Source organism: Engraulis encrasicolus, chromosome 18 (assembly GCF_034702125.1).
Source record: "Engraulis encrasicolus isolate BLACKSEA-1 chromosome 18, IST_EnEncr_1.0, whole genome shotgun sequence".
Taxonomy (NCBI): Eukaryota; Metazoa; Chordata; class Actinopteri; order Clupeiformes; family Engraulidae; genus Engraulis; species Engraulis encrasicolus.
This window is the reverse complement of record NC_085874.1, coordinates 16,757,049-16,828,463: the sequence shown is the minus strand read 5'-3', so window position 1 is coordinate 16,828,463 and position 71,415 is coordinate 16,757,049. Positions and strand designations below refer to the sequence as shown.

General features: G+C 43.1%; 5 protein-coding genes across 6 annotated transcripts in view; 4 read left to right on the top strand and 1 right to left on the bottom strand.

Annotated features, from left to right (window-relative positions):
• The window catches only part of hbs1l (HBS1-like translational GTPase), a 70,711-nt gene extending 70,175 nt beyond the window's left edge, over nt 1–536 (top strand). The window contains exon 18 of the mRNA XM_063223119.1: nt 1–536. This exon is cut by the window's left edge and continues 1,874 nt beyond it. The gene's annotated coding sequence lies outside the window, so the exon portion shown is untranslated.
• Nucleotides 537–639: 103 nt separating this feature from the next.
• Nucleotides 640–10,258, top strand: aldh8a1 (aldehyde dehydrogenase 8 family, member A1). The gene is made up of 7 exons (XM_063223122.1): nt 640–1,305; nt 2,200–2,347; nt 5,581–5,736; nt 6,207–6,356; nt 6,967–7,223; nt 8,838–8,999; nt 9,488–10,258. Exons 1-7 carry the CDS (start codon nt 1,168–1,170, stop codon nt 9,941–9,943), a joined length of 1,467 nt encoding a protein of 488 aa, XP_063079192.1. The 5' UTR covers nt 640–1,167; the 3' UTR covers nt 9,944–10,258.
• A 3,691-nt stretch (nt 10,259–13,949) lies between these two features.
• On the top strand, nt 13,950–33,842 carry nfkbie (nuclear factor of kappa light polypeptide gene enhancer in B-cells inhibitor, epsilon). Its single transcript, XM_063223117.1, has 6 exons — nt 13,950–14,785; nt 17,882–17,984; nt 27,255–27,465; nt 28,146–28,234; nt 30,844–31,092; nt 32,946–33,842. The coding sequence occupies exons 1-6, from the start codon at nt 14,427–14,429 to the stop codon at nt 33,012–33,014; spliced, it is 1,080 nt and encodes a 359-aa protein (XP_063079187.1). The 5' UTR covers nt 13,950–14,426; the 3' UTR covers nt 33,015–33,842.
• A 730-nt stretch (nt 33,843–34,572) lies between these two features.
• slc35b2 (solute carrier family 35 member B2) lies at nt 34,573–48,644 on the top strand. 2 transcript variants are annotated; one of them, XM_063223114.1, is made up of 7 exons: nt 34,573–34,834; nt 34,929–35,034; nt 37,262–37,446; nt 37,844–38,007; nt 40,875–41,171; nt 43,488–43,732; nt 46,194–48,644. In XM_063223114.1, the coding sequence occupies exons 2-7, from the start codon at nt 35,015–35,017 to the stop codon at nt 46,606–46,608; spliced, it is 1,326 nt and encodes a 441-aa protein (XP_063079184.1). In that variant the 5' UTR covers nt 34,573–34,834; nt 34,929–35,014; the 3' UTR covers nt 46,609–48,644. The 2 variants fall into 2 exon arrangements, with proteins under 2 accessions (XP_063079184.1, XP_063079185.1); XM_063223115.1 differs by having other exon boundaries at nt 34,573–35,034.
• Nucleotides 48,645–62,830: 14,186 nt separating this feature from the next.
• Nucleotides 62,831–71,415, bottom strand: part of LOC134468801 (ubiquitin carboxyl-terminal hydrolase 7-like) — an 8,694-nt gene continuing 109 nt past the window's right edge. The window contains exons 2-12 of the mRNA XM_063222675.1: nt 71,194–71,375; nt 68,854–68,988; nt 68,234–68,335; nt 66,657–66,747; nt 65,543–65,635; nt 65,358–65,425; nt 64,968–65,068; nt 64,583–64,736; nt 64,254–64,321; nt 63,825–63,933; nt 62,831–63,580 (exon numbers count right to left, since the gene is read on the bottom strand). Of these exons, the coding sequence (XP_063078745.1) occupies nt 63,542–63,580; nt 63,825–63,933; nt 64,254–64,321; nt 64,583–64,736; nt 64,968–65,068; nt 65,358–65,425; nt 65,543–65,635; nt 66,657–66,747; nt 68,234–68,335; nt 68,854–68,988; nt 71,194–71,375 (1,142 nt within the window). The 3' untranslated portion in view covers nt 62,831–63,541. The remainder of the gene's footprint in view (nt 63,581–63,824; nt 63,934–64,253; nt 64,322–64,582; nt 64,737–64,967; nt 65,069–65,357; nt 65,426–65,542; nt 65,636–66,656; nt 66,748–68,233; nt 68,336–68,853; nt 68,989–71,193; nt 71,376–71,415) is intronic.

Genomic DNA, 71,415 nt, shown 5'->3' with positions numbered 1-71,415 from the left:
AAACACTTAAAACATATACGTACATGCACTCTGTCTGCCTGTTTTGGTCATTCCTAATGACAATTTTTTTTTCTGGAGTCAACATTTTCAAGGCTAGGATTTTCAGGTTCATGTTTGATTGCATTTCCTGGGCTCCTCAAAAGAAAGAGGGAAAAAAGGAGAGAAAAAAGAACACTCCCTCTCAAAAGCTTATGTGCTTGTAAGCAGTCCCTCACCCAAATATATTGTTTTTTTGGTCTTGAAGAATTGACACCTTGCCAGAGGTGCTCTGAAGGACTCAATTCTGCAAAGCAAAGCAAAAAAAAGAAAAAAAAATCTAAAAAGTGTTTCTGCAAAAGAGACAAAGGTGGCATGCGTGATGTGTGCATTTGGTGTAAGCCGCGAAGGCTGACATATATCATTCACTAATAATACAAGTACATCTACCACTCTCGGATCTGCTCATGTACTAAAAAAGTGGATGTTTACATACAACACAACACACAGTCAGCCGACAGTAGCCTTCATGTGGAATAATAAAAGTGAGCAATTGAAAATATTTGTTTGCGTATTATTTTGTGAAGCTACTCTGTAACTTGTTGTGCAGTATGACACAGGTGCTCTGTGTCTGAACAGCTTACCATCTGCTGACAAAGGATGCCAAGTGGACATGAATAATGATTTTATTCTGGTGTGTCATGTCTGATCGCTATGTCATTTTGACTTTTCACACTTTTCCATTGTGTACAAGTACACAAAATATGAATGATACATCTATTTGTTGATTTATTTAAACTTTAGGGATTTTGGTGGTGTTTGCCACTTTGCAGAAAATAGTAGTCCTATTTGGATGAGAGAAGAAAAGGGTTGTTAACATATGTAGCCTATAATAAACATGTATGCATAAATGTGAATGCATGAATGACCAAACCGTGTTTTCTTAAACTCCCTGCTTACAATTTGCGCATCTGGGTCATACAGACAGACAAGCCCACCCCATCCTGCTCCTGCGATTGGTGAGTGGGATTTGTGTAAAAGTAGGATTGGAGAGAAGAGGCTACTGTCCCTTCTCGACAGAATAGAGGAAATCGCCTACGGTTCGTGGAACCATCCTCACGGTCTACTTCAGAAGTTGTACGGAAGGAAGTCATTAGGGTAAAAGAGAACTTTGATAGACTGCAAATCGTCATGGGTGACAAAGGGGTCCAGCTTGTTTTGGAGAATTACATAGGGGGTAAATTTCTTCCGTGTTCCGCTCATATCGACTCTTACGAGCCTTCCACGGGGAATGTCTACTGTAAAGTCCCGGACAGTGGGAGCGAAGAGGTAAGCATTTTAATTGCAATATTACAGTTGGTCGCCCATACCTTCCTTCCACATAAACATACTTCTGTAAGTGTGTATAGTTTTGCTTTTGTTTAATTATGTATTCGCCGTGATGAACACTAATCGCGCAACCAGAGTGAACATGGGCATATGTTGCGTATTGTTTTGGAGCAAGGGTAGGCTGCTCTAAATTGTTGCAAGTGCAACTTAATGACCGTTTAGTAGCCCACCAGCACGTGTGGAGATACTTCATAAGTCAATGGATGACATTTCCTCCAACAAACCTTTGCACCTATTCTAGATGGGCAACTTTTTTTTTTAATTATTAACCCACCGGACGTCACCTGTGCGCGCGGGCACGGGCGCGCTCTTGCTCCTGCAGCTGTTCTGCCGAAATGGGAAGATCAAAGATTACAGACCATCGATAGAGAATGTGCCTACTGTGTGTAGGCCTTGTTAATTCAGACAGCGTAACGGATTTGATCATGACGTGATGAATTTGGGGGCTCAGTGTGAAGAACCAACGTGCTTTGGTGCGCTTGAGGAATGTAATGAAATAATGTGAAAATTTTGGCTGCACAAAAAATGAAAGGTTGAGAATTTATTTAAGCTTCTCTCTTTTTAAGTAGCCTACTTGTGTCCAAAGTGCCCACCCCCTGAGCGCGCGCAAACACGCACGGGTGCGCGGAGTTATTAGAATTCTACACAGACGTTCTACATTAAATCCACAGTGTTAAAAACACTTTTTGTGTCTCAGATGACGCTCTTGTGCACTTTGGGCACTAGGTTTCAGTGCGTAGCGCACTGAAATGTAGTGCCTGAAGTGCTTATGTGCGCCATTTGAGACACTGTGCTGTCATGTGCTGTCCTGATTCCCCATCACATGGTCTGCAGGTGGATGCAGCTGTGCAGGCGGCTAAAGAGGCCTTCCCTGCCTGGTCCTCCAGGAGCCCCGCTGACAGGGCCCAGGTCATGAACAAGCTGGCCGACCTCATGGAGGCCCGCCTGGAAGAGTTCGCCCAGGCCGAGTCCAAAGACCAGGGTATGGATGAGCACCGGCCAACCCCCGCACACCATTTGTTGATATAAAGTAGGAGACACTAGAGCAGGGCTATTCAAATGGCGGCCTTGGGGCCAGATGCGGCCCTTGGACGGCAAGGGTCTGGCCCCCCACAAGCCCCTTGAAATACAGAAACGTTTTTCGGAATTTAGAGATAGAAGGACGGGTTCCGTATCGAGCTGAAACGGGACATGGGACGTCAAAATGCAGGAAATTACATCTAAAAAATGCAGAACTTTCTGGGGGAGAACCCCCACACCCTCCACCTCAATGAAGAGTATTTTTTTCATTGACTGTTGGCAACCATAATACATACGTAGTTCGGCCCCTTTACTGGGAGGAATTTGAAAACTAGAGTTTTATGGACAAGTGCCTATCTTGTATACTAAGAAATTATCAAAAAATATCTTTCGCCTTAAGGTGCAGTTTCTTGTTGTTTAAGAAATAAGAAAGTCCTTGCAAAAAGTGTCATAGAGATTGCTTTGCAGCAGTAAGTCAGTTCCTCATCACTGAGCTGGTTCCTCTCCCTTTGTCCACAGCTCTCTAAATTAGTGAGAAGACAACCTCAACATTTGTACGTACTAAACTGTGCCATCTTCTTCCACATTTCGGAGTAGTGTAATGCTTTTCACCTTCTCAAAGTACAGTCACAGGGAGGAGGTGGTGCTGAAACACCTGCCCCTTTTGAAAGTTCCTTTTTGGGGGGGAGTCTTGTTTTGTCACAATGTACTGTGGTCCATGTTGACATGATAATCTACAAGTGCTTGACGATCAAAAGCCTGTGACAGTAATGGGCCAATATAGCCTCTGTAGCCCAGAAAGGCAGCTGAAAGGTCCACATGCCCTCCCAACTTCAGCACCTGCCCTCCAAAATGGCTGTGCACGCCACTGAGTACAGTACATGTATCTTTTGGTCCACCTCAGGTGCACCGGCCGAACCTTTATCTTCAAAATTCAGATTTGTGCCCTGGTCATTAATGAAAAAAAAACCCTGTATGGCGCGGACAATTAGTTTGTGAATATCTTAATTGTCCCCATGGACTTTTTCCAGCAAATGGAGTATAGGAATACCAACTCAATACAAACAACACCCTTCACAGACCCCAAAACGGTTACATTGTAAATTTACCCAAGTCAACACATTTATCTCAATGCATGCCAAAAGACATCGGGCAACCAAAGACATTGGAAAGGCCGGGAAAACGGGTCTTGATTGTGGAAAACGGGACATTTGGCATTAGACTTGTATTACATTATACCAGGAATCAGTCACCTGTCTTGACCAACCATTCTTTTGACCTCAATGTAAAGACCACCTGGGTAACACAGTTTGGTTCTAACTCAGACTCCAACAGTCTAAATAAGGGCAAATCTCATTTCTCTTCCATGGTACTTTGTTTTTGGCTTCATCTCATCCTTTTTTTACTGAGGTGATGGGGTGGCTAAAACAACATCACAGGGGTACAACAACAAACAACACCATGCAGAGAATTGATGAGACACTCAATTGCCTGTTCTCTCCTTTTGCCAGGCTAAGTTCCAAACATGGTTTGCACATATTGCTGTACTGCGCAAGATATATGGTTGTGTTAGGGCCGACTTGGAAGTTATTGCTCCAGATTTGAGAGGTCTGGGAAGTGTGACTGGCTCATACGGAAACTGGACTGGATCCAGGTAGGAACCCGTTGAGCTGGTTCTAAACTCTAGACCAGGGATGGGAAACTTTCTTGATAAAGAGAGCCAACATTTGTCATCGCCACCATCAGAGAGAAGCTACAAAATGATGAATAACATTTATACACATTTTTTAATTAAACCATGGCATTTTAACAAGATACCCTTGATGAACAACAATAAAGACAAAATGGTTAGTTTTAAAGAGAGAAGAAAATATGTTTACTGTAATGCTAGCACAAAATCCAATTGGAGGCGTGGGGGCTGCACTGAGTGAGGAGGCAGTCCGCCTGTGGCCTGTGGCCTTTGTAATGGTACAAAGGTCAAAGGTCAAGCCACAGGATTGTGATTACCCATCAAGCTGGTTCAACTGGACAGAGGGGTGAAATTGCCAAAGGTGGTCACTTTTAGTAGTCAACAGGTTTGCATACAGTTTTGTCTGTACACACACACACCTTGACATCTTTGTGGGGCCCTCCCAACAATTTCCATTCATATTAACCATAACAATAGGTAAAGAATGCTTAAAATGGTGGTTCGCTATTTTAGACATTAAGCCCTGTTTGTGTGGGGGTCTTGAATACCCAAAGGCTCCGTTCAGCACCAAATGTCAAAATTGTCATGAGAACATTCTCTACTTCACCCCAGCGAACCACCACTTTAACTGTGCCCAAACCAAAACTACCAAGGAAAAAAGATTTATGGGACCCAAAATGTGGCCCCCACAAAGTACCATTAACCTGTTAGAACATGGCATTATACTTAAGAAATAAGCCTCGAGAGGCTGTGGGTTTGTGCTCGATTTATAACAGGTATGTGGAGTGGGGCACGACGCAAAGCGTAGTGCATTACTAAAGGCCCTGCGCTATGTCATGTAGAGCAGTGTTTCTCAACTGGTGGGTCGCGACCCAAAAGTGGGTCGCGGAGGGGTCATGGGTGGGTCGCAGAGCCTTGGTGTAAAAAAAAAAAACGTAATTCTAAAAAAAAAAATCAACTTTTCATGCAACAATTTACAACTTTCATTTTGATAGGCTAGTGAACTCCGTGTCATCTGTTATCATAGATAGCCTACAATCTGAATGTTTATGCGAGATAGATAGCGTGCAACCAGTCATTCGAGTCTTGGTTACATTTTGAGAATTGCACTGAATTGACTTGAACGCTAAAAAAATTGGGTCATGACCGAATGAGAGTGGAAAATGGTGGGTCCCAAGACTGTTCCAGTTGAGAACCACTGATGTAGAGTAGTACTGTGGTAATTAACCCTTCAATAACTATGCCATTGTACCTCAGATGGTGCGGCGTGCTGTATGGGGCTACGGGATTTAACTTTCTTAGATGGGACACCTGGCCCAACTCACCACTATTGTGTGTGTGTGTGTATGTGTGTGTGTGTGTGTGTGTGTGTGTGTGTGTGTGTGTGTGTGTGTGTGTGTATGTGTGTGTGTGTGTATGTGTGTGTGTTTGACACGTGTGTGTGTGTGTTGTTCTATACTTGTGTTTCTGTCTGTGTTCGTGTGTCTTTATGTTTGTGCGTGTAGGTAAGACTATGACGTTTGCCAGGACGGTAGACATCCCGCGCTCGGTGCACAACCTGCGCTTTTTCGCCTCGTCTGTGCAGCACCACACCACCGACTGCAGTCAGATGGACCACATGGGCTGCCTCAACTACACCATCCGCTCCCCTGTAGGCGTGGGTAAGGCTGTGTGTGTGTGTGCGTGTGTGTGTGTGTGCGTGCGTGTACATGTGTGTGCACGTGTGTGTGTGTGTGTGCACGTGTGTATTTGCACGTATGTGTGTGTCTGCGTGCGTAAGTATTTGTCTGTAGAGGATGCACTGTAATGCAGGCTAACTGTATTTACAATATGTGCATGTGTGTATGCTTCCGTATAAGTGACACCCTCTCCAGTCCTGTGCGCTTTGTGTTACTTCTAGGTTAAAGGCTTTGTCTAAGGCAGTAAAAGCCCTGTGGACCTCATTCTAAGCCTGCCAATGCCCCCTTGACCTCATCATAAGCATGCCAATGCTCACCTCTCTCTCTCTCTCTCTCTCTTTCTCTCTCTCTCTCTCTCTCTCTCTCTCTCTCTCTCTCTCCCCCTCTCTCTCTCCCTCTCCTCTCTCTCTCTCTCTCTCTCTCTCTCTCTCTCTCTCTCTCTCTCTCTTCAGCCGGCCTGATCAGTCCATGGAATCTGCCCTTGTACCTGCTGACCTGGAAGATCGCCCCGGCCATGGCCACTGGCAACACGGTGGTGGCCAAGCCCAGTGAGATGACCTCCGTCACCGCCTGGATGATGTGCAAACTCATGAATGAGGCTGGTATGTGTGCGTCCGTGCGTGTGTACGTGTATGTGTGTGTATTGGTGTATGTTTATACTGTTTATACCTTATACTTTTTCCGTGTGTGTGTGCACTGCTGCGCGCATCAACATATATTAACATGTAATAACATGTAATGTAATTTTCATTAACTATAGTAATGACGTTTTATTAATGTATTGATTTTTCTTTAATGTGTGTGTGTGTGTGTGTGTGTGTGTGTGTGTGTGTGTGTGTGTGTGTGTGTGTGTGTGTGTGTGTGTGTGTGTGTGTGGATGCGTGCGCGTGTGCATGTGTGTTTGCATGTGTATATGTGTGTGTGTGTGCAACGCATGTGTGTGTGTGTGTGTGTGTGTGTGTGTGTGTGTGTGTGTGTGTGTGTGTGTGCATGTGTGTATATACTGTGTGTGTGTGTGTGTGTGTGTGTGTGTGTGTGTGTGTGTGTGTAACGCATATGTGTGTGTGTGTACATGTGTGTGTATGTGTATGTGTGTATATACTATATATGTGTGTGTGTGTGTGTGTGTGTGTGTGTGTGTGTGTGTGTGTGTGTGTGTGTGTGTGTGTGTGTATGTGTATGTGTGTATATACTATATGTGTGTGTGCCCAGGCGTGCCTCCCGGTGTGGTGAACATGGTGTTTGGCACGGGTCCCCGTGCGGGCGACGCGCTGGTGGGCCACCCGGACGTGCCGCTGGTCTCCTTCACTGGCAGCACGGCCACGGCGCGCGTCATCACCGAGCGCAGCGCCCCCTACTGCAAGAAGCTGTCCCTGGAGCTGGGCGGCAAGAACCCCGCCCTTGTGTTCGCCGACGCGGACATGGAGCAGTGCATCGCCACCACCGTGCGCTCCAGCTTCTCCAACCAGGTCTGTGAGCTCACACACACACACACACACACACACACACACAATCATGCACACACACACACAGACACACACATAATCATGCACACACACGCATTCCAGCACAGTGCATCGCCACCACCGTGCACGTAGAACCAAAGAACCAAGGAACCTAACACCCCATTTTCAGGTGTTGTTTATGACCTTACAGGCTATGTTTAGACAAAAAACCAGCCATTTTAAAATATACGTTTTTTTTTTTTTTTTTTAAGATTTTTTTGGGGTCTTTTTTTACTACTTTTTTTGACAGGACAGTTTGAGAGGTGGACAGGAAGCGAATGGGGAGAGGTCGGCAAATGACCTGGGCCGGGAGTCGAACCCAGGTCGGCCGCATTACAGACGAGTGCCCTACCGGTTGGCCACGGCAGGGCCAATATACGTTTTTTTTTTATATTCAATTTTTAATTTTTCAATGAATCTTAATTCATATTCTGAAGGTTGTTGTATTCCATGCTGTTTGAGTAATTTGTAAAGCCAGAAAATAGCTTTCAAAAAATACCTCAGACATCCTTTTGTGACTTACACTGACTGATATAATCAAGGCTGAATGCACAGTGTCCTACCCTCATATGTAAACCTTTGCTAGTCTGTTTCTCCCTTAATATTGGTGTCAGATTCACAAAAATTTCTGGGGTTGTTACTAAACAGGCACAGCTAGTACGATTGAAATCCGTGTTGGTCGGGTCCCAAAGTGTCTGATTTAACGTGAAATGACCCTATGACATTACAGAGAGCCCTAGTGTTGCGGTAAGGGGTTAAACAAGGTCAAGATATGAACCAGGATATATAAACACACACACACACACTGGACGATGGTGTAATTGAGGCAGCTGATATGATTCACCACACACACATGCACACACACACACACACGCTCCTGTTCTGTCTAATGTTGCTTATACATGGGTTCACCGTGTTTGTAAACACGATGTTGTGAGGAGGGGCAAGAAACTGGCAGCCAACCACGTGAGCTAAATGACCGACAGCAGTTTCCAACAATCAGAGATTGAGTCAGGAGAAAACAAGAATTTAGAACCCATGTATAGAATCAGATATTTTCTGCCACCCACTTTGACCAGGAACTTGCATGCCCAATAGAAACCGTCATGACCACTAGGTGGCAGTCTTGTGTTGTAAATGCTTGTCAAGTTTCCCCAACTGCAACGTAGTGTTTGTGATACTGTATGCACTGTGCGTTGAGGTATTCACCCATGTTGGGGGCAAAATTGATTTGTGTTTGGTCTGTGTGATTTGTCTGTCTGCCGCATGGAGGTATTTTATAAAATAGCGTCATGCAGCAGATTTATTGTATTTCACGCCATAACTGTTTTTATTTTTTTTACAAATTATACCTGTTTCTTTTCACAGTACAGCCTTACAGTCACGGCTCTAAATTAACACCAGCCAAAAAAAACTGTCAAATGCTGGTGAAAATTCAGTTTGGCTGGTAGAAAAGACCAACTTACTAGCCACTTTGCCCATTAGTGGGTGTGTGTTTGGCTTGTTAGATTACCATCTACTTGCCATTTTGGCTAGTGATGAAAAAAAGTTAATTTACGCTCCGTGTCTCTGTGACAGGGGGAGATCTGCCTCTGTACCAGCAGGATCTTTGTGGAGAGGAGCATCTTCCCAGAATTCCTGGAGAAGTTTGTAGCGGCCGCTCGGAAGTGGAAGACGGGCGATCCATCAGACGCTTCCAATAACAACGGGGCACTGATCAGCAAAGAGCACCTGGAGAAGGTGTGTGTGTGTGTGTGTGTGTGTGTGTGTGTGTGTGTGTGTGTGCGTGTGCGTGTGCGTGTGTGTGTGCGTGCGTGTGTGTGTGTGTGTGTACACGTGCGTTCGTGCATTCATGCGTGTGTAAGAGACTTTGTAAATCAGTAGGCAAACATGTGTTATAAACGTGTCTCCTCCTTCTCTTCCTCCTCCTCAGGTGAGAGGCTTTGTAAATCAGAAGGCTAACGCTTGTAATAAATGTGTATCCTCTCAGGCTAACATTTGTAATAAATATGTATCCTCTCAGGCTAACATTTGTAATAAATATGTATCCTCCTCAGGTGAGAGGCTTTGTGAATCAGTACTAATACTTTATAATAAATGTGTATCCTCCTCAGGTGAGAGGCTTTGTGAATCAGTACTAATACTTTATAATAAATATGTATCCTCCTCAGGTGAGAGGCTTTGTGAATCAGTACTAATACTTTATAATAAATGTGTATCCTCCTCAGGTGAGAGGCTTTGTGAAGCTGGCCCGCGAGGAAGGGGGCACGGTGCATTGTGGGGAGGGCGTGGACCCGCTGCCGGACCTCCCATCCCGAAACCGCGCCGGCTACTTCATGCCCGCCACCGTCATCTCCGGCGTGCAGGACTCGTCCCGCGTCATGCAGGACGAGATCTTCGGGCCCGTGACCTGCCTCACGCCCTTCGACCTGGAGGAGGAGGCCGTGGCGCGGGCCAACGGGGTGCGCTACGGGCTGGCAGCCACCGTCTGGACGCGCGACGTGGGCCGGGTGCACCGCGTGGCCAGGCGTCTGCAGTCGGGGCTGGTCTGGACCAACTGCTGGCTGGTGAGGGATCTGAACCTGCCCTTCGGGGGCATGAAGAACTCCGGCGTGGGCAGGGAGGGAGGGAAAGACTCCTATCACTTCTTCACGGAGGTCAAAACGGTCACCATCAAACAATGAGCAAGCGAGCGTGACACATCATCACTCTTTATAGCACACAAGCACATACACTGACGGATCAGCCACGAGACATCTTTATCAAGCAGCACACACGATCACTGCATACACACTGACACGCACAGTATGTACAGGCAACACCTAATACATACACACACACACACACACACACACACACACACACACACACACACACACACACACACACACACACACACACACACACACACACACACACACACACACACACACACACAAAAGTGCCTACATATCTTGAACACATGCATACAAGTACATTAAGTTCCTATATGTATTGAACACATGCATACAGATACATTGGCAAACACATATACGACGGATGACAATTTTGAGTGGCTTGGATTAAGACCCAAAAACTCCTAATCCAAGAAATATGTTTTTAATGAACGTACAAGTATAGATAGCACATCCTGTATGCTTGAGCCCACTTCAATGTACAACAGTGGTTCCCAAACAGGGGGTCGGGACCCCTATGGGGGGTTGCGGACGTACTGAAGTAGGGTCGTGGACAAGGGACTTACTTGTTCACTTGTATGGCTAATTGATGTATTTGCTGTCCTGTGGATTTCTAGCAACATCAGCGGACAAACTATTAATGGAAAATCTAGCAATATTAATGGAGAAAAAATGGCCTTGTCCATTAATATTGCTAGATTTTCCATTAATAGTTTGTCCGCTAATATTGCTAGAAATCCATTGCTAGACTAAGACTATGGTGGGTGGGAGGTCGAGAAAATATTCCAAAGTCCAAAAGGGGGGGGGGGGGGGGGGGGGGGGGGGGGGGGGGGGGGGGGGGTGTACAGTACAGCAGTGGTTCCCAACCTATGGGTCGGGACCCAACTTATGGGTCGCCAAAGACCCAAAGGGGGTCGCGGAGCCCTCTTGATTTTAAGGGGTTTAATTCTAAAAATATATAGCCCATGTTGAATAAATGACAAAGCATTTAACTAATATATGCATAGAAGCAACACATATAACATTTGCTACATCAAACATTTTTTCTATATTTGACCAAAGACAAATTGAGGAATAAAATAACTAAAATGAGTTTTCACAGGAAAACATCTTGTGACTCTCTCTCGTGTGGGCGCTCGCTCGGTTGGGTCACCAAAGCTTACGATGGTAAAAATATGGGTCCCTGAAAAAAAAGGTTGGGAACCACTGCAGTACAGTATTGTGAATGTTATGGCTGGCTTTACCAGTACATTAGCCAAGACAGTTAAAATGGACGGACATTCTGGACTGTGCCAAGTTTAAAGTAATAGCCTATTAATACTTTTTAGTTATATTTCTGCTATGCCACCTCTGGCAGTTATAGGAGGCATGATATCGAAGCAAACTGTTAGCATGGACATTGATGTAAGAACAGTAGTTGCAGCCTATTTGTGTGCGTGCAAGTATTAGGCAGTGTGGGTAACATGTACTGTCATCATGACTTGGAACCTCACAAGCCATGCGTGTGTGCTGCAGTATGTATATTACTTGGAAATACTCAAATCTCTTAGTAATAAACCATTTCTGAAATGCCTTTGTGAATTTCTGTTTTGAACAAAATGCTTAAAATATTCACATTCTTTGGTAATAGACATGGTGGCAAATGTGTTGCTTGTCCATATATCTCTCTCTCTCTCTCTCTCTCTCTCTCTCTCTCTCTCTCTCTCTCTCTCTCTCTCTCTCTCTCTCTCTCTCTCTCTCTCTTCACACACACACACACACACACACACACACACACACACACACACACACACACACACACACACACACACACTTTTTGTAAACATCACATGCATGCACACATGCAAAGTAATGTGAGGGCAGCCAAATTAAAGTCAGTCTTACATAATATAAGAGCACACTCAGGTCTGAGCTCATCAAAAAGAATGCATAGCCTACATGTATGATACAACACACACACACACACACACACACACACACACACACACACACACACACACACACACACACACACACACACACACACACACACACACACACACACACACACACATGCGTGTGCTGTGACTCCCATATCCAAACTGATGTGCTGACGAGGTGGCAAGTTTGAGACTCATCATTTCAAATCAAGAGGAGTATTAATAAGATATAAAACTTTACCTGACACGGCAGACTAAGTTATCAATACCGCAGCTTGTCACATTTCTCCAAGTACGTTGATTTTCCCCCCTTTTGGAAAACTAGGGGCCCCCTGGTAGGTGGGGGCCCTAGGCTGCAGCCCTATCTAGCCTTTGCGTTAATCCAGCCGTGGTGGTCACAGATGAAACAGTGACCACCTGACGGATTATCAATGATCACTTTGCTGTCCTGAAAAATATCTACAATTGCATGGTTTTGAAAGTTTGATAAATGAGGGCAAGAGTTTGAAACAACTATATGTGTGACCTCAAAGATGTCTCTCCGACTGGTATATGGCATTTTAAAAGAAAAGGCCAATTGCCTTTTTGTGTTTTACAGGCATAGGCCTAGTAGATATATCAGTTTTCATTTGGGTACATCTAGTCACACTGACATTTTACCATGATCTTGTTTTTGTAGGCCTATAGCGCAACACAGTCAAGGCGACTGGAGTGCATTTTAACTTGGCAAGTCAGTTAAGTCTGACTTTAAAAAATATAGTAGCCTAGAGCTATGCATGTGCTGTATCGACATGGTACGCTGACTTATCTTGCGTTCATTCACTGTATACTGCCCTCCTCTGGCGAAACGCAAAGCAAAAACACAACTTACCCAACCGTATCTCACTCATTTCGTGAAGTATTCACGAAAAAAATAGAGTAATTTTCGTGGTGCATTCACGTTATTGCCCGCCTTTCGTAAAGTCTTCACGAAAATAATAGATTAATTTTCACGCTGCCTATTCACTTGAATTGCCCGACTGTTGCCTAGCGACCCACTAGTTTGAAGCCTACCGTCACATGGCAATCAAACATTTCAAACAAGCAATTTAGGGTTAGGTTTAGGGTCAAGGTTAGGGTTAAGGTTAGGGTTAAGGTTAGCTTTAGGGTTAAGTAGGGTTAGGGTTAGGGTTAGGGTTAGGGTAACCATAGCAGCAGTGGGGCAATTCAAGTGAATAGGCAGCGTGAAAATTAATCCGAATCTCACTCATTTCGTGAAGTATTCACGAAAAAAATAGAGTAATTTTCGTGGTGCATTCACGTTATTGCCCGCCTTTCGTAAAGTCTTCACGAAAATAATAGATTAATTTTCACGCTGCCTATTCACTTGAATTGCCCGACTGTTGCCTAGCGACCCACTAGTTTGAAGCCTACCGTCACATGGCAATCAAACATTTCAAACAAGCAATTTAGGGTTAGGTTTAGGGTCAAGGTTAGGGTTAAGGTTAGGGTTAAGGTTAGGTTTAGGGTTAAGTAGGGTTAAGGTTAGGGTTAGGTTTAGGTTTAGGTTTAGGGGGCATAAGGCGTAAGTACCGAAAGGGCGTCGAATTAGTGAGTCCCGAGTGTATCAGCAGTGTTCTGTCAGCACCCCCTCCCCGCCCCTGCAGACGTTTGGATAACCATAGCAGCAGTGGGGCAATTCAAGTGAATAGGCAGCGTGAAAATTAATCTATTATTTTCGTGAAGACTTTACGAAAGGCGGGAAATAACGTGAATGCACCACGAAAATCACTCTATTTTTTTCGTGAAGACTTTACGAAAGGCGTGAGATAGGGCTCGCTGACGGCACAACTGCTTGAAAAGAATCTAAAAGCAATTTTAAAATCTGAATGTCTTAAAACATGTTTTACATTACATTTAATATATCTTGCTGGTGGTAAACACTGGATGCAGAACATCACATTCCATGCGTCATGATCTGACAGGTCTGCTCTGAGATTGGGAGTATTGGTTTCTGAATCTATTGGTAAACTTCGGAATATCCTGCCATAATTAAATTGGTTGAATTACTGTGAAGCAGTCTAGGTCAAGTGATCGTGAAGCCAGGGACACTCCAAAGTGCAAAGGAACTGGAATAGGTCTATAATAACATGCCACTCCCTTTGGGGAATCCCCCAACAAACACAGCTTCTGCCTTGCGCCGACCAAACTCGTCGTTCACATGGCGCTTCACTCTTGCGGGCAACTCACACAGTCCGAGTGTACTTCACAAGTTTATCTAGTACTAGTTCACCAGTACTATCGTTAGTTTGAAGTTGAACTTGGGCCAGTTCACTTCTGGTCTTGTGCGTTTCGTTCAGCTGCAGACAATGTTGTCGATAGGGTCTTAACGCAACGGAGAGAGAAGGTTTTTTTTTCGCTCTGTGGTGTTTGCGAAGCTATTGGCGGTGGCATGAAACGAAACAACACTTTGTCCCCGTGGAGTCACAGCGGAACAACTATATTTCAGGCGATATCAACTTTATCTATTTGGAGCAGACCCTCTCCAAAGCGCCGGGTACAGGGTCGGGAGCAGGACCAATTCTGACTGCGGCATGGCGAGCGGCGACGAGGAGAAGGGGAAACTCGACTTGCTGGAGGACAACCGAATTGACTCCGGTATCGACTCGTATAAGTCATTTTCAAAGGACGAGCACCATCCCAAGCCGGGGGGACACGCGCACAGGCCCGGTGATGATGGGGAGGTTAGAGACAAACTCGATAGCGTGGTCGAGGAACGCCACGACTCCGCGTATATTTCAACTTCCATTACAGTCGACAGCCTAACTGACATTTTAGAAAAGACTTGTTCCACAGCAGACCCTCGGGACACGGGGAGTGAGGAGACATCTGATCCCAACGAAGGCGAAGTCGATCTGGATCTTCTAACCACTATCACAGACGATGGAGACACGTACGTACAGTATCTCTGTTTGTTTGCATTTCCCCCACAGCTGTGGCCTTGCACGTTTGCAAGAATGTTTCTTCAAGAAGAGGTGGGGAAGGAAACGTTACAATGTTGACAGCTGCCAAGTCAGCGACCCCCCTCCATCACAGGCCTGCATTTTGCAGATTGAGTCGCCCTGGTAATGGAGCACCAGCCACATGCTGATCTAACCTCTGATTTGTAGCACATCAGCACTGAAGCCTATTGCAAGTGATGTTATGGCAAAGTTTATGAAAGTATAATATTAAGATAGGCATACATCTTCATCTAGTAGACAGCAGTTGATATCTGTAACTGCGCTGCCCACTTTATTTCGAAATAAAATGCACTGGTAAATGCATTTAGTATTTCCAAAACAGTTGGGCAGCACACTTGTCGAGGCCTATGGTTGGGCGTACATACTGGTTTGCATCTAATTTGGGGGTAGGCCTACTCAGTTGCCTATCAAAATGCACATTGGGACTTGTCAATGCATGCATGCATACTGTGCCTTTAATTAATATTGACCTTTTTTGTTATATCTTATTTTTGAACTGAAGACTGTCTATATACGCTGTTAGTCTCAAAAAGCAGAAGTGAAGAATAATGGAATTTCCCCTGCTGGGCTGGACACATTCTGATTCTGTCTCTCTGTCTCTCTGTCTCTCTCTCCATTCTCTGTCTCTCTCTATCTCTCTCACTCTCCATTCTCTCTGTCTCTCTCTGTCTCTCTGTCTCTCTCTCTCCATTCTCTGTCTCTCTCTCTCTCTCTCTCTCTCTCTCTCTCTCTCTCTCTCTCTCTCTCTCTCTCTCTCTCTCATATGCACATGCACCTGCAGACATCAAGAAATCAAGAAGGGTGTCAGTCAAAAAATGCTCAGTGCACAGAAAACTCAGGAGAGTATGTATGGTGTGCAAGTTAAAATGCTTGCTTATGCTATTAGCTGCCAGAGGTAGGCCTGTTGCTCCACAATGTCTCAGTGTCTGCCTCAGCTGCCGTCTCATTTCCTCCTCAGACAGGTTTCTGTTGTTTATTTCAGTTTCCCGAGCGAGAGGGTCTCTCTGAACATTCATTCATGACACACCGGTGGCTTGGCTTTTTCTAACGACCCCATTTTGCCTCTGACATTTTGAATTTTTTGACGTAGACCTCCGTCTCGTCTCAAGGAAACTTGCGGTGGCAGACGACAGGCTACACAGAACGCATCACCAGCAAGTTTCTGTGACATAAGGCTTGAGACTGTGCTGCTGTGACTTTTGCAATCACAACCGCATGGCCTGCCATGCATACCATGGCCTGCACGCAACAGGCGCCGACCATTTTGAAGCTGTTGCACAATTCATTTCAAAATCACAACCATGTTTTTATGCCAAGTACCCTTAGAAACTTCTCATTTTACTTCATCACTACACACCCCAGCATATATCATGCAGTCGCATGCATACAATGCAATACGGTGGATCCAAGGGTCACACAAGAGCGCTTCAGCTTGTTTCACAGAACGGAAACTGAAATGGTAATGCAATAGTCCAGGCTATATTAGGACAGGGGGACTTCCAGTGTATGAGATGGGCCTCAGGTGTACCTTCCCCATACAGTAGCCTACGTTTGGTGACTAAAGGGCTGCCTGAAACATGCTCATCCTCAGATGCGCTCAGGATGAGGTGTCCTGAACTTTCCACAAACCAACTTGACCCTGTGGCACACAACAAACCCTGTCATGTAATGATTGACTCAGTAAATAAGTGACTGGCTGGCTGGCTCGGTAAATAATAGCATAGTGTGGCATAAACAATAGCATGTTGGAGATGTGTGTGGTCATTCAAATACCTTCCTCACATCATAAACTGCTCATCAGGAAATCATTGTGTGAGAGTTAAAGCAAGTAAACTGCTCTCACTTGACCTCCTGAAGAGACTGCAGGGTCATGCCAGCAAGCACTTTCACTGTCACAGCATTGAATGCTTATTATCACTACAATTTAGGGTGGCCAGACGTCGGTCTTCAGGACGGACCGTCCGTCTTTTCAGTGCCTTGTCCGGCGTAAGGCACAGCATTAAGCCTGACAAAAATGCATTAAAATGCATGAAGTTGCATCTAAGAAATGCAAAATTTTTGGGGGGAGGATCCCCAAACCCCCCTTTTACCTTTTACCTGTCACGGACATGGTCACTCTACTACAATTGTCAATGGAGTATGATTTGTGTATGATCCCCATTTTAAATAAGTAGAAGTGTGTTGCCTCATGCTATGACTCCTTTTACAACAATTACCAACCAGAAACGTGCTCATAGTCATACTAGAAGCAAAGATACTGTATTAGTTTACCATGTATCGGTACCAAAGTGACCAAGTGCGTAAATGTTTTACTCTAGATAAGTTGCCTTAGTTAAATAATCCAGGAGCCTCTGGCCCTGCCGTGGCCAACCGGTAGGGCACTCGTCTACCATGCAGCCCCGGGTTCGATTCCCGGCCGGGGTCCTTTGCCAACCCCTCCCCATCTCTCTCCCCATTCGCTTCCTGTCCACCTATCACACTGCCCTGTCCATAATAAAGTCTAAAAGACCAAAAATATATTTGAAAAAAAGTTGCCTTAGTTAAGTGCAGGAGCCTCTTCACTGTAAAGTGTTGAGGTGATGCACATGTGCTTGGGGTGCATGTGACGCAGTGAAACATGCTGATGCTCATCATTCAGCACTGTCTTACTGGGAACCCGGTGTCTCAGTCTCCAGTGTTTGTTTCTGGAAAGAGTTTGCAAGTGCGATTTTTGAAGGTTGTGGCCACTGTAGCTGCAAAAATTCCAATGTTGCGCAACTCGAACCGCTCTGTGCTCAGACAGCCCTTCCACTACCTGTTGATGCTGATCTTTTGTCAAGACAAATTCTGAGTATTTCTTGCCACATTTTCCCCCCATTCGCTCTGTCTCTTGTCTTTTTTTATGTTTTTTTTCCTCTGACACTGCTCTTCTTCTTCTTCTTTTGATTTGAATGAACAATGGTACACCTACATTCACGCTCACATGGTTAACGTCAATGCTGAAGCATTAACTGGAAACCCCTCTTCTCTTTTTTTTTGTTCCTCAGCTTCCTGCATCTAGCAATAATCCACGAGGCTACAGACTGTGCAAACCAGTTGATTGAGATTTTCCCCAAAGAGGTCCTGGACATACAGAACAATCTCTACCAGGTAAACACTTCACTGTGCTCTGAAACCAAAACTTGGTCTTGTGTGTGTGTGTGTTTTTTCACTGTGAGGTGTTGGCTTTCCCTGGATAAAATTCCTGCCCCTTAGACCCATGGCTGTAATCCAGCTCTGAGCTTTCTGTCTGCGACATGTTTAGTCTCAGGTGCTTTCATGAGGAAGTAGGAGCTGGAACTCCCCCTGTCATTGACTAAAAATATGTCACCATTGAGAAAGTAGGTTGGGGTATGTGCGTGTGACTCTGGAAGGTTTTTAGTACCTAGGTTTTAAATACATTTTCCTGTTCAGGAACATTTAGTATTTGTAATGCTAATCAAATTCGAGAGAATTCTTTTTCTGTTATCTTCCTGGTAAGTTGCAGCAGTGCCTGAACTGGTCGTGTCAGTAAGTAGATAAGCAAAGAGTATCAAGTTGGTCGTAATGTCTTTGGTATTTGTACAAATCATATGGCAGGGTGATGTGATGTGGACTGAAAATGAAAGCTAGAGCGTTTAGACATAAATGTTCAATAATGTATGTAATAAAGATAAAAGATACTATGTCACACCATCCAAGGACAAAAAGACACCGGTCACCTGCACTCTTCACTCTACTTTGCTTTTCTATTCCTTGAAACAGTTGGGTACATAACTGCGGAATCCGTCACTTGACCAGGGGGTCTTGTGTAGTTCATTAGGTAGAAGGAACAGTCAGCATTTTAGAGAATGACTCATGGAACACTATTTATTAGTTTTTTTCTTTCTCTCTCAAAGACAAAGTCTGCCAAATGCCACACACACATTAAAGTCAAATCTCTCTGGTCGTCTTGCTCACGGATTTCCTCTTGGTGGTCAGCATCTGCCCTCCAGGATTGAGTAAGCGCCAAAATTGTCACCTCAGACTCAGTCACACATAGGGTGGGTTGAAACCCCCTGCTTCTCAATGAAAAATGGCTCATCGCTACACACACACACACACACACACACACACACACACACACACACACACACACACACACACACACACACGGTCTGCAGTTGTTGATTCGTCTGCCTCCCACATGTTTTTTTGTCTTCTGACTACGCAGGCAGCAGCCAGCTTCCTCAGACTCCCTTTTGCAAAGACACTCATTTTACTACCCTCCCTCCTCCCACCTCCTCCTCTGCTGTCCAGCCAGCACTGAGCCTCCTCTTAAGTCCTTCACTTCACTTCAATTCACTTCACATCACCACAGACATTTGCTGCTGTTCTCCCCTGTGTCGACCGCAGGCGCTTCTGCCCTCCTCTCCAGCTCCCTTGAGTTGTTTCCTCTTCACCGCCCGCATCCCCGAAAGGGTGTTTTTGTGTGCGTGGCGTTTCCTTGTATCATCATCTCTCCTCGCCCCAAATCTCCAAAACATGTTTTTGTGCAAGCTCATTCAACTGGAATTCGTTTGTATGGTTGCAACAAGTGCATGCCTACTTCTTTAAACAAGGTTTAAAATGTAGAGATGCGTATCTGGTCATTGTATGTCTTGCTGTCATATGTGTCAATGAGCCTGTAACAAGACTGAAATCCAGAGGTGTACACATGTCTGCTTATACATGGGTTCTACATTTTTGTTTCCCCCTGGCTGCGCGAACCTCGCTGCGCACAACTCAACCTCTGATTGTTGGAAACCGCTGTCGGTCAAAAAATTTGCTCACATGGTTGGCTGCCAGTGTCTTGCCCCTCCTCATAACATTGTGTTTACAAACACTGCAAATCCATGTATAGGGTCTTTGTTGTGGTGCTGTGTCTATGGTTAGGATCCAGTGTTATTCTAAGGTCAATGTAGGGCTGTAACGATACTCAACTCATGATTCGGTTTGCATCACGATTTTTGACCTACGGTTTGGTACACCCCAGGATTTCTGAAATGTATGACATTTGAAGTTTGGAAGCACTCTCGCATTGTATCATATGGTTGTTTTCTGGACTTAAGGATAACACAATTTTGAAAGGCTGTATCTAGGGCTGGGCGCTATGGAAAAAAACCTGTATCACGATATGGATTTCCGGTACTTTATGTCACGATAACGATATATATCACGATATAGCACAATTATGTATGTTTTCAATCATTCTCTTTATTTTCTCTTTATTTTGTTGTGTTGCAAAACCACTTGTCTTAAAAATTAATATTTTTATTCTTATTTTTACAGTTATATGAACTTGGAGCATGTATAGTGACATGAAATGTAATTAAATGATCTTAAATAGTTTAAAATTCATAAAATTAGTTTATCACGATATAAACAATAGAATGGAAAGGGCACGATATAAAAAAAATATCACGATAGGGTCATTTCACGTGAAATCGGACGCTTTGGGACCCGACCGATCCGGATTTCAATCATACTTGGTGTGCCTTTTTAGTAGCAAGGTAGCACCCCAGAACTGCATTGGTTTGAATCTGACACTAAGCTCAGTAAAGGAATGTGTTACATTTTCAAGCATCAAAGGGTATGTTGTAGCTGTATATGATGGCAACTGGTGGCTAGCATGTGTTGAGGAATGTATGCCGAGCACTGGAGAGGTGAAACTGAACTTCTTGCATCCTCATGGACCATCTCCATCCTTCACTTTTCCCTTCAGACCAGATAGACTTGTCATGGATCATCAGGATGTGCTTCTGGTAGTGGAACCTATAACTGCAACGGGACGTACTTATACATTATCTACAAAAGACACAGCTGCTGCTTCAAATGCACTGGTAGAGTACAAAATGAGAGTGTAGCCATTGATTATCTCTTTAAAGTATGGTAAAGGGAAGATGACACAGGTACACAGAGAAGGAATGTTCAAACATTCACATATCATCATTTGGTGTGTATAAATGGACATCTGCCTTAGTTTCTGAAACCTGGGACCATGGAAACTGACCATTTTTGTTTTGTTTTTGTTTTGTCATGTGATGCTACTATGGTATTACCATATTATTAGTAAGTGGTCTGTATGATGCCATATTTGGGAGTCAAATTCTCTCTGAAATGAATAAAGAACCGAACACCAGCATTTGAGGTGTTGCTAATGACATTGCCGGCTACGTTTGGACAAGGAACTGGCCATTTTAAAATATAGTTTTTTTAGATATTCAATTTTTAATTTTTCAATTTATCATAATTCATATTCTGAGGGTTGTTGTACAAAGCGGATTCCAAAAAAGTTGGGACACTTTGTATTTTGTGAATAAAATCAAAATGCTGGCATTTTTAAAACATCTAATATGTTAATAAGGTAGAGCATTATGTACAGACAACATATCAGTTGTTAAAGTTGAGCAGAATTATTGTTTTGAGGTAATTATGTGATCATTTAAAATTTGGCCCATGCAACAAATCTCAAAAAAGTTGGGACAGGGCCAAAACATGTTGTAATAGTTGGATAATTCTAAAAATTACACAAGGAAGAATATTTTAAAAGGAACTATATTGACTGCCAACATGAATGCACAAATAAAATACCATCACATAGAGGCTATGGCACTCAGCGGCGAAGATTTTGAGGGACTAATTACTTATCTATTACACAGAAAGGTTGAATTATCAAAATTGCAGGCATATAAGGCCTACTTCCGTAATATAGAGTTCTGTGTAATCATTGCATGAGTTATGAGATCATGACATACTCGTGGTCAATAAGCAAACTATGACACTCCAACAATGACAGCTCTCGAAAAAATGACCATAAACACAACACTTGATTAATGCACATGATGCAGACATTAAACAGTGTTGCGTGCGGAAAAGCTCATTCTATGGACCTAGGAGACATGTGAAACTGTCCTCTGATTACAGAATGGTAAATATTAAATCCATTTTGAAAATTATGGAGTCATGCACCCTCCAGGTTATATAGAAAATGAACACTTCAGCTTGATTTAGTGGTCAGTCTGAAAGACAGCATATATGATGGTAAGGGGGTGCAGAGGTGACTTGGTTAGGGTCTTCTTACTCATGTAGAGCATTAAAATGAATGTTGAATGATACATACAGACTTTAAACAGCAAACATAGCTACCAAGGCATTATATTTTGGAGCACCGCCTTTAGATATTGCCCCATAAAGGTGGCAAATTTCAATCTCTACTATGTTCCAACAGTGTGGTCCATCATTAGAGTAAACAGGTCACAAAATTGTTTTCTTGCAGTCAGGATATGCCACATATTAAGCATAACAAAAAGGTAAACAAGTTGAAGAACACACCTATCAGTTGAGCTGCTGAAATCATGTCTCGCACATCAAAATATCTAATTTTTGAATAAAATTATGCCATCAGTCAAAGTATCTAACTGTTCAGTCTCATCCCTTGTGTTGTGCTTAGTCTTATCCAATATAAAAAGCATTTCATTGTCCCTGTCCCAACTTTTTTGGGATTTGTTGCAAGGGTGAAATTTTAAATGATCACATAATTACCTCAAAACAATAATTCTGCTTGACTTTAACAACTGATATGTTGTCTGTGCATAATGTTCTACCTTGTTAACATATTGAATGTTTTGAAAATGCCAGCATTTTGATTTTATTCACAGAATACAAAGTGTCCCAACTTTTTTGGAATCCGCTTTGTATTCCAAGCTGATTGTGTAATATGTAGAGCCAGAAAAGAGCTTTCAAACAATACCACAGGCATCTTTTTGTGACTAACACTGGCTGATATATTCAAGGCTGAATGTATAGTGTCCTACCCTAAAATGTGAACCTTTCCTTGTCTGTTTCTCCCTTAATATTAGTGTCAGATTCAAACCAATGCAGTTCTGGGGTGCTACCTTGCTACTAAAAAGGCACACTAAGTATGATTGAAATCTGGGTCGGTCGGGTCCCAAAGTGTCTGATTTCACGTGAAATGACCCGATAACGATATATATCGTCATATTGCCCAGCTCTAGGTGTATCATGATATTGCCTCCTTAGTCCTTACGTCACGATACAGTATCGTGACTCTGAGTATCGTGATTTCTTGGTTCGATCCAATATTGTTACAGCCCTAGATCAGTGTGTTATTCTTACCATTCCTCCAAGAGAGGGAGCGAACGATGGCCCCAAGTAATGAGGCCAACTTAAATTAGGACAACATTTGTTCAGGTGCACTGTAAACTGCGGATCTTTTTCATCAGGGCTCTTGCTAGGCACAGATTGGTATGCATAGTTTATGTAAATTTCGCTTAGTTTTATGAGAAACTTCTAACACTTAAAAGCAGACACTTTAATATCCACTTAATTCGTTAATTAATTAATTAACTAATAACACTTAAATCCAAAGCGGTTTACAGTTTTTCTAAGTACAGGATATTGTCCATAGATGCGTGTGCTGTGCAGTAGGCCCCCAAATTCTTCCCACTGGGTGTGGGATTGGAACATACAATGCTCCGCAACCATAGCTGGACCCAACAGCTGATCCCATAACCCAGTCAGCTATGACAGACGGATACGTTTAGCACCAGGCGAGGTTATAGGTTGGCATTCCTTCTGCTTGGAAGACTCCGAAACATTTGGTTGGAAATACAGAATGTCTTGAAACAATACTGTGATGACTTGAAATAGAGAAGTGTTTATTTGGTCAACCTGGTTTGAGCGTCAGTACACCACAAAGGTGCGTGCGTGGCATGGTGGTGCTCAGATGACTGGAAACATCACCATTTCCACTATTTCAACAGTCTAGAATGTGTGGCCAGCCACTCAACCAGCAAGTGATTCCAAATAAACCCCTATGCACCATCACATTATATTCCTCTTTATGTTAGCGCTGTAGGAACCAGTCAGATGTTCCATGTGGTATGTATGAACCATGGCGTGTTTGTGAAAGACACAGAGATACCCAATGGTCGAGTTGTATAATCAAACCAGAGGGGATGGTCAAAGATGGATTTTGATTGTTGGGGGTTTCTCCCCGAGGAAGTTTTGAAAAAATGTAATTGTTAAAAGTGCAATTTTAACACAATATGTGAAGAAGTGAGGCCTGTTTTAGAGGCGGATAATTTTTGACCATTTTCATTGAGGGGGATGATCTTAGACCATTTTCGTTGTAGGCTCATCCTCACAACTCAATCCCTGGAGATACCTTGTGTTCTCAAGGCCACTCCCAGCGGCTGCTCACTCCACTTGCGGCCCAGTTGAAGAGCCTTGCCGATGTAAAACCGTACCAAGCAAGTTCCATCAACCTTTCATGCATATGTATGAAGCGTATAACTTGGCACTGTGCAATGTAAAAGTGGCTTGTGTGTATTATAGATACTGATAAGAGTAAAAGTATTCACATTCCACCTCTCTGAGGCCAGGTGCAGGACAAAGGCGCATCTGATAGTGGAAAAAGTAGAAGTCTGTACATTGTAGCTCCGCTTTGAAATTTATTTAGGTCATACAACGTTTCGACCCAACAGGGTCTTCATCAGGCATGGATATCTACTATAGGATATTGTACATGAAGGGATGTGTGCTCTGCTCTGCCTTGGTGCTCTCCACTGTAGAGATTTGTTTGGTGACACCACATGCGGAACTGTGTCCGTTTCCTTGACATGCCACCATTGTAAAGAGTGGCACCACATCCACATATTTTGAGAGGTTTTTACTTGTTCCTCATTTGATCACCATCCCAGGTGAAAAACCCATATATTTAAAGTGCATATATACTTTTTACCATATCGAACCATACCATACCATATACTTTTTTGACCGTACTAAGTTCAAAGTTTTCGGCGATTTAAAGTGTGCTTCATTGAAATATTAGTGCGGTGAAGCACTACTAAAGCAGTACTTCAGCACACTTGCAGCACACTGAGGCTGCTAAATTGGCACCGCTTTTGGACAACTTTAAGTGCACTACAAGCATACTTTTGAAAGTATGCTCCAAACACACTTTTCATGCATTCGTATGGCATTAAGAGTGTGCTGGAGTACTCTTCTATGACATTTTATTGTTACTTGAAGTTCAATAAAAGTATATTAACTTCATGCTTCTTTGGACTACATTGGAACACTTCAAGTCTGTAAAAAGTATATCATGTTAAGTATTGTAAATATATTAACAGGTATGCTTGTAGTACGTTTACAGTACACTCCCAAGTACATGAAATAACATAAATGCAATACTATAATCCATGCTGTTTCTCAGAGCTTGTACATTAACCACATCCACAGGTCACATCAGTGATATGCATGCATAGCATGATTGCCATTCACAGTCATTGCAGGTTCACAGAGATTTTAGATACACATATCACTTCAACTCAGTCCTGTTTCATCTTCCTACACTTGTACACTTACTTTGATCCGCCATCCTTAGTTTGGTGCACTTAGAAAAAGTATACTTGCAATATGTTAAAGCAATTTACTTTAAAGCGCACTATAGAAAATCACACTTCGAAGACATTTGGGTGAAGTATAATCATTGTGCACTTTAAAAAAAGTGCAATTGCAATATGTTATTAAAAATATACTTTTAGTAAGTACACTATTAGTATATTCCTCTAAATACACTTTAGCCAAACATCTTCCAAGTCCACTTTAAGTATGGTTGGCTAAGTGTACTTTATTTGAGAGCAACTTAATTACATCTAATTTTAAGTACACTTTAAATAAGCATATTGTAAACATACTTTTTCTTGGCACAAAAAGTATGAGTGCACTTTTAACATGCTAAGTACACTTCAGTCGTGCTTTTATTGTACTTAATTGAACCACTTTTTCACCTGGGATGCCCCAGATTCATTCTCCATGGAAATGTATTGTGGTTTGGTCCTGCTCCTATCCTCCCTGTGCTTTTGTGGTGTTGTTTCCAAAAAACTCCCATCAATCACCCTTCTTGTTACTGATGTTCATGGTCACCCCCTCCCCAACTAAATTCTATGTCTACATCTGACCTCTTTGACCAAGTGGATTTCTTAAAATATTTACAGTAGCCTCTTACTGCAACAGGGGTCGCCTGCGACCCTATTCACTTGCTGAAAATGCTTCACTACATCATAACAACATTGCTATGACATTACAGAGAGCCATAGTGCTGCGCTAAGTATGATCAATAGTGAAGACATGCTGAGACATTACTTCAAGGACAAGTCCGGTATCTTTAACTTTTAGCACCTTATCTGAGTTTTCGGCAATGGCATACAGTGTTTGCTGTAATCATCTCTATTGTTCTGGATTTGATTTGGATTTGTTCAGAATGGCTGATTTTATGCAGGTGATTAGTATCATTTCACAGGTATTCCATAAAAAGTGTCCTAGTGAAATATGGTTTCTGTTGGGTTTAAGGCTTTTAATTAACCTTTTTCATCACCAGCCAAAATGGCTAGTAAATGTTAATCTCACTAGCCAAACACATACTCCACAATTGGTCAAAGTGGCTACTAAGTTTTATTTTCTACCAGCCAAACTGAATTTTCACCAGCATTTGGCTGGTTTGCCATTATTAATTTAGAGCCCTGGTTACGTTTCATTTGGCAGTGTTTGTTCTAGAGTTGTTAAAATCTGATCTCATCACAAGCAATTTCCTTTGTAATTGTTCTGGGTAGTTACAAATGGAAGATACCAGAAGCTGATATTCACCATGCTCACAATTGCACACAAAGACAAGTCAAGTCAAGTCAAGTCTGCTTTACTGTCAATTTCTTTACATGCACTGGCCATGTTTGACCAGTGCATGTAAAAAAATGGCAATAAAGCAGACTTGACTTGTCTTTGTGTGCAATTGTGAGCATGGTTAATATCAGCTTCTGGTATATTAGTACCTAGAACAGCAATTCATCAAAAAGCATTATTTTAGTGCTGTTTGTAATATCCAATTTACATTTTTGGTGTGTTCTCAAATGAAAGTGATACTCTTTAGGGTAGGAGTCTCTGTCTTCAGGCTTGCAGCACATCTTTGTACTGTAAGACTGTGTTGTTCATGTGCTTGATGTATTGTGGAGAATGTATGCATTATCACTTTTATTATACATTCATTTGTGAAATCAATATCCATTTACTCTGGATTGTCTGACAGTAATGTTTGAAAGGTATGACGAGTGGCTGACTCAGAGAGTGTCATGTTGTCAAGTGTCGTGTTTAAGTTTCTCCAGACCACGTTGCTGGAATGGCCTGTTGTATTTTGGATACATTTTATTTGAAGTGTCATGTTGTGTGTGTGTGTGTTGTGTGTGTGTATTTGTGTGTCTGTGTGGGTCTATTGATGTTTCATGTTGCTGTGTGTTTTTGTTTGGGTTTCTCCAGACCCCGATGTTTCATGTTGCTGTGTGTTTTTGTTTGGGTTTTCTCCAGACTCCTCTGCACCTGGCCACTTACCTGGACCTGCCGGCGGTGGTGCAGCGGTTGGTGGAGGCCGGAGCCTCGCTGTTCCTCCAGGACCGCGTTGGGAACACCCCCTTGCACGTGGCCTGTGAGCAGGGCAAGAGCGAGTGTGCCACCAAGATGACGCAAAACGCCACGGCCAGCCAGCTCAAACCTGTCATGGAGGCACAGAACTGGAGAGGTGGGTGTCAATGAAAACGCCAACAACAATATGAAGAGCTCTTTTCCAAAACGTATATATACATCTTCCAAAACGATATATTCATCTTATAGAATGTTGCGAAATTGTCATTTTTGTATTGGGCTTTCCATTGAATTTCATTGCAAAATGCATTTTATAGAGGTTTAAAAAGTATGTTCTGAAAAAGTTTGAATGGCAAGAATTCACACATAGATTATAGGACTTCTTAATAGTCAATTCCAATATTAAAATGCAAAAAGTCAAAAATGGTGGATATAGCGTTTTGGATCAGAGCTCTTCATATGTTTGCAGTGTGAGGTCATTGTATTTTCTCAATTTTAAGCCACAGTATGCACATTAGCCATTCAGCAAAGGAAGAAATGACAGCCAATGACTCATCGCGGCTTCATTCAAATTCCAAGCATTACCAATTAAGATATCTTGCAAACAGTCAATTTATCAATCAAACAAATCTAGCAAAGTATTTCGGTGAAGTGCTGCACATTCATCCATGCCTGAAGTGCCCTTGAGCAAGGCACCTGATCCAACATAGGAACTGCAACCAATACCTTGTATCTAAAAAAGTGTACGTCACTTTAAAGTATCAGCTAAGTGTAATGTAATGTAATGTAATGTTATGCATTGTAATGTAATTTAACATAATGCATACCTGTTTTCAGGTGTCACCTGCCTCCATGTGGCCACGATGCACAAGCGTCATCGTCTCATGAAGCTCCTCATTAAGAAAGGCGCCAACCTGAACGCTCAGGTGAGCCTCCCTCACCGGGCAGAACACGGCAATATATTGTAACACACAACACATACCACTTGTTTCAGTTGCAGTGGAGTGATGCTAAAATGTTTGGACATACCGTATGTCTGTGTCTCTTTACAGTTGTAAGGTTTGATTGTACATCGAATTCACTCTTTTTTTGAATACAAAGTTGATTTCAACAGGTTCAAAGCTTCCCAAAATCTCTTTTTTCTATTTTAAACATTTGTTTGTGTGAAATTGAAAAGGCAGGGTTATAAGCTGCAATGGGACCATCATGAAGGGTGGTCAAGTAAAAAGTGAGATCAGTAGCACGTCTGTCAGTATGTCTATATGCCAGTCAGTATGTCTATAGGTCAGTCAGTATGTCTACGTATATGCCAGTCAGTATGTCTATATGCCAGTCAGTATGTCTATAGGTCAGTCAGTATGTCTACGTATATGCCAGTCAGTATGTCTATATGCCAGTCAGTATGTCTATATGCCAGTCTGTCAATTGCGAGTGAGCCCTACTCCGAGGTTAGGTGAGCCGGCCTGGCGGGAACCTTGTAAGATTCATGAGGGCTCGAGCGCTGTACTGTAACTGGAGTTGGGGCATTAAAAGTCAGGACAGGCTCCGGGAGGTTTGAAGCTCAGTACGGGGGGATGGGGGGGGGTGAGGTGTTGGGGTTGTTGCAGGAAGGGCAGAGGGGGGTTAGGCAGGGGCAGGGGGATTTTTTTCTGGAGTCCCCCCTCTTCTGCCAGACCTCTCATATGACCACAGGAAAGGCCCAGCAACAACAGTCATTTCAGATGCACAGGAGTTATAAAGGGTCATAGTCACGGGACCTGGGGCAGCCGGAGGGACACAGCGATGAGCTCATGCTAAACGCTGCAGAAATGGCTGCACTTGTGGGGGTGTTTTGACGGCACCAATTGGAGAACGCATAGTGCATAAAAGGCTCTATGCTTGTGTCCTTAGTCGTCACTATAAACACAATATAAAATATACAAAATGAAATGGAAACTTGTCACTCTTCAGTGCAACATGTGTCTTCATTTACAAATTGGAATGAACATACTGTAGTTGTGCAAAATGAGAAAGGGATTTACACAGGTAGGCAGTAGTCAAAGAATTACCTTTAAAATTGTACATTAGTGAAAGAATTGCATTTAAAAGTGCCATAAAAATGTTTTATTCAGATTTGCTTGTTGCTTTCTGTCTTCGTACGTCTGGTGGTTAACTGTTAAAGGTGCACTGTGTAGGATGGTAGCCAGTAGGGCTGCACAATTAATCGAAAAAGAATCAAAATCGTGATAACGTAGTGAAATCGAACTTGTGATTTTAATCGTGACTTAATCGTGGCAATAGTGACCTACTTTTGAGAGCGTCCTTGAAGCCAGAACATACTGACAGGCTGGTGTTTCTGGCCTGAAATCTGTCCACTTAAGTTTCATGCTATTGCCTTTACATAATTATTACAATTCATTTTATTTTGCTCATCCCGTATGTAATTCATTCTTGGTTATATTTCATCTTGTTATAATTTTCAAAAAATCTACAAAAATCAATAATCGTGATTAATAATCGTGATTATGATTTTGACCAAAATAATCGTGATTATGATTTTGACCAAAATAATCGTGATTATGATTTTTTTCCATAATCGTGCAGCCCTAGTAGCCAGAGTAAGTATTGTAACTGCTGCTCTTTAAAACTGTGCTGTCTACTACAGATGTGATATTGTCATGAATATTTACTACATAATGGACTAATATTTATACTAGGATGACCAAAGTACAGTAGGTTTTGCAGCTAAAAATGTCTATTTCTGGAAATCAAAAATGGCAGACAGGGAGAAGATCCACCTTTTCATGTATAGATAGTGCAATTTTCCCAGTACAGTCATAATGAATACTTAGAATTTGATAGTGGTGTTAAGTATTCTTGAAAAATATAACATTTGAATTGGCAGCATGACTTTTGGAAATGAACTACTAAGCATATTACACAGTGCACCTCTAAAAGTGTCATAAAGGTTTGTTTTTCAGATATGCTTGTTGTTTTCTGTCTGGTGATTAACTGTTAACATGCAAGTGTGTTGACATTTCTTGTTGACTTCATCTGATGCGTCACTCACTTCACACCTCTAGTGCTTCCGCTCGATTTCCTATTTGTGTTTTGTCTCCTGGGTTCATGACCTCCTACTGTGTGTGCTGTTCTAAACTGTCTGCTGGTGGAGAGACACAGGCACACATAGATAGACACACACATACTGTACATAATATGCTCATTACTATGTACAGTATATTATGCACACATTTTTTTTCTCTCTCTCTCATTCTCATTCTCTCTCTCATTCTCATTCGCTCACTCACTCATTCGCTCACTCACTCACTCACTCACTCACTCACTCACTCACTCACTCACTCACTCACTCACTCACTCACTCACTCACTCACTCACTCACTCACTCACTCACTCACTCACTCACACAGTGAGGTTTGAGGTTTTATCCCTCATCTATTTGCAGAGATGATGAATGATCTGATGATGCCTTTTGTTTGGCTGTTTCTTTGCACCGATCATGTAAGAAACCGTCTCTCTCTTCTTCTTGTGCCTCCAGGAGGGCACGAGTGGGAAGACCCCGTTACACATGGCCGTGGAGCTTCACGACGTGACATCGGTCACCTTGCTGCTGAACCAGGGGGCCAACGTGGACGCCGCCATGTTCAACGGGTGCACGCCGCTGCACCTGGCCGTGGGCCGCCAGGACGCCGCCATCGCCAACCTGCTGTGCCAGTCGGGCGCCGACCAGATGATCCGCAACATGGAGGACGAGACAGCCCTGGATCTGGCCGACGGAAACGACCACGTATGTCTCAACCTCTTTTTTTATGTGCTTTTATTTTTTGGGGGCTTTTTTTATTTGCCTTTATTTTTATAGGATAGTGAAGGTTATGAAAGGAAGTGAGTGGGGAGAGAGAGATGGGGAAGGTACGGCAAAGGACCTGGGCCGGGAATCGAACCTGGTTCGGGAATCGAACCTGGGTCGGCCGCATATAGCAAAGGAGTGCCCTACCATTTGCGCCGTGGTGGGGCCTTTATGCCTTTATTTGATAGGTCAGTGTGTGTGAGAGGGAGAGAGAGAGAGATGGGCAGGAGGATCGCGATATGACTTCGGGCCGGAATCGAACCGGGTCCTCGGCACAACAGTCAATGTCCCAACTGTTTTTGCAGTCATGTCTCAACCTCTTTAGACAGTACACGTCACAAGCTCTTTAGCCAAAGTGGCTGCACGTCATTCATGCGATTTCTCTTGTGTAGTCCAAATAAGTAAGGGATAACGGCCGACGAAGTGACCGGTTATACGAAATTAAGAGACAAAGTTGCCTTCGCCAAGCCATTAATTTCTATAACCGGTCGACCTCGAAGGCCGTTATCCCGCTTATCTGCCGTTATGGTGGGGTACTTTTTAATCTATTATTGTCTGTAAAGTTGTAGGAACCATGTTCTATCAAGATAGAATGTTGCTGTGCGGGCGTCCAACTTGACGCGCCTAGAATCTTCGTTTGGTAGCCTGCCGACGCTGTGATTATTTAATTTTCCCTTGGCCATAGGCCTATACCACGGCGGGATGGAAGTTTAAAAACAAAAACTTGTGAAGCATTTCTACATGCTGAATCGACACATGTTGCATCACGCCTCTATTTCCCCCTGCTGATCATCACAGGCTACCTGTGAACTTTGTGCGTAAAAGAGAGAGAGAGAGAGAGAGAGAAAGAGAGAGAGATTCCCCACGCTAGGGTCATTTTTGATAACTCTCCCTTCCCCTTTCACACGTGTTCCTTCCCCACAAGAGGAGAGTAGCCTAATTTTTTTTTTAAAAGGATGTTTTCAGATCAATACCAAACGGAAGGCAGCGGGAAATAGCCTACATTTTAAAAACCATGGGAGTGGACCAGATGACGAGGTGACTCGTTTCGATACAATTGATGGCGAGGCAGGTGCTTAGAATTTCGGTACAGGGTATTTTTGTCATCTATTGCTAGGCCTATCTGTAAATTTGTAACCAATGAATTATGCCAACTGCAGAATATTTAGTGCGCACGTAATCAGGCGCGCCTCTATCAGATGCATGTAGTAGAACTTTTAGGGCGACATGACAACCAAATGCGATAGAACTGACGACTGGCTCTTGGCTTGACAACCAAATGCGATAGAATTAACGACTGACTCTCGACTTGATAAACAAATGCGATAGAACTAACGACTGGCTTTTGGCCATAGCAACCTGCAGTTTAGAATTAGTAACCTAACTTAGTCGCACGTTTGAAGCCTGACAGGCTATAGGGAATTAGTTGCAACCCCATCAGCCAATCAGAAAAGAGGATTTGTGTAGTTGTGTAGGCAGATAATTACATATTTTTGCACGCACACTGCTCCTAAATCGCTTGAAAAGTGAAGCCAACAACCACACCATTGGTTATCATTAACAGCATATGTATAATCTAGGGGGGGAGGCCAGGTGGGTCGGACAATAGGTTTGATCTGTCCATTAGAGCCCAGTCCATTTTTTTTTAAATATATACCTCTCAGGCCCCATGAAGCGACCGGAGGGGGTGGAGACGTAGATATTCCAAAGCTGTGTATTGTCTTTTCTTTCTTGCACGTCACGTCTGTTATTCATCTGAAATATAACCTTGTTTTTTTTTTCTTGTCCTGCAGATGCTTGCCCTTTTCCTCTTTGATGACATTCAGATGTCTGGAAGGCCGGTGGTTGGAGTGAACTTCTAAGAACCAAAGATCAAGTTGAGGCTCAGTCACAGAACGAGCCGTAACACCTCTCATTTACCAAGAACCTCATAGTATCTGTAGATATTTAAATATGTATAGAAAAAAAACAGTATCTCTATCTAAAGTGGCAGTTGCTTCAAGTCAACAGGTGTGTGGAGTACATATCTCCTGAGTTTTCATAGATTTGGCTTGAAAATGTGTTTACAACATTTAATGGTACAAATATTTAGAAAACAGAAAAACATGTTAGGTTGGTGGTTATGATGTATATCTCAAGGTGAAGAATTGTCAGTCATTATAGTACACTGCATCAGGATATTTCTTGGAAGATATATGATGCATTATATGCCTTTCTGAATCTTTTAATGACATGGAAATACTGTTCAAGATTGTGGAGTGGCTGTGTGAGACAAGCTTTTCAACCAAAATAGGTTTATAGATTGTCTTTACCTTGTAAATTCAGGAATGCTTTCCTCTTCCCTTACAGCTGTCATTGTTTTTGTATGTTACATCGTTGTCTGAAGTGCATTGCTGGCCTTGAAAACAATTGCATTATACTCAGTTCAATCAGATGATTTACACTGACATATGAAAACGCACTCATATTTGTCAATTCAGCTTTTATTTAAATATGCGATTCTGCCTTGACTGCTCTGTGTGTGTGATGGCAATTTACATCATACAGTAGGCCTACTTGTCTATGAGATGTTAATTTTACTTTCTTTGTCATGAATACTGCGTATTGCTTTTTACTAGTCATCCTTAAGTTTTTTTTTCCTCTGGATGTACAACAGTAGACTATATTTTCTAATAAAACAAGTAAGCTCATGCCATGTCTAGTTTTTTTCTTTCCAGTGCATGGGCCTACATTTTAAATGGGTTACAACACACTCAGGACTAAAGGATGCCACACTGTGAAAATTGGAACCAGTCTTTGAAAACATGACCATTAAAAACTAAAAAGGATTTAAGTGTGCATACATTTTTGTTTCAATCTTTAGGCTAGCTTTCTCTTTCCAAATTCAAATCATTCTCCTGAGTGCCATTCCAATCATCAGTTCCCGTTTGTGTTTTTTTAAGAGCTTGCAAAACTGCATTCAGACAGTCATGTGTAAGGATGACAATAGTATTCCTCTCTCTTAGTCTGTGCACATTAACTTCCTTGCTGAGCAGCGACAGCAGCTCTGTTTCCTGTGCTTTGTGTGTAAGAGATACCATCTCATATCTCCCTCTTGCACTTGCTCATAGGCTATATTGAGTGGGTTCATCATTTTTTTAATGCACATCGTCTCAGTTCAAATATCCTCGCTGTGACAGAGTGGGCATAAGTTTATTTATTTATTCGTATACATTTAGTATTTATTTTCTTTGGATGATTGCCTACTGTTGCATAGGCATAGGCTACACATGGGCTATGTGCACATTTCTGTGTGCAGGACAGCCATAGGCTAATAGGCTCTAATGAAAATAATTCAATTTGTGTTGTCATTTTTTTAAAAACAGTTGTGCAAAAATATGGTATGGTTTTGAATGGCTGTTATTTGTTTTACTTTTAAAAAAATCTAGACATAATCCATAATTTACACACGATGTGATTTATAGTAGCCAAGTATCCAAGTATCAGGCCATTGAAAGATGAGGAGCAACCTCTGGTCGTTAGTCCTCCTGCCCAAGTGGTGTCAGTGTTGGTCTTGAAGGGGAATCTTTCATGGCCCATGGATGTCTCGGGTTTCAGTACTCCGTTGGCAGTGGCAGCCAGGGGAGGAGGGATACTGAGTTGAACACCGAAGTGAATACCAAACTTCACGTTGGCTGCCCAGGTACGAACACTGTGTAGAAACGCAGCCTAGATTGCATTTTACTGACTGTTCCATTATAATATTGCTAAACTTTTGTGGAATCGCTGTCCTGCAGTTCATGATCGGTTCCAAAAGAGGAGGTGGAAGCGAGCGGCGTCTCTGAAACGCCAGTGTTCGGAGCTCGTGAAGAGTTGAGAGAAAATGCCACCTTTTTCATGGAGGTATGTGGTTCATACTTCGTTACTGTATACCTACATTGCTGGACTTAAATGCCCGTAAACGGCGAAGACTGTCCTGACTGCTCTGATATTTCTGCCTTCTGTTCTTAGCGGTCAGGTCAGTCAACACTTCCAGTCAGCCTTGGTGGATGTCTGAGGTTAGCCAGCTAACACTCGTCTCATTTAGTAGAAGTGAATCGATTAGCTTGACAGCATTAGCTTACAAACACATCAGTTGGGTTTGAATTTGGCTAGCGATTTTGCTTTTAGAATGCGAGGTGACAGGTTTGTGTTACAGTTGCTGCACCCGAGATGTGGTTATCCTTCGGCATTGTTAGCTAAGCTATCCCAACTAGCAAAGCAATGTAAACTAACAGCGACGAGCGTTGCCATTGGCAGCTGTAAATGTTTTACAGTTGTAGTCAAAAGAGCTTGTCGACCAGAATTAATGGGCTGTTCCGATTCATGTTGCCCAACATTGGCTATGCATCAGTCATCCTCATTATTTATACTTGCATTGTGTGCATTTACCTAATTCACTTTATTGGCGTAGTACTCCAGACAGCAAGGTAGGACAGAAACCAGGTGTTTCATATACTTAACAGTCTTCGTGTTTAGCCCAAGGCTATACCAGTACTTACATGGCTTTCCAGGTATCTCTAGAACTGATCATTATGTGCTTTCATGGGAAGAACATGTTAACATGGGTGTGGGTGACGTGATGTCATGTTAAGTCGGATTGCCGACATGCCAAACAAACAGCCCGCGCAGTGGGTTAGCAACTGAGGAAGTGTTTGTATGTATCTCAGTTCAGGGTTTTGCTAGGTAGACGCCGGTGTGTACTTCAGAACTACGCGAGTGGGACACGTCGGCGGAATACCTAAGCAGGCTGGATGTAATTCAAGTCCATGTGAACATAGAAGCCCCACCTGCCTATTCATAGGGTCGTCATCATTCAACAAGGCGGACACTGTTTTTGTACCTCACCCTAAATCACACTTAGATCTTTTATACACACCACCATCACTTTGTATGGTGATTGTCATGATGAACATGATGGTGGAGCGAAGGAGGGGGTAAGGTGCTGCAAGTTGTGTACTATGTAGTGTTTGAGCTATTTGTCTAAAGGTTTTGGAAGGTAGGCCTGTGTGTAGTTGTACTGGTGTCATGAACTGGCCATTGAGAAGGCCGGGTTGTTGCCTATTGGGCCACTGCTGGTGTTGAGCTGGCCTGGATGCCGGGAGCCTGCCTGCCACACAAAAGAGCCTCTGTTGCAGCATAGACCCGAGGGAGGAGGCCTACCCGGAGTGTCTCATGTACACAGTACACACACACACACACACACACACACACACACACACACACACACACACACACACACACACACACACACACACACAGACTTGTGTACGCTCACTCTCAAACACATGTACACACATTCGTTCACATAGAAGTGATTTGTGTGTGTCCACGCTTAATTTGTGTGTACACACACTAGAGCAGAGTAGACTATATATGAGATGAGACACACCTTGTTCACGGCTACTGAAAAAAGGGAATTTCAACAAGCCTTTGTATTATCTAACAAATAGTCACACCCAGGAATGGTCTTAAAGGCCCCACATCTGCAGCAACAGTTGTTAGCAATGCAGGTAAGGCACCTTAACAGGTTCACAGTGGTATTGCATTACACCACTCTCAGCGGGTTTTTAAGCAACTCGAGCTTCCCAGAGTACTCAAACTCTCCGCCTTTTTCTCTCTCTACGTGTCTGGGAAGATTCTAATCCATCTAGGTCGCATGTCAGTGGAAAGAGTGTAGCCTAGATAGCCTAGTTTGTAAGCAACTGGACTTGTTCTTGGAGCTTGAACTTTCGGTTTCTGCAGGCTACTGAAGTGTATGTACATGTACAGGCTTACTGTCTGCCGCCCACAGGGGCACGGGTTCGAATGTGGCCTGGATCCCCCCCCCCCAATGGCCATAACATGTATAGAATCATGAAGAGATTTCAGTCTCCAAAAGAAGTGGTACCGTTGCTTAAGTTACAACTGCTTACAACACACTGTGCTCTGTATTAGCTGTATTATCTGTATTTTTATTATTATTATTATTATTATTATTATTTCACATTGTTGTTGTTTGTTACTAATGTTACGATTACTATTGGTTGGTCTTTGTCAATCATGGCCCGGCTTTCCCTCTTCCCCCTCCCCTGTGCCCACCGTGTCTCAGGCTGCTGCTCCTGCTGGCTTCTGTGCCTCTGGCTCTGGCTGAGTCGGATGGCTCCTCGGTCCTGGAGGGATGGCAGGACATGTGGCTCTTCAAGTTCCTGCTCAACGTCCTGGGCTATGCCACCATCCTCATCCCCGGATACTTCCTCATCAGCTACTTCAAAAGGATCAACTACCTGGAGACAGGTGAGGACACGTCTTCACATCTAGTTATGGGGAAATCACAAGTGCCTCAATAAAGTGCCTCTTATCAGTTTTTGTAATGTCATAAGCCCCACATCAGATCAAAGGTTTTCAACATTTCAAAGTAGTCTAGATGCTATAGGAAGCTATTTATTCCTTTTCTTTTACTGTTTATTTAATAATCATGCTTACTGGAGACATTAAACAGCCACAGTAGCTATGAGTGGATTACTATAAAGATACTGTAAAATACCTCACAGTGTTTATACCCTTCTTTTAGTGTTTATTTAATTGTGTTTTCTTTAAACGTTTATCATCTGCAGGCTTTTGCACTAAAGAAATGCAAAAACACAGATTTCATTATTAATCACGATTATGTATCTGTTTCCCCCATCCCCAGGTCGTGGGCTATGCTTCCCTGTCATAAAGGCCTGTGTTTTTGGTCATGAGAGCAAGACAGGACTGCTGGATGACGAGTCCATCGCCTCGCGCAGCGACTCGGAGTCCTCCTCCACTTCCTCCAGACAGGCCTTCAAGCTGGTCTTCTGTGCGGCCGGACTGCAGGTGAGCGGCCTGCTCTCATGCCCGTGGCTGTGGGGGTAAGATAGGAGGGAGAACGCTGACGCAACAGGGGCAGCCGTGGCCTAATGGTTAAGGAGATGGGCGGTAGATCAGAGGGTTGCAAGTTTGAATCCCACCCGTCCACCCTTTTTCACTCCATGACTGAGGTGCCCTTGAGCAAGGCATCCAACACCATTCTGCTCCAGCTCATTTTTGTTGAGTAGAGAGTATTCTATTGTAACCGTTGGTCTCTTTCTTTTTTCATGTGAGTGACGTTATTAATGTGACAATGGTGCATAGAAGAACTTAAAAACAGTATGGTGTTCTGAGATAGCAATGACCACTATCAGATGTTTTCATGCCTGCCTAATCGGTCACATACTTTCACGATTAGTTGTTTTGTCTGAATGTGACCAGAAAATGTTGAAAACATTCATCATTGGTAACATACTCAAGGTTCCTCTCAAGGCTCAATGAACTATCAAAATATATACTTATTAAACTGGGCAGGGCTAGAAGTAGAACAGTGGTAAAATCTAAGTCTGGGACAAAGTTGCGGGCCGAACTGAATATGTTAACATTACTGATATTGTATATGTGCGACTGTGCGCACATGCTTAAAATACTGTGCCTGCACAGTTTGTTGAAAATGAGTGGAAGAGATCACTGATGCACTTGTATGAGCATTTGACGCCCAAATTAAGTCATATCATAATCCATTAATGTGCATGGGGGCAAACTGTAATACACATTTGAAATTATCTCACGGGCCAAATAAAATGACTCCGTGGGAGTTATTTGACATCTCTGGCATAAGGCCAGTCATGGGTAAGTGGTTAGGGCATCAGGCATATAGTCCAAAGGTTGCCGGTTCGACTCCCGGCCGGCCAGATTGGTGGGGGAGTAATTAACCAGTGCTCTCCCCTATCCTCCTCCATGACTGAGGTGCCCTTAGCATGGTACCATCCCGCTGCAATGCTCCCTTGGAGCACCATTGGGGGCTGCCCCCCTTGCACGCATAAAAATGCAATTTCATTGTTTGCAGTGAACACTTGTGTGCTGTGTTTCAATGGAGTTGGAGTTTCCCACATGGGCTTTTTCATTTTCAAATAAGGCATGTTTTGTGTATACCGTAAGTTAAAAGTATACTACAAGGTTAGCTTGTTTCATAGCTATGACGGTCTTTACCTGCTTCAGCAGGATGTTACCACTCTGTGCAAATACATACTGTAAGGATATAGTAAGTTCATCAAAAGCCATTGTGCTGTGGCAGTTTGCAGAGGCTTAAGACTGAATAGAGGGAGTGACCCAAGTTGACTGTAAAAAGGCAGCTGAAGGCGACTATAAAGATTGCCCTCTACCCTCATCGTTATCATTAAACCAAGGACTCGTGTCCAAATGTCTTTTGATATCAAGCCTTGGCACTTGATGTACTAAGACGTACAGAGCCTTTTCATTGCCTTGAGAATGGAATGGAATTTAGATAAAGTTTGTTTGACTTAAGTGCTGAAATTAATTGAAAAAAAAGTCTTAACTTGCACGGCATATTTTAAGAACAAAGTCAAAGATCTTCTATCAAAGATACATTGTGATGACACTAAACCAAGTACCTCAAACTAAGACAGACACACACATACATTTTTGAAAGAACATTTTTAATGCCTTTTTGATTAGAAATGTACCAAATATTTTGCCACTCCTTTTACATCAGTTGTCATTTCGGTCAGTTTAGTTAATATAGATTTTTTTTTCCACTCCGTAATGTTTGGAGTCAACTAGCTTTTAATGGTAGCATGTGTCCTCTGAAGTGTACTCCATATACATTTGGTAAATGTAGGCCATCCCCCATCCACAAAGCATTGAGCCCCTCATCTAACTACCATTGACGGAAAAGATGGGTTTTATCTCTCTACTTATCTCCCAGAAGCCAATCTCTCCTGATATGAACCCCAGACGGCTCGTTTTTTTTTTTTTTTTTTTACAGCTTCCTTTCTTTCTCTACATTTCTGTTAGCTTGAGCTGTCCTCCTTTCCTGACACTTTTAATTACAGCATATGCTCAATGTCTCATAGTTTAATTGCAGCACCATCTTTCTGTGTTAATTTTTTTTTTAAAGCCTCACAGAGCAAGACGTCTGATCGGATGACTATTTATTCTCTACACCCAGACCTATGCACACACAGCTTATAACGTACAATGAAAACGTACAGTCGGTGCTTCCTGCTTCCTGCCAGTCATAAATGACTCTAGCGCAGACCGTTGCGACCATTTGACTGTTTTATTGTTCCGTAGGTTAATTCCGGTAATCTTGTTTATCTTCTCAGATAATAACGGCCTTGTGATGGTCATTGTTGCTAATTCTGTGTGTGCTGTGCGCACGAGTTGTTATTGTAGCCTAGCTGTCCTAATCGCAAAGTCAATGTTTGAACTGTTTTATGTAAACCTTTTCACTGCACTTCTGTGACAGCAAGGCAGAGTGGTATAGATTAATGGCATTTTACTGAGGACTGATTGAGTGACATTTATTTACACTCTGCCTGAACATTATGGACTTGAACTGTACGTCAGGCTCAAGTTATGCGAATGGAATGCTTCAAGGTGTACAGTACCTAATACTTGGCAATAAAGTATTTGAATTGTAGCGTGTCATTGGTAGAAGAAAGTAAAGATATTCTGATCTGGTCAACCAAGGAATTTTGTACGACTTCTTTTATTATTTTATTTTATTTATTTATATTGTTCATCAGCAAATGTGATGTGAAAAAAATCTCACAGAATTTAAAAGATGTTGGCCTCCTAGTAAAAAATGAACTGTTGACTGTTGGTGTGTGCGCTTTCGTGCATGCTTGGTGTGCCTCTCTTCTGTGCAGGTCTCCTACCTGACATGGGGCGTGCTGCAGGAGCGCGTGATGACTCGTGCGTACGGCGCGGTGCCGGGCCCGGAGGGGGATGTCAACGGCAGCGCTGGTGAGCGCTTCAAGGACTCCCAGTTCCTGGTCTTCATGAACCGCATCCTGGCCCTGACGGTGGCCGGCCTGTGCTGCGTGCTGGTCAAGCAGCCTCGGCACGGCGCGCCCATGTACAAGTACTCCTTCGCCTCGCTCTCCAACATCCTCAGCAGCTGGTGCCAGTACGAGGCCCTCAAGTACATCAGCTTCCCCACACAGGTAAGCCATTACTATACAAGAATGCCGCCCTTCTTTAGACTGTCATTTTTTTAGCCTTTTGTTAATATTATTATTATTGTTTTTTTAAGCCGTTCGGAATTTATGCTGCCCATTCACAATCACAAGTGTTGTCTTTTTAATGTACAGTATGTTTAATGTTTATGTGAAGGGTGGCATGAATTTGTTCCTGGTGCAGGGCTGTATGCAGGTATGTTACAGTAGATGCTTCTTATTCATGGTTAGGGGTGTGAATCACAGCTTCCATGACGATGCGATTCAATATCGATTTCTTAAGGCAGCAATTTGATTATTTTCAGCCTCTCTCTTCTCCTTTCCCTCTTAATTACCTGCACATTTTACTCCTCAGGTGTTAGCCAAGGCCTCTCATTCTTGCCTGTAGCCAAACCAAGCCTATCCCTAACCTGTCACATGGCGTAAAATACCAAATGCAAAATGTCACACACACACACACACACACACACACACACACACACACACACACACACACACACACACACACACACACACACACACACACACACACACACACAGAGAGTTCTTTTGAATATATGGCCCTGTGTAAGCTGGTAAACCAGGTACAGTAAATATCAGTACAAACAGGTAAGTCAAGGTCAAGCCCTCCTACTGGAATTGATCACACAACACAAAATACTGGAAGCCATGAGTAAGCAACTCGTAGAAAATTGAAAAAAAAAAGAACAGAGAAAGTGTTCAACTTTTTCGAGTCCAGCCGATGTCATGATGATGATGAGCCACAGCCGTTTCCTTTGCTGTGCGGCTGATCTGCTATCCTGCTCCCTCCCTCTCACGTCCTGTTGGTGGTTTGAGATGGGGAGTGCGTCTTAATATGCGACCTTGCCTCCTCCACTTGCGCTTGTCTCCTCGTCCCGCTCCTGGCCCCTCCTCCGTGGAGAAAACGATAAAGTTTCCCAGCTGTCAGCCTAGCCACAACAACTTTTGAGGGACTGTTTTTCATTCACCATCCCAATTGCAAAAGAGAAAAAGACTCTACAATTGAGCTTTTGCAAGATATTGAAATATAATGCTGTTGTCAGTGATGTCATCATGACGAGAAGCAAGTGGAGGAGGCAAGGTCGCATATTAAGAGGCACTCGAGATGAGAGGCTCCTCTGAGTCCGAGGTCACCTGCCTACCTACAGTACAGTACAGTGGCGCTGGGCTGGCTGCTTTGAGATCACATGACTTAGAGTAAAGCGGCGGAGGTGCTGGTGGCAGATGAGGCACACTGAGGGGGAGGAACAAGACGCTGTAGATGAAGCTCACTCACTCGCTCAGACACACACACACACACACACACACACACACACACACACACACACACACACACACACACACACTTACACTTTCCGTCTTTCCCTAGGTGCTGGCTCTCAAGATCACCACACACACAAACACACACACACACAAACGCACACACACACACATAAATGCGCACAATCTCTTTTGATCCACTTGGTGTACCGTTTCCTCTATACAGGTGTTTGTCATGGCCTTCAAGGTCAAGATAATCCCAGACACACATATACACACACACACTTCTGACCCCCCTCCCTTTTTACGTCTCCATCTGGTCCACACGTGTTGGTGAAGGTGTTCAAGGGGATTCTGGACACACACACACTAGAGGATGACATTTTTCGGGAAATCCAGTGGGTCCCGCGGGTCCCGTGGGTTGGGAGTAAACATTTTAAAGATGAATGGGAGCGGGAATAAAGATGAATGGGAGTGGGCAGGAGCGGGAATAAAAATGAGCGAGAGCGGGAATGCTTGCTTATTTTTTCATTAAAAAAGCCTCAGTTTTTTTGATGAAAAGGGAGTGGGATTCATTCTGAGTGGGAGTGGGCAGGATTGGGAAACATTATTTTCAGGAGTGGACAGGATGAGATTTGTTTCTTTTACTCCAGTCTGGGATGGGACCGGGATGGGACGGGAGTGAAAATCCATTCCCGTGTCTTGCTCTAACACTCACTCACTCACTCACTCACTCACTCACTCACTCACTCACACACTCACACACTCACACACTCACACACTCACACACTCACACACTCACACACTCACACACTCTCACACTCTCACACTCTCACACTCACACACTCACACACACACACACTTTCAGCCTACTCTTTTCAGCCACCGTCTCATCTTGTCTCCACTCTATTCCCCAGGTGTTGGCCAAGGTGATCAAGGTGATTCTGGACACACACACACTGTCAGCCCACTCTTTTCAGCCCCTGTCTTCTCTCATCTCCCCTCTCTCTGTTCTCTCCGCAGGTGTTGGCCAAGGCGTCCAAGGTGATCCCGGTCATGCTGATGGGCAAGCTGGTGTCCCATAAGACCTACGAGTACTGGGAGTACCTCACGGCGGCGCTCATCTCGGTGGGCGTCAGCATGTTCCTGCTGTCCAGCTCCAGCAGCAAGCACCCCTCCACCGTCACCACCTTCTCCGGCGTCGTCATCCTGGGCGGCTACATCATGTTCGACAGCTTCACCTCCAACTGGCAGGACAACCTCTACAAGTAAGCACGAGCGCTAGCGATGCGCGGCATGCTACTACACACAGTGAAACTAGCACGAGCGCTAACGATGCACAGCACACTACTGCACACAGTGAAGCTCAACCTTTACAAATAAGACCTACCAAATGGGCTCTACTGTGGCGCAAGTGATGGGGCACTCGTTTGCTATGCGGCCGACCCGGGTTCGACTCTTCCCACTCGCTTCCTGTCACTACCTTCATTATCCTGTCAAATAAAGACAATAAAAAGCCCCCCAAAATATCTAAGACCTACCAAATGACACACAAAGCAATTCAACCTCTACAACAGAGATGACAGACTCAGACCCGGGGTCCAAATCTGGCCCGTCAAGTTTCCCCCCTTTCCCCCTAGAAGTGAGGATATCAATGCGTCGAAGTCGATGTGCTCCGAATCAGTTACTACACCTTTCATCACAGTGCTATTTCTTAATCAAGATAGAAAATTGACACATTTTATTTGCTGCAACCACTTTTATATCGGTTAACTAGTCATGCAAGGGTGTTTAAATAGGGAACACTTGAAACAATTTGATCACTTCTAACTTGAAGGGACACTGTGCAGGAAATGGTCAAAAAAGGTACTGCAACTGTGCTGCTCATTGAAACTGGGCTGCCTATTGCCAAATTTGATATTTAAATGCAGGTTTACTAAGTAATAAACAAAAAATTCCTAGTATGATCAAAGTAGAGTCATTTTTGCAGCTAAATTTTTTTATTTTTGGAAATTCAAAATGGCGGACCATGGAGAAGATCCCCCTTTTCATGTATGAAAAGTGCAATTTTCCCAGTCATAATGAATACTTAGAATTTGATGGTGGTGGTAAGTATTCATGAAAAAGGTAACATTAGTGAATGGGCAGCATGAATTCTGGAAATGAACAACTAAAAATCTCACACAGTGTCCCTTTAAGCACCCAATGCTCCCCAAGGCAAAGCTGAGCCAAGCTAATGCTAACATGTTGGTGCTGAGCGCGTTGCTGACTGGGGCCATGTCCGAAAACACAGTGAACACAATGAAATTCCACCTCTGCATTAAAGATCTATTTCCACTGAAAACCAGTTTTACTCGCTGCTTTTGAAATACAGCAACAATACAAAGTGAACCAGGAGAGCCTGTACACATTGGGTCACTTCGAAAAGGTGTCGCCCACTTGGGGTTATGCCCATCATACATGTCCGCAGGGCTCTAAATTAACACCAGCCAACTGGCCAAATGCTGGTGATTTCAGTTTGACTTGAAGAAAAGCCCAACTAACTAGCCACCTTTACCCATTGGTGAGTCTGTGTTTGGCTAGAAAGAGTAACATCTACTAGCCATTTTGGCTAGTGATGAAAAGAGTTAATTTAGAGCCTTGCATGCACGACTATACAGGATTTCTTGTTGATTACTTTTTACGTTAATTAAGTTTTCAAAACAAGCGGCGGCTGGTAGCACGGAACCTCAATTAGCCTAGCTATCAGCTGGTTGCTACTCTCGGATACACACAGAGCAGGGGGAGGAAGCCGATCAGAGACGCCTCATTTTGCGTCACGGATATGCATGAGAAAGACCGGAAAACCCTGTAGCTTGTCCACAAGCCACATTACTAACCTACAAAAGATGGCTTGAAACAAAGCAACCAGAACGTTTTTTTTTATTATTATTATTTTTAACAAAACCAACGCATAATGCATTCAATAATAATGGTGAACACAGCAATATTAATGAAATGATGATGAAAGTAGATCTTTAAGCACAACAAAGTGGCACAAAGCACACCAATCGGCACACAGTGATCACAACACCATTCAACCTCTACTAGTAAGCCCTACAGACTGACAGACAGCACACTACCCAACTAACACAATGAAATTCCACCTCTTTAAGTAGGCCCTATTAATACTAGTCCTATTATTGTCATTGTGACACATGGACACGGTACAGTACACACCATTGTAGAACATGAAATTCCACCTGTAAGTGACCCTTATAATTGACAAACCAGTCAAACAGTTTTTGTGACTCCATCCCTCTGCCGGTGCAGGATTATTTTTTCCATTTGATTTGGGTGCAAGACGTCATCATCAGTGCAAGAGATGTTTGGCGAGAACCTGTTGTCGTGCCTCTTCAAATTGTTCTTGTCCTTGTGGCACACTGCACACCAAACCAAACCAGATTTACCTTTTGTGCCTTACCTTGGCTAGGTAAGGCACAGAAGGCAAATCTGGTTGGGTTTGGTGTGGTACAAGATGTCGTCGTTGTAGATGGTGTCTTGAGGTAAACCTGTTTTTGCATCTGAACCTGTTAATGTGTCGTCACCCCACTGCTGGTCCAAGATGTTGTTGGTGCATACAGTATGATGTTTGGCATGAACCTATTCGCGTGCCTCTTTGAAAGTGTTTTCGTCTTTGTGGCGCACCAAACCTAACCAAATGTTCCTTTTGTGCCTTACCGTACCTAGGTATAAGATGTCATCGGTGCAGATGATGTTTGGCGTGAACCTGTTCTCCTGCCTGTTCACGGTGGGCTCCCTGCTGGAGCAAGGGGCGCTGTTCGACTCGCTGGCCTTCATGCTGCGCCACTCGGAGTTTGCGCTGCATGCCATGCTGCTGTCTGTGTGCTCGGCGTGCGGCCAGCTCTTCATCTTCTACACCATCGGGCAGTTTGGCGCCGCTGTCTTCACCATCATCATGACGCTGCGGCAGGCCATGGCCATCCTGCTCTCCTGCTTCCTGTACGGCCACGCCGTCTCGCCCGTGGGTGCCCTGGGCGTGGGCGTGGTCTTCCTGGCGCTCTTCCTGCGCATCTACGCCCGCGGACGCAAGAAGAGCGGCGGCGGGAAGAGGCAAGCGCCGCCACCCCTGCAGAAGGTGTGAGAGGATGACCATGATGATGATGATGATGATGATGATGGAGATTATGAAGATGATTGAGATGGAGAGGACCAGAGGAGGGCCCTGGACAGAGAGCAAGAGAGAGAAAGGGAGAGAACAGGTAGATGAGGTTTGGCAGGACTCATCACACTTCTGGTGGGGAGTTTTGTCATGAAGGTGTGAGAAGATGGTGGTGGTGGTGGAGTAGGGGAGGCAGCAGGACTGGAGGGATGGACAGTCGGGTTACACGGCGTGGCGGGACAAAAGGGAGAGACTTTTTGTACAGGCGCCACATTTTCCGTGGCGAGCTTTGTTGTCTGTCCTGGTCTCAACTTGGTTTTATTATAATTTTTTTGCTTTTTTTTTCAGTTCTGTCATTCAACACGTACGGCCTCATTTGTCCTTTTTTTGTTTGTTGTTTTGGGAGGGGAGTCAGTGAGTTAGTTTTGTACTGTTCAAAAGGGTACTCAAAGGGATGTTGCCTTCTTTTGGGGTTGGCGGGTGAGAGGATGGGGCTGTGTCCCAAATGTTCACTTTATCCACTACTAAGTGACCTACATAGGGGCCTGATCGACATGGATTTGTTCCCTATGTACTAGTACCCTCTGTAGTGTTTGAGTGAGCATTGGGCCCATTTTGGGAGACGATAAGGGATTGGGTGAGGGCTGTAGCTGTAAGCTTGCACCTCTTTTCTACTGCCAGTTTTCTAGTCGGCCTACAGCGTGATTTGGACGTCACTTTTTGGTCTTCGATTGAGCTGTGTCGTGCCTAGTTGAAAAGCAAAAATTGGCCAAGTCGCGCTGTGTCGAGCTGTAGGCCTACCAGAATACTGGCAGTAGAAAATAGGCCTTAGTGTCAGAGCAGGCTCTCAGAATGGTTGACGCAGACAGACGCACACAAACAAAACCGAGCAGAGCTAACTTCAACACTAGTGGGGCTGCTCTATTCTCAAGCTGCCTTTTTGACAGAAGTTCTAACAAGTGAAATCGTCACATTGAAATTTGGGCATCCAATGCCGTGTTGGAACAACCAGCATATCCAGTAAGGTCACATTCCCCCTCCATACCATCCCATACCTGTACACATGTCATTGTCTTTGCTGCGTTAGAGTCATTGACTTTGTAGTAGCAGATGTCACCTGGTGCAACACACTGCAGGTAATGCCGCTGCATTAAATTAGCATCATTTTTGGCTCGATTTATAAAATTACATTCATTCCATGTACTGTAAATGAAACATGTACAATGAAATACATTTCCAACTTCAAGCAATAGTGGTATTAGCTGTGGTTGCACCACCCTGACGTCTGCTTCTGAAAACCTCAATAGACCCATTGGTACAAGACAGAGAGGATGGCGCTCTGACTGAGGACTTATAGCATCATATGCCTCTTTTCCACTGCCGTTTTTCTGGTAGGCCTGCAGCTCGACAAAGTCAGACTCTGCCGCCACTTTTTGCTTTTCGAATAAACACGATACAGCTCAATCGCAAAGCAAAAAGTGGCGGCCGAGTCGCACTATGTCGATCTGTAGTCCTACCGGAAAACCGGCAGCGGAAAAAAGGCATTAGTTAGCTAAAGCCATGAAGCACAACCCCCCCCCCCCCCCCCCCTTTAGCCCCTCATTATTTCCACCCTGATATCCATTTACGGCTCGCTTTTCTGTTAAGTTTTGTTTTGTTTTTTTACTCTCTTCTTCCTATTAACATGAATGTTTGAATGGAATTGGCCCGCCATGAGCACTAACATTAGCATGCTGTGGCGAGTTCATGTACCAAGAAAACTGGTACAGTCATGTCGTTCACCGTGCAATGTAGTATGTACTGATATGTATGTGTATACATAGTAGAGATTCGGAGTCTTAGTAGGTCAAGTGTGAGAGAAGGGGTCAGACCCTTGATGGAAAAAAAAAAGGGTAACACTTTACTGGACGCCGGCATTGTACGTATGTCATAACAGTTTCATAATAGTGTCGTAACACAGTCATGCATGTCATAAACATTTTGTCAATGTCGTAAACATTTTAAGCTAAGACGGCCATGACCATAAAACGTTTGACAATGACGGTGTTTATGACTTGTCCATGACACTGTTATGTCATAAGTATGACGTCGGCGTCAAGTAAAGTGTGACCAAAAAAAGTAATTCTATTACATTAGCAGCTGAGTTATACTGTATATGGGGCTCATGTATTTGAGCCGTTGATATGCTACTGTTTTGTAGCATAGTGTAGCTGTCCGTGCTGTGAATGCACATGGACAAACGGGCAGTTTGTGAATAGAAGATCTGGATACTTCCAGATCGAACAGGTGGAGCATGTGTGGAACTTTTTTTTTTCCGGTGTGAATGTGTGTGATGGGTGTCAGAGATTGTTTTGCGGCGTGGGTGGGGCCTATGGTTTCTTAAGTACTTCAGCTACTTTCTTGTTAACATGTTGGCGTGAATTGGAGGTCAGAAGCAATCAATTATATGCTTTTGCTTTTATGTAATCCATGCGTTTATTAGGTCATTCATACTTCATCTATCTTTACAAAAAACTACCTAATACATCTGATTTAGATTCATAACTCACTTGCAAATGTGGAGAACGTAAACAACTAGTGATCAGAGGAAGAATGTCAAAATGCTTTTTTGTTTTAGTCGTTTATTCATGCGTCACGTTTCATTTACTGATGTCTGGTATTCCTCAATCTGAAAGACGTTTTCAAAACAAAAGTGAAGGGCAGCCCTGTTGAAAGGTGAAATTTGCTACAATGGATTTCTTACCTTTTTTTTAAATTACTATGCAAGTAGTGTTGGGGGGGGGGGGGGTTATTTCTTTTGTTTCTTTTCAAATATTTGTTTACATTTGTTTTGTTTTTTGTTTCTTCAGGGGTTGGGGGTGGGGAGTTTTGCATATATTAACACTTTAATCAACCATATTGTACTGTACCATCCGCTTTTTGGTTTTTGTTTGTTTTTTTCTCTCTGCTTTGGTTTACTGAATGTGTTTCTGTTGTTTGTAAAATGATGCATCACTCTCTGGGAGAGCAGCTTAGCGAAGTGTGTGCGTGCGTGCCTGCGTTTGTGTGTGTGTGTGTGTGCGTGCGTGTGTGTATGAGCTTTTTTCGCTCCTTAATGTACATGGTTGACACATCCAGGGCCTTGTGATGTTTGAATTTCTGCAGAGGTGTCAATCCTGGGTTCAGGTTGCGAAAACCCTGCCACAACTTTCACCCATCCAGCTCTGAATCAAGCGGATTGTTCTGAATACTCTAGTCAACTAGACCAGTTACTCACACAGACATGAACACTACTGTAGATACCTGTATCATCTATGAGAAAATCAGTATACTGGCCAGAGATGGTGGCGCCCAGGGTTGGACCATGCCAACCTCTTCACTTCACTTAAAGGGGTATGCCACTATTTTGGGGCTTAATACAGTTCAAATCATTGGCCAGGGTTTATATAGGTGATAAAGTGTCTTATTTTTCATGTAAGCCGTTGTCTAATGCTACACGGATCCATTGACTTTCACTAGCTTAGCGACATATTCCCTCTTTTAACTTGCCTTACAGCAAGACAACGATTAACATGAAAAATAAGACACTTTACCACCTTTATAAACCCCAGCCAACGATTTTAACTGTATTAAGCCTCAAAATAGTGGCATACTCCTTTAACCTGGTTTACTCCTGAACCAGTGTCTTAGGAGAGGCCCTCTAGTGGCCATACCGATGAGTTACTCAGTGGAGTCATGTGGTGTTGGAAGGAAACTGTGGCAGGGTTTTTTACTGGATTGTTGACACGCCTGGAATTCTGGGATTTCTTCACCGCTTTCTGAAGAATGTGAGAGAGCCACAGAGGGGTTACATGCTGATGGTGGCAGGGGTTTTTTTTTTTTTTTTTTTTTGGAATACAAGAGAGAAAAAATGTGACGAAACTAATGTACTATAATTGTTTTTACTCCTAGTATCCCTTGATTTTAGAATTTGTTTTTAATTATACAACAAACTTGATATTAATTTAAATACATGAACAACTGTTAAAATGTCTGCTGTCGAGTGTTGTTTTTTGTTTGTGTACTTGTGGGTAGGGCTGAAGCTTTTGTGGCATGCCCATCATCAGTACAAACAAGCATTGTCACCCCCCCCCCCCCCCCCAAAAAAAAATGCACATGGTGCACTTGTCTTTCACTGAAGACCCACAAGCTGTGTGTTACTGATATCGCACTGTTTATGGAAATGACTAACAACAGCTAGACCAGAAGAAAGTGTGCAACCTGTATTGGAATTGAAAAAATGTCTGGTAGATTACCAGAGAACCTTGAACATAAAGTTATCTACACACTTACTTGAAAAGACCTTGTATAGTCAACTGCGTGTGTGCGTGCGTGTGTGTGTATGGGTAAAGGTCATAATGTGGATGGTTCGAGACATGACCATACCACTTTAGAGATGAGCTTAAACTGTCTCAACGTGTATGCAACGCAGGTGAAGGGGAAGGTAGACGTTTGCAGGGCTTAATAATACCAATAGATCTGGGGTGTCAAAATCTAAATCTGGGATGAAGTCATGGGCCGAATTCAATATATTTTCAAAAATGCATTGACATTGCGCATACAGTACACACACCCTTAATACTTAAAGCATTCCTATCATATGCCCTACTTATACTGTTGTATACTACTACAGGTGCGCTAGTATGTGCTGTAATACTATTCTGGACCCACTCATAGTTCTTGTGATGCACAAAATGTTGCCTTCAAGTCCTATTTTCTATATTTTAATGGTGCACGGTATGTGGGCCAACTCTAATACACATTTGTAATGAATAAAATGGGTCCACAGGCCAAATTTGGCCCCGGGGCTTGAGTTTGACATCGCTGCAATAGATCCTCTTTGACAGTGTTGGTGTCAGCCCTGCCATGGTAAATGACAGCGAGATTAATTGAAAAGGGCCCCGTGTCTATATTTTGCCTAGCGTACAAACGCCACTGTTGGGAACTCTGTCTCCACACATTGCTGCGCTCTCCAAAGCCCTTTGTCACCCTTGACATGAGCTTCTTCTCACTTCCTCTTTTCAGTAATTCAAATGAGGAGTCAAGACTTTGACTTTCAGATGTGACTTCCAGCATTCTGCATCAGAGGAAACTGTGAGTAGTCGGAAATAAAGATTGTGAAAGTTTTTTTTTCTGTGGTTTGAGGTGTGTGTGTGTGTGTGTGTGTGTGTAGGCACACGGTTTTCTAAGCACTTGAACACTGCATGACGTGTCAAAGTGACAATTGCGACATACCTATCTCGTCACAAGTCATCTTGTTTAACAGACGGACCTTTATCTGTTAACATTTTCCACCGATAGTATAGGCTTTTGAACGGTGCATTGTCACAAAACAGAAGACAATGTGATAAGACAATGCCACAGCAATGACCTTAAGAGACCTGTGTCTGAGATGCTCTGAAGTCATGTTGGTCTATGGCAAATAAGAAAACAATGTTTAACTTAACTGTGCAGTGCAGTATACTACGGGGTATGAGTTGCATTGTTTCTGTCAATCACATAACGTAATTAACCCCTTAGCGCAGCACCTATGTTATAACCTTACTGTCACCAAAATTGTAATGTCTATGTCTTAGGCTCTCGGCACTGTCATAGCAATGATGTTGATGATGTAGTTGAGTATTTTCAGCAAATAGTGAATAGGCCCGCCGACGACCACATCAGCATTAAGAGGTTAAAAAGTGGACATCCCTCGCCTTGGTTATCCAGGCTGTCATCATGCTTTAGCGTATGTATCACACGCTAGTGCATTCAGCGTGTTGGTGCAACGCGTTTTGAAGTAAAAGCGTGCTCCTCAACGCAACGGTAAAGCGCTTTCATGCACTTTTGACACGTGACGAGGTTTGCACAGTTTTCCCGCCGTGTCGGCGATTTTGTTTTGTCACAGCGCATTTCTTTTACTAAGCGCAAATATGCTTTGCTGTGCCCTAACCAAAACCACCCCTAAACCTAACCTGTCAGTGAGGCAATGTTTCTGCTGCTTTACTTTTGCCAAGAACAGTGAGATTAGGCGAATTTCTACCTAAATTGTGCCTAAACCAAAACCATACCCTAAACCTAATCCGTCACAGGGCGTTGTGGAGCACGCTTTAACTTGGAAATGCGTATTGGAGACACGCGATAGTGGGTTCAAATCAGCGTGTCATAGATACGCCTATGCATGATGACATGTTGGGTTATTGCCATTTCAACTCTGCGAGTGTCATTCTGGCCAACCCATATCCATGAACTGCCTCTGTGTGCCAGTGGTCGACCAGCCCCTCACACCAAGAACCCCCCCCAATATAATAACACGAAGGGCCTTGTCCACTCTAATATATGGATATAAAACATGCAACAATGGGCCACCCCCATCTACATTGTGGACAGCTCTCTAAGGGGGAAAATAAATGCAAAACAAACAAGAACAAAAGCATCAGCCCCTGAGGTCTGTCAGCCCAGTGGGAAACCCCATATGCCAGATGAGGCTGAACAGAGCTATTGTGTCCTTGTGTTAAACATGGTCCATCGTCATGCCAGTGGAAATGCTCAGATTTAATTGGTTCTGAATTGGTTGCATAGATTCTGGGACATTTTTAAACAACAGAGATGGGCTTCTTTGCCAGACTGATGTGACCTGCAACATTTTGATCAGTGCCAAGTAGGCTATGGGTCTTCCCAGGTCAGCGTATCCCGAAAGTCATACTGTACAACACACATCCTCTTTTTCCACATCTCCCTGAAGCCAGTGCTGTGCCTAGGGTAGTTGTGTCTGTTTTATTCTTGTCGATTTGTTTTGGATGCTTATTTTGTTCGGTGGGGGGGAATAAATTATATCGTTATTTGTCCCAAAAAAAGCATCTACAGTATGTACACTTGGGAAATGTACACGGTGAAGCTACCAGTACGCTCGATCAATCAAAGCAAAAACACCCAGCCAATTGAAGCCGAAATATTCTGTCATAATTGTATAGTGACTCAATATTTCTGAGGGGCATTTTGTCTTATTCGACTGCTTCGGTATGAGTATTGTGGAGGTGACGGTGGTGGCATAGGTCAGCCCCCCTACACACACACGCCCCCGGCCAAGTTTCCTTGTGTCGTGGGAGAAAAAAAGGATTTCCCTGATTTATATTATGACAATTACTCGGTTTTCATACTCCCCTGCAATGACCTTGGCGTCACAGGGGGCGCTGGGTGAGTGAATCCCCTGACAAAGGTTATTGTGGTGTGCAAAAGTGATATCTTGAATTCACATCCTTCTCAGAGGGATCTTACATGGGTTTGTTTATGATGACCAATGGTGTGTGTGTGTGTGGTTATATAATTGTGTGTGTGTGTGTGTGTGTGTGTGTGTGTGTGTGTGTGTGTGTGTGTGTGTGTGTGTGTGTGTGTGTGTGTGTGTGTGTGTGTGTGTGTGTGTGTGTGTGGTTATATAATGGTGTGTGTGTGTGTGTGTGTGTGTGTGTGTGTGTGTGTGTGTGTGTGTGTGTGTGTGTGTGTGTGTGTGGTTATACAACCCATTATGGGCCTTCTACAGTATGAGGTCTTAATATTGACATTTCTGACTGATTTTAAGATGTCTGTAGACCGAGTTATTGAGATCATACAGACGCTGCTCAGAATGCCTCATCACGTACAATACCACGGTTTCCTGTAGATACCTCTTTCGCCACTTCATATCATATATCGGATAAATATCTAACAATTTAAAGGTGCACTGTGTAATATTTTTAGCACTTTCTTTCCAGAATTCATGCTGCCCATTCGCAAATGTTACCTTTTTTCACGAATACTTGCCACCAACATCAAATGATATGTTCTCATTATTGGGCAAATTGCACTTTTCATACATGAGAAGGGTGATCTCCTTGTCCGCCATTTTGAATTTCCAGAAATAGAAAATTTTAGCTTCAAAACATGCTGTACTTTGGTCATACTAGTCAATATTAGTTTATTACTTAGTAAATATCCATGAAAAGATCAAATTTGGCAATAGGCAGTTTCAATGAGCATCATACTGTACATGCAATACCTGCTCTGGCCACCATCCTACACAGTGCACCTTAAAGGTGTTTCTCAATGACAGATCCTACAGACTTTTGTCTAGATGATGCCATACCATAACATACAGCCCCAGTCATTTAAATCAGCATCTTTCTATACACTTCAATAACATGCACTACTTAACAAATACACACAATAAACATACATATTTTAGAAGAAGAAAAAAGCACTAAAGTATTCAAACGCATGTACACAGTTCCCCTACTTATAATGCAAAATAATAGCATAAATACAATCACAGGTGGTTGTAAATGAAAGAGTGACCGTTGCCTAGCTGACCCGAGTGTGACATGGCTGTGGCGTCACTGAGTTGTATACACATTACGGTATTATGATTTCAGGCCACAATGCACGTTGAAAATGTCAGGCCATTGAGAAACCCATCATTGATTACCGTATCAGATCTGCTGAATGTTTTCAGAGATTAATGTTTTTTTCTGTTTTGTTTTCTGGCTTCTTGTCTTTGGGTAGGCCCCACACACACGTCCTCTCAGAATGACTCATAGCAGTTTGGGAAGTGGGTTGTGTGTGGAGTCATACACCCACACACACACTCACACACACACAGACGGATACAGGGTTCACACACAACCCGTGAAAACTCATAGTGGTGAGCTTGTTCCGCCGATTCATTTTGCACTGTGGCAGGCGTCTGTGTGTGTGTGTGTGTGTGTGTGTGTGTGTGTGTGTGTGTGTGTGTGTGTGTGTGTGTGTGTGTGTGTGTGTGTGTGTGTGTGTGTGTGTGTGTGTGTGTGACTGAGCGAGTGAGTGAGCTTCATCTACAGCTCGTCTTGTTCCTCCCCCTCAGTGTGCCTCATCTGCCACCAGCACCTCCGCCGCTTTACTCTAAGTCATGTGATCTCAAAGCAGCCAGCCCAGCGCCACTGTACTGTACTCTAGGTAGGCAGGTGACCTCGGACTCAGAGGAGCCTCTCATCTCATCTCATCTCAAACCACCAACAGGACGTGAGAGGGAGGGAGGACATCAGATTAGCCTCACAGCAAAGACAACAGCTGTGGCTCATCATAGTCATCATCATCATCATCATCATCATCATCATCGCCTGGACTCGAAAACGTTGAACACTTTCACTATTCTTTTTTTCATTTTTCTATGCGTTGCTTACTCATGGCTTCCAGTATTTTGTGTTGTGTGATCAATTCCAGTATGAGGCTTTGGCCTTGACTTACCTGTCTGTACTCAGATATTTACTGCACCTGCATATATTCAAAAGAATTGTGTGCATGTGCGTGTGCGCGTGCGCGTGCGTGTGCGTGTGTTTGTGTGTGTGTGGGTGTGTGGGTGTGGGTGTGTGGTGTGTGGGTGGGTGCATGGGTGCGAATGTGTTTTGGTCCAGGACAAGGTTGGGAAACTTGTGTCTCGAGGGCCATTTACGGTATATGCAGGAAATATATGTTTCTGAGTATCTTGAATATTTACAATACAATGAAGTTATATTGTCAGGGGACCTAGTGAAGGTGAGGTCTGTTGGTCTAAAATGCAGGGAAACAGTGGCTCATTACATGCACCCATTACAGTGGCTCATTACATTAAAGCTTGCGTCATGCAGCTCCAGGCGCCAGGGTCAGTGTTGCGCAACGCAACATCCAGCATCAATAGGTTAAAGGGACACTGTGCACGGAAATGGTCAAAAAAGGTACTGCAACTATGCTGCTCATTGAAACTGGGCTGCCTATTACCAAATTCGATCTTTACATGAATGTTTACAAAGTAATAAACAAATATTTACTACTATACAATATGTTACCACAGTCATTTTTGCAGCTAAAAATGGCTATTTTTGGAAATTCAAAATGGCGGACCATGGAGAAGATTCCCCTTTTCATGTATGAAAAGTGCAATTTTTCCAGTCATAATGAATACTTAGAATTTGATGCTGGTGGTAAGTATTCATGAAAAAGGTAACATTAGTGAATGGGCAGCATGAATTCTGGAAATAAACAACTAAAAATTTCACACAGTGTCCCTTTAATGCCCACCAGATTTCGAGCAATTTTTAAGAAGATGAAAGCTTCGTTATCTGTGACCTACATGCATAGAGGGGTATTAGGGTGAACTAAGGTAATTTGGGACATCAGCCAAATTGGGACAAATAAGGTTTTGGGTTGTTTTCTTTCTAAATATTAGCAGCCAATCACAAAATGGGATGTAATATTGTTACTGCAACTGTCATGTATAAGGAACAACAATTTTATTTGGTGTTATCATAAAAGGAATGAGCAAAGGTTTGAAGTGACAGTGGATCCAACACTTGTCAGTTGAGCTAGCTGACATGTCGATTATGCTATCAGATCATAAGGATATTATGGATGAATTAGTGATTATGTGGTACAAAATATGATTGAAATATATGTTGTTTTACAAAAGGTTTAACTCAATATCAAAACATTTAGACATTTGTCTTTACTTTATTAAGGACACATAATTTTAGTAAGTATAGTGGAGTGAGCTAATTTGGGACAATATTTTAAGCTAAAATGGGACAGTTTTCTCATAGCAACAGAATGGGCTTCTGTTAGCTGTTAGCATAACATATTAGCACGCCATAGGCCTGTATTGTAACATGCATCCCACATGCTAATGGACATGGCCACAGTCACACATGCCCTACTCCTTCAATATTCTCTTGAAATGGAAATGTTTCAGGGATGTTATATCATTTTTTAAATAGTTAAGATCCTAGTCTACTGTTAACAAGAGAAAAACGGTATTATTCTTCAGTTTGCGCAAAAATAATGATAATCAAACGGACTGTCCCATTTTACATTAAAGGGTGTCCCAAATTACCATAGTATTTTCTCATAACGAAGTTGGTGTCTCACTGTCTTTAAATGTTGATATATTAAAAAATATTATACTTTAAAAACTAATTCATACATGGAAATGTACCCAAGACCCATATGAAGACGTACAATTACTAAATGTTGGTGTATTTTAAACTTAAAGTGGGCTTTTTTTGCGATCTACCAAAAGTGTCCCAATTTACCATAGTTCACCCTATTGGATTGCTTATCACATTGACAGGCATCATCATAAACAAAGAGACAGGCCGTAGGCCTACTGGTGGTGTTTTTGGGTGTTTTCCTCGACAATCCAAGGCCCACAAACTCAAATTGTCCCTATAAACAATGGTAGACATCCTTTGTCCTCCTTTCTTGAACCTTGCCCTCCAATAACTTTTGGCATAATTGACAAATAGGCCTAGGGTTAAGATTGAGTGTGTAGCCTACACAGAGACGGTTTGGGTAATATGAATAACTTTGGTCTACATTTATACGTAAAGGCTAACTGCAAGCATCCATAATGCTTTACAAAAGCAAATTGGTTTAATTTTCTGTACATACAAAAACAGACTGCTCTTTAAAACATGTTGTAGGTCTAGTGTTCTCAGATCTGTTTTCTATTGTAACTGCTGAGGCCTTGAATGCCGTCTACTTTCTTAATCGGAAGAACCCAAGACCGTAAATGACAAGACAAATGAGGTGTTATAAAGTCCATTTCCAGTCTAAACTCAATTTGGCACATTAAGCTGTTAAGATTGCCTTTTTGGCGTTATATGTAGGGCAGCAGCACAGTCAAAGCTATTGTAGGCCCCAATTACCTGGAAATGAATGCATGCTGCTGCTATTCTGGTGACAAGGAAGTGGAAACATATTTGCAGTTACTGCTAACCAAATGTGGATGCAGGGGTTTCAAAAAGCAATAGTAACTCGTTTCACTTTTAAAATGGTGCCCCTCTGATTCGGGGAATCAGCAGTGTCAACATCGTCTGTCACACTGGTGGTTGTTGATACCAGAGTTGATGTTACTCAACTCAACCACTAATAGACGTCATTGTACTCAACCCTTTAGATGCTACTCAACAGCACCCTCATGTGGTACAAGTAGTTGCAGCAGTATCATTTGCAGAATGTTCTTTTCTTGTTCATTCTCTTCTCACGTGATCTTACATTATGTATCACCTGTGTGCATCTCTGTGGGTGCAATTTTTGATGTTAATAAATTAATAATATCAATAACAATAATAATAATAATAATAATAATAATAATAATAATAATAATAACAACACCCTATCAGTTTTATATAGCACTTGTCTTGGTACTCAAAGCCACTTTACAGGGAAATGCACACACACAAGAGGTAAAATGAAAAAGATATTGAATCAATTTATGGGAACAACAACATGTGTACTTGTTTTTCAGTGCTGATGATGATACACTTTATATATGTATCTTCAATCAATCATGATGCAATTATAATAGCCTATTAATTGAAGACGTGCACGCACAAGAGCCTTGCAGATCTCAGCTGCAGTTACTTTACTGAACAACCAAGCTGCACAAGGAAACGACGAGTATGGTTACAAAGGGAAATAGGTCTACACTTCCCCTTAGTGGAAATACCCCACTCAACAGGTTTGCTGCTGATACACAATACAGTGCTATGGCAACAGGCATGCATGAGAGCCCAATGCCATTCATGACTGTGAGGGCCAAAGAAAAAACAGCACTTCCACTAAAAACTATATTTAGGTCACTAAAGGTTGTCAACTCTGGACATCAGTTAATGATACTTGGAGGTAAAGCTGATGTTTCAGAAAAATCCTGAACCAAAACCTTTACTACCTTTACTGTCTCGGTATTGATCACAATGCCAGAAATCCCTTTTCAGTAGCAGAGCCTGCTGCACGCTGCAGCTTTTCCAGTGAGGAAATGTCAGTCATAGAAAATAAGCAGCTTTTACAGTTACTCATTTACTGTCAAACGAAAAAGGACCTTTAGGGGCAGGTAAAAAGGTAGGCTATGGAACATGAACTGCGGGAAACAGACAAAAACAACAAATCAATACACCAGATCTCACAGTAGGCTATTGAAACCTTTTCTGTTTCATAATGTTGTATTGTATACATAAGGTATGAATAGCTCTCAAACAGCATACCCAAGAACATAAAATAAAAGTCAATTATGTTATGTGGAGGAGACATACATGTTATAATATGGTGAATTCAGGTAAATTGGCCCACTTTTTTGGGCCATTTGCTTACATGAAAAAAGTGGCCCAATTTACCTGAATTCACTTACAAAATAGACCGTGATTGTAAGTGCAGACAGTGAATCAGGAAAGACAATGTGCAATTGAAATAAATGTTATTGCAACAGAGCAAGTCAAGCCATCCCACAGTTGTGCTTTTTATCAATTAGGTAAACGATACTTGCCAGGTAGTGTCTTAGCTTCCGGTAGTTTTGACCTTAAATGCTATCAGTGCATTCAGTAGGCCTATGAGTGCATGTAAATGAACCACAACCATTGACTGAGGTAATTCAGATCATTTGTTCGTTTTTTTTTAATGTCGGGTCACCAACATACAATTACATGTATAACACTTCATGAGAACTGACACAGCTACAGGTGAAGATGGAGATGGGTGTGAGGAGAGAGAGAGAGAGAGAGAGAGAGAGAGAGAGAGAGAGAGAGAAAGAGAGAGAGAGAGAGAGAGAGAGAGAGAGAGAGAGAGAGAGAGAGAGAGAGAGAGAGAGAGAGAGAGAGAGAGAGAGAGAGAGAGAGAGAGAGAGAGAGAGAGAGAGAGATCAGGTTTTTATGGTTCTACAACAGTTGAATCATGCATCATCTGGACTTTCCCACGCCGACCCACTTGACTTGTTTAAAAAAAAACCCACGACATTAGGAACACATTTGACCCTTTCACGGCTAAATACCACAGCCATAGCTCTGCTGTAGTTGAAGAGCACAGCCACAAGGCATTAACAATTACTCATACTCATGAATAATATAAACACTATTCATATACAGTGACGATAGAACATGTATGTAGTCAAGTCATTTTCATTTCTCAATACTGTAACTGCACAGTGTGTGTTGGATTAGAGAGCTAACATCTGGTTGTCCCTTAATATTGCTAAATTTGAATTTCTACTTGAAATCCACAGAAAAAGTAAATACACTTATTTAAAGCTAATACTGTTGCCATACAATTTATGAAATGGTTATACATATGAAAGCCCATCTTCAAGGCTGTATGTAAAATTTAAACAGTCCTTTCTTTGTGTGACCGCCTCTTGGGGTCACGACCCCCACTTTCGGATCGACTGTGTGAGTGCGTGAATGGCTGGACTGTGCGGACTGCATGGGTAACTTACTGGGCACGCCCACGTGGTTCTCCACGAAGCGAATGTAGTTCTGGGCCTTGGTGGGAAGGTCGTCCCACTTCCTACACGGCGATGTGTCGCTCCTCCAGGCCGCCAGCTTCTCATACTCCACCTCAGGGGCGCCACTAGAAATTTTGGGCACCATGAAAGATTCAAATGTTGGCCCCCCTTAAGGACTCCTGTCAGTGCTGTCAGTGCTTGGGCCCTTAGAATCTGTAACACCTTTCCCCCCCCCTTGCGTTTCAGGCACCAGGCCTAATATATGCAGGTAAAACTTCATAATAATAATTGACTGATTCAATCATTGACCCTATTGTCCCAGTGGCGAGACAGTGTCTGGTAAGGGGTTACGTTTCCTACAAAGATTTGTTGAGGATTTCCCTACTTACCTTTCCTTACACTTTAAAACAAATTATGTGACTAATAATTAACTTATACAGTAGACAGAAGAGCTGTTGGTATGAAATGAAATAGTTCTATTTTGTTAATGGCTGTAATAAATTAACAGAGAGACTTTTTAAGAGGCTGGTTTCTATCTCCTCTGCCATTGGGAATGTACTGCATGACACACCGCACCTACAGTCCGTAAACATCCCAGCATTCTGGGAAAGAACACAGAGTGCCTTTGTTCACTAGGAAACAGAATGATCAGAATGCTTCAGAAAAAAGACTTCAAATATAGACAGACAGACAGACAGACACACACACCTCTTTTCTTGCCAGAGTATCTCCTACAGTACCAACCAATAACAAAACACGGTCCAAGTGATGGATGTGGGTGGCACTCAGAGGCCTGCATGCATGGCAGGTGTGACAATCAGCTTGTCAACACGTGAGTCTTTACAAGTTTCTGACACATGTGTGGAACCACAACACCTACATACCAGAAACCATTGGTGTCAGGGGTGCCACTAAAAAAAAAACAATGCTGAGAGCTAATTAAATAACAAAAAAACAAATATGCCTTCAATGCAGATAGGGTAGTGAAGAGATGACAGGAAGTAAGTGGGAGAGAGAGAGACGGGCTAGGGTTGGGAAATGCCCAAGGCTGGACTTGAACCCGGGTCACCTCCACATATCAGTGTCTTAGCACATTGCGCTACAGCACATCCCGGTGGTGTACTTGTATTGTCTGCTGCATCATTATTGTGTGTCTGTGTTGTCTCACATTCATATACTATATCCAACGTATTTCAGAAGCGCTGTGTGTGATCTCTACAAAGTACATCAGAGAGTTAAAGAGGGTAATTAATTATTAGGCCCACATATGAAGAGTTTAGATGCAAAACCCCCCAACTCCACTGAAGACCTGCACTTCTATATTTTTAGAGAACCCTGTTGTTGCAGAGCACTGCCATTAAATTGACTTAACTAATGATTTCTGACGGGAAAAAACCCTCTCTTTCAGGTACCAAAAAAATCTACCTACGTGCAGTGACTTCACGTTCAATTGTTTATTTAAAATGAATCTATGATTGGTCATGTAAGCTGGCAGAAAACCTGGAAGTTGAGAGAAGAGAGCCCCTAGCAGCTGGGGATGAACTGGCCTTATCTGCACTCTTCAGTCCAATCAGCTCCTTGGACACACACAAAGAGAGGGGGGCACACCTATTGTAATGTTAGGCGCATAGACCTTCACTATTGGGTTTGGAGCGTCTTGCTTCAGAAGCAGTTAACTTCTGCCTCAACAGTCTGGCTTGACAAGAACAGAGGGATAAATTATTAACTAAATAATACAATACTTAAACTTAATATCCAAATTTATATTTATTGGTAGTCAGGTGTAAAGAAATCCTGCACACTGTCCATTCCACCAACAAACTTTTTCTGAAGAAGGTTGGATGACCGAAATGTTGAATTAAAGTGTGTTGGTGGAATGGACAGTGTGCAGGATTTCTTTACACTTGAATCACAACCCCACCAGCCCAACCACAGAGGTGTGCAAAAGCGTCTTCTTGAAATATTTATTGGTAGTAACAATAATGTGCTTAGTGGCTACTCACTGGCTACTCTACAGAATCACCAACAGCACCATTCCACCACAAAGACAGCAATTAGCACATGCCAGTGAATATTTTGGCCTTAAAAATTAGCAGAATTTACAGGAGGAATAAAATGAAGTCTCAGGAATTAACCATAAAGTTTAACATTAATCTCCATGTAGCCTATCAAAACAAATCTATATATTTATCACATGGACTATAGAGCATAGGCATATACTTACAAATCTCCATTGGTACACATTTAACTTGGAAAAGGAAAACCAAATGAATGAAATACAGTGCATTTTCTCTGAGACCTTTTCCAATCCTCAGGATATAAAAGCACACCTCTGCTTCTATGTGTCATTGTTGTCGTAATGTACGTGGCAACTGAATATCATGCATACCTGTACCATCGGAAAGAGGAGAATATGAGCTTTCAAATGGTTCCCCCACATGTCCCAGTTCACAGCCATGATGTCTATACAAACATGCATCAAAGAGTGTGTGGGGAAAAAACGATGTTTTGTTGAACCGCTATTTACGATTTCATGGGTCTATTATATCTGAGGGGGCACCTGGACTGGCATATCATATTTCTGGCAAATGCCAACCTCCCCTGCCACCCCTTAGAACCGCCCTGGCCGAGGGCCGTCAAAATGACATCGTGGGCCTGGGTCTAGTGACTGTTCTTGAAGTCTGTGATCTTCATCTTGAGCTGAGAGAGAGAGAGAGAAAGAGCAAGGCGTTCACTCGTGACTGATCACAGGAGTCATTAAACCAAATCAAAAACTGACACGCGTGCAGAAACACACACACGCTCTCACTCTCACACACACACACTTACTAAATCCTGGCACGTGTGCACACAATTACCCGCGTTCCATCCCCCCATACTCAAGCAGGTGTTCTCCCACCCATCCACCCACCCACCCACACAGGCAGGCACACCACACACCCACCTGCTGGTAGTAGAGTTTCTTGGTCTGTCGTGGCTTGAAGAACTGCAGCAGGTCTCGGAGAGTGCCTTCATAGTTGTGCCTGAGCGGGTTTCCTGGGCCATCTCTGTACCTGCCACACAGGTGGGCAATTGATTAGTACGGCCAGAGGGGAGTCACGGGAGTACAGTGACAGGGGGACCACGAAAGGCCACACACATGCCATTACCATGCAACACTAATAAATCAGTGGATACACAATGAGAGCAACAACTGTGAATGGTGGCAATAATTACATTAGGTTCAAATGTCAAGATAGGCAAAAGTGGAGTGGATGAAGAGAAATAGGGAGAGGGGGAGAGACGGAGCGAGAGAGAGCAAGAGAGAAGTGTGTGTCTATGTTTGTATGTATGTATGTATGTATGCATGCATGTGTCTGAATGTCCAACGCACCCCTGGGACTTGAAGAACTGCAGGAGCATAGGGTCAGTGTTTAACCTCTGTGCTACAGTCTTGGCCACCTGCAACACAAAACAACTCTCATTAAAGGCCACTGATGCAAGAACAATCCACTAAAAGAAAACCCTAGAAAATCACTAAGGTGTTTTAGATGGTTTTCAAAAAAACACCCACCACAATGGTATTGTTATCCACACACCATGTAAATGGGATCAAACCGTTTGAAAACATTTTAAAAATATATCCCTAAGAAGACCTTTCCTTTACACCTCTGTGGCCTTGCCTTTTAGGTTCATTGTTGGCGTCTTAATTAAAGCGGTTACCTGGAAGTAATTCATTCTGTTTGACAGTGTGACGACAAAGCCGGGGTCGTTGTGGATGGTTTTGTCGCAGAAGATGACGTCCACGCGATGGTACAGGTCTCTGAAGTAGTCCTTCGCAGTGGGCAGCTCACTGGTGTCATTCTCTGGGTCATCCCTGGAGAGCGTCAAGCCACACAACCACAATCATAAATCACCACCACTCTGGGCAAGTATTGCAGCAAGTAATTATGTAAAGGCAGGAATAGCAAATGTTTATTTTACAACAATTACACAATTTGCACAATCAGCTAGCTTAGGATTCAAATGATGTAGAGAAAGAGGACCAAGCAGGGATAGTCAGTAAAAGAGTATTTTTCTTTTTAATGGTCCAGAAGGCAATGCTTACTTCTGGAACACAATGATGTCTGCATCCATTAACTCATCCAGAGCCTTGTCCAAGCAGACATCATAGTCTTGTATTCTCTCTGTTAAATTCCGTTTAATTTCCTGTGTAGGCAAACACAACATGAAGTCACATATTAGACCCAATGGCGTGTATACAGCACTTAAAAAACTAAAGACAATCCCCATTGGACTGCATCTCTTCACTTCCACGCTCACAGAGAGCCTTTCAAGTGAAGAATGTTCAACACATTGTCCCACAATTCAAATCTCTAGCAAAAATGTCTATCCAAAACACATAACTATTTCAAGCTCCAATTCATATTGCATTCCTTAAAAACCAATCAGTCAATCCAAACAACATGATGTGTGCGTGTGATATACGGATGCTTACCTCATAGAGGATAAGACTAGTTCCCTGCTGGAACCCTGCTCTTTCACACATGACAGGCAGCAGGTCTCCTGGTGAAACAAAACAAAATAGGCCCAGTCAAACATTGCAGGGATGTGGGGTGGGGAGAGAGAAAACAATTTGCAAAAGCACTTGCTTAGTTCACAAGGAAGAGAGACCCAACTCACGTATTTTACAGGATACAGGTGTGTAGATATGTCCACAATAATTTAAGCTTCTGGTTTTTGGATCATACATCTTCAAGAACAACATGACATCATCTGAAAACAAAACAAAGTCGAGAGACAGACAAAGTCTTTAAAATGCAGATTGAGGGAAAGGTTGCCGACAGGAAGAACACCATGTGGTAATTAACAAGTGCCTGTCTGACGAGCTGAAAGAGTGAAACAGAACAAGGAGCGGAGGGAGAAAAAAAAAGTTAAACAGCTACTACAAAACTGCAAAAAACAGTTGAAGCTACCATGGAATGTGTTGATCTAAAGGCTTTCTGGCAAGAGGAAAACAGGCAAGTGAGGGTACAAGACTGGAGTATCGTTTTGAAATATATTTTTGAGAATATGAACATTGAAATACAATATTTTTGAGATTGTGGAAATATGAAATGTAATATTTTTCAACAATCCAGAGCAAGCAGGTGCACAAGGATGCAGGGCTGCAGAGAGAAAACCTATGCGATTCCTGACACCAGTGAACTGAACATACAGACAAGGAAGTAGAATTAATTATTTCAGTTCAACATGCTGCCTTCTCATACATTACATGCTAGACTGAGAACGAGAATTTCATGTTGTTGGAGTTACCTCTGATGAGAAAGGCAAAATGTTGTTTTGCAAGCTCCTGCCCTATGAATGATGAGGACATTAACTACTGGTACATGGACCAGTTAACTGAGACAAAGGCCATATTGAATTAAGACAAAGGTCCCGTCAGACTACCTTCAACTGAATTTGCAACTGTTCATTGGGAGTTATCCCTGCACTACAAAGCCAGAAGGCTGTTACCAGTGCTTCATAGCTTGTCAGTCTTTAGTCTTAGAGTTTGAGAATACTTCAAGTCCTGTAGCACGAGACGCGGCACCAACCTCTTGTGCATTTTCTGATGCATGTTGGTGGCCAAGAAACCAATGGTTGGTCCAAAAAGGGGAAGCAATTGACTTATCCACGTTCCCGGACTCAATGTTAGAACTGCGCAGCAACTCTACAGGTTTTGGTGGCAGAACAGCTGTAATGCTTTCCAGGTTTCAATGGGTCGAACTAGTTGGGCAGTGTGTTGAGGACTTACGGTCTTTGTCGAACTTGGGTAACGTTGCTCCGCTGGCCGCCGTCTCCAGAAATATTGTCCACGGGTTCTCGTTGTCACTCAAGTCAATCATCTGTGTGATAGCCAACAGATAGAAGTGTCATCCACTGTCTTTTCATGTCAGTATGAGGGGAAACAATGAAGACCACACTCACACTCACACTCAAGAGGAAAACAAGAATGACAGAGACCTAATTAGTCGGTCATGCTTGGTTGGGATTAGGGTGATCAGGAGTGATGGAAAAACACAATGGGATACGCTTTTAAAACACTAACAGCACGGCAGCAGCTGTCTCAGGGGTGGACAACATCCCACGCTTACAAAGTGACAGTCCTGACTCCTGACCTGGTGCACATTTTACTTCCTCAAGCCCATTTGTCCTACCCAAGCTACGTCCCTCCTAATGACGCAACACCTTCGGCGCTGCAAAGTTACTCAGGCCAAGAGCTCGTTCAAGTACTTTCTGAGCTGCGCCGGGCTGGGGAACTCCACCCAGTTTGTCGGGAAGCAATCAACTTTGAGCAGCTCTAACGGCCCTGGGTAGAGGCGTGTGCAAGGCAGTGCCGTGGTTTCAGCAGAGATTTTCTATCGGGACTAAGAAAATGTTTGGTTTAAACTTCTGCACAGCGGAGGTGGGTTATCCATGCCATTTGGAAACGTTATTCGTTAACTTCTTGGTCAGACCAGAATCTCAGTACGAGATCTGAAAGTCGATGAAAATCAGGCAATGTTTGTCCACCTCTGGGTCACCAAAGTGAGGGGGTATACATGGGTATGAGTAGCCAGGGTGCAGGGTGATGGACATGGACAGACGAGATACTCTAAGACAGACTTGTAGCAGTCACTATGGGACGGACACTCCGGTGAGGCCATGGCGGGCACACATTTTACAGTGGTTCAAGCAAAGGTGTGGGTCAGGATAGGGCAATTAATGGGAGAAGTATGAAGAGGGACAGCCCCTAGTGCACTAGCACTCACAGACAGGAATGGGGATACAAATAAGTGTGGGGTTGAGGGATGTGAAAAGAGGGTGGATGAACTAACGCCCAATAGCGCTACTCAGGACTTTTTGCAGTCAGTCAAACACAGGAGGGGATTCAAATGAGGATTATGGGGCTGGGGGATGAGGAAAAGGGAGTGGATGAAGTGGGACAGGCCACCAACAGCTGCACTTACGCTTGCTGAACATAAGGCACGCAGGAATGGGTGGGTAGATGGAGGGGAAAGGGGCAGGTGGAGGGGTGACGCAGGAGTGAGGGTTTGGGGAGGGGATGTAACTTAATAGTGCATTCTTTTGAAACCCGATTGTCGGAAACTCCGGCTTCCGTCTCGGAAAAAAGTGCCATAGAATGGGTACTGAAATCGGGGTTCCGAAAGACAAAGTTCGTTTAACATTAGTGTTTTCTGACATTTGTATTGTCCCCAGCTGTGGCAATAGAACGCATTTACAATGGTTGTCGGGACAACAACCTCGGATCTACCGACAGCCGAGTTTCAAAAAAATGAGCCATAAATATTGGGTGGATGAACTGTGGCGGACACCGAGCGCTGCACTCACAGACTTGTTGCAGTCGGCCTCGTAGTCGAGCATGGCGGGCCTCTTGGTGCCGTTGCTCCGGGCCTGCATTGGCCACAGCCTCATCTGGTCCTGTGGGAAGCCCTGCAGCACATCAATGACACAGTAAAGCACCACGCTCACAACAAACAAACACTCACAGCACAAATATACAACAAGCTCTTCCAAAAAATTTCAAATATATAATAGATTCTAATAGATTATAGCCCTCACATCAATATCACAGTGAAGCACCACGATCACAAGAGCACTCATATCACAACTAGACAACAAGCTCATTCAAATCATTTCAAATATACAATACATTCTAATCTACTTTAGCCCTGCACATCAATACCACAGTGCATTGCCTCACTCACCACCAAGCACTAACAGCACAGATTACTGCACAGCTCACATCGCCACCTAGGGCTCACTATGCAGTAGTGCAGATTATATGCACAACACTCCCATAACAACAATGATGCACATGGTAACACATGGATATGGAATGAAATGCATTTGCAAACACATAAGAACTGTAACTGATTTATAATGAGTAGAAATTAAAATATAAAATATACAATTAATCCTATTTTAGCAGAAAGAGAGGGGCAGCTCACCATGGTTTGGGACAGGTTCTGGACGAACTCTGCTAGCGTGGAGCTCTTGAGCACCTTGAACACTGTGTACTTGACTTTCTCCTCGTCGTACATGTCGTTGCCCTGGTGGCCGCAAAACTGGTCCTCCGTCACCATCTGCAACCACAAACACGCCAACAAAATAAGTTAATTACACTGCATTGTATTATGATGTTATAAATTACACTGTTGTAAAACAAATTATATTGACAACTCTTTTACCATCTGAAACCACGCACAACAAATAGTTGTAATGACAAATCCCAGAGATTCCCATTTGCAGGGCAAAAAACTAAGAATTAATCTCTGCTTGAAATAAACCAAATGCTTTAGGGTCCAATCCAATTTAGTACCTCCAATCCACTCTTTTTGCTTGTGGCCTTGTGATGTGAGGAAAAACGTCATTGACAAAAGAGGTTTTATTCAAATTCCCACAAGAGCACAGTTCAAAAGGTCATATTTTCCATTTACAATTGGGATGCTGAATGGGGAAAAGCCCCCCTCCCCAAAAAGTTGCTCAGCCTAGCCTGACAGCGGGGAAGCGTTTCAGTCCACGGAGCAGTCAAAGAAGCACAAGGCCGCAAACAGAAGGAGAGGATAGAAGGTACTTACCGGTATTTGAAACAGACACGCAGAGTTTGTATTCTGGGTAGTTTTACATGAAGGTTACCACCCCCCACCGGATATCAGGCTCCAAAATGTGTAACAGCAAAAGCGCAAAAAATTCGCAAAGTGACTTATGGCACAAGCCCATCAATGTTACAGAACATGTTTGAATGTGAAACAATCTGGGTCACAAATTTAGACAAGCCATATTTAAAAAAAAAAAAAAAAAAAAACCCGCAAAACAAGACTGCTAGTGGTCTTAACACAGTTGATCTGACCAATTGTCTCATCCACCAGGCTGGTGCTCTGCACAGTATCAGCTTGAGATTTAGTTAACCATGTTATGCCGTGGTGGCTAAAACAGTCACCCAAGAGACTTATGATGGTCATTCCTGATGGTCAGAGGTCACAGAGTCTCACGTAGTGGTGTGTGTGAGATACCTGTACTTGAATGTAGAGGTGAGCCTCCTGCCTCTCCTGGGATATGTGTGTGTGTGCGTGTGCATGTGTGTGTGTGTGTGTGTGTGAGTGTCGTACCTGTACTTGTAGAGGTGGTGTGTGTGTGTGTGTGTGTGTGTGTGTGTGTGTGTGTGTGTGTGTGTGTGTGTGTGTGTGTGTGTGTGAGTGGTTCCTGTACTTGTAGAGGTGGTGTGTGTGTGTGTGTGTGTGTGTGTGTGTGTGTGTGTGTGTGTGTGTGTGTGTGTGTGTGTGTGTGTGTGTGTGTGTGTGTTGTTGGATGTTTAGCCATTTTACTCCAAACCATGAAAATCATTTTAAAAAAATCCATTTTGCAAACTTTCTATGATTAGCTAGAATCCGGCGTGTTCTTTTAAAAGAGTCAGAGAGCATGGTGTCAAATTCTTAAATTTGGCTGGTTTATTTATCCAAAGCATCCAGCATGTAAAGAAGTACAAATGTTTAAAGCATTACATGGCTCTGGAGCCTGTATCTTGACCTCACAGCCACAAAAGCAGAACTGTCTTCTTTCTCCAAAAGCTGGTCTTTTGTAGGTTTATTGGGGTGTCAACTTTTGGTCCAGGATCCATGGGGCTTTTCCGCTTACCTTTCAGTTCCTAAGTCCTTATCTATTTCCTGAAGGCATTTGATTTGATTAGTCACTCTTGTGACCCTATTGATTGAGCAACCCCAAGAACTCAAGAACCAAATGTTGATACGAGGTGAGCAGAATGAAGTTGATAGAATTAATAGAATTAAACTTTACTGCAAGCCAACCTTATTCATTCTTTCATATGAGAATAATAAACTGTTCTTCCATTAATCATGAGGTTATACGTGCAAGGATTGAAGGGTACCTTTACATTTGCAACTGTTTCAGACCGATCCATACACACACATTTCAGCAATAGATTCAATCAGTGTAGTTAAGTAAGTGATCCAATCAACAAGGCAACTTTGGACTTTGGTGTCCACATGAAGACAATAGGTGACAAGTTGTATTCTTAATTTCAACATTCCTTAACTTCTTCATCCATATACATAGTTTTCTGTGTCAAGCGTAGGTTCTTCATTATGTGCACGCAATATGAAATTATTTTAATGAAACATATGAATAGGCTGTATAAACCATAGTTGTTTACTAGTAAACATGAAATGCTAATACTGTATATGACTCAGATATCTTCAGTGTGTGTGTGTGTGCGCGTGTGTGCGCGTGTGTGTACGTGTGCGTGTGCGTGTGTGTGTAGTGTGTCTTACCTGTACTTGCATGTAGAGGTGGGCCTCCTGCCTCTCCTTCCTCTTCTGGGCCTCCACCCTCTTCTCCTCCTGCAGCCGCTCCACCAGCTGCTGAGGGATGTCCACGTCCGTCACCGGCTGCAGCACCTCGCCTGACACGCAAGGACAGACAGACACACACACATTACACTTAGATGACACTTCTACTTAAAGCAACTTATGGTACAGGGCATTGGTTAGTCA

Excerpts from the sequence above, each read along its gene's own strand:
- aldh8a1 (XM_063223122.1), top strand. The coding sequence starts at position 1,168 with ATGGGTGACAAAGGGGTCCAGCTTGTTTTGGAGAATTACATAGGGGGT. Across the intron at positions 1,306-2,199 it reads CGGACAGTGGGAGCGAAGAG|GTGGATGCAGCTGTGCAGGC; the intron begins GTAAGCATTTTA and ends CATGGTCTGCAG. Across the intron at positions 2,348-5,580 it reads GGCCGAGTCCAAAGACCAGG|GTAAGACTATGACGTTTGCC; the intron begins GTATGGATGAGC and ends TTGTGCGTGTAG.
- nfkbie (XM_063223117.1), top strand. The coding sequence starts at position 14,427 with ATGGCGAGCGGCGACGAGGAGAAGGGGAAACTCGACTTGCTGGAGGAC. Across the intron at positions 14,786-17,881 it reads ATCACAGACGATGGAGACAC|CTTCCTGCATCTAGCAATAA; the intron begins GTACGTACAGTA and ends TTTGTTCCTCAG. Across the intron at positions 17,985-27,254 it reads TACAGAACAATCTCTACCAG|ACTCCTCTGCACCTGGCCAC; the intron begins GTAAACACTTCA and ends GGTTTTCTCCAG.
- slc35b2 (XM_063223114.1), top strand. The coding sequence starts at position 35,015 with ATGCCACCTTTTTCATGGAG. Across the intron at positions 35,035-37,261 it reads ATGCCACCTTTTTCATGGAG|GCTGCTGCTCCTGCTGGCTT; the intron begins GTATGTGGTTCA and ends ACCGTGTCTCAG. Across the intron at positions 37,447-37,843 it reads GATCAACTACCTGGAGACAG|GTCGTGGGCTATGCTTCCCT; the intron begins GTGAGGACACGT and ends CCCCATCCCCAG.